Raw genomic sequence first — 71,187 nt, 5'->3', positions numbered from 1 at the left:
CTACACTGTCACCAAATGAAAGAGGATGGCTTAACGCATCCTGCAAAGCCATCCACACATTGGTTAAATGTCGGTGACATGTGCAATGACACCCCAATCATGACAACTTTTTTAGACACATTTCAACCATGTGTCACCATTGTTTTTCTTCTTTCCAATAGAATTTTACCACTATTATAGCCCCTTTCGGTCCTCCTTAGCCACCCCTAAAAGGTTTATTTTGAACTCTAAACCTCTCTTGAATAATTATTTTGCTTTATTGTTGATATTGATGTGTTTTGTGAGGAGATTTCGGGATTGCATAACGTTTATTGGATAGATTTTGTATTGGAATGATGTTGGCTAAATATTTTAATCATGTATACCCATTCTCATGTATAAGGATTATGTGGAATAACATGCTTAGACTTGATTTCAGCGTTGTGCATATGTTTGTATTCATTATTTATTGTGATTTTATGCATATGAAATTAGAACTTGTATGTGTTTATAATATTTTTGGTGAACAATTAACTTTGTTTGATTTCCATTCATTTTATTGGTAATCACATGATCTTCACCATTCAAAACATAAAAAAATAATTATCATAGTCATATTTTGCACATGGCCAACACTCTAACAAATAAAAAAAAAATATTCTTGCATCCTTTTTAAATTTACACATGCTTTGGTAATTATTAATGTTATTTTAGCATTTTTATGTTTGCATTTTAAAAAAGAAAAGACCAAAAGTATTTTTCTTATTGCATGCATCTATTTTAGATTTTATAATTTGTATATAAAACCCATTAAAGTTTGACCCAAACTAAAATGCTTTTAAAAGCCAACATTCCAAAAATTCTTCTTTTTCAAACTCATTATGAATAAACATTTTATTATTCATTCATATTATTTGAGATAATAGACTTATGGTGAGCTATAATTTTGAATATTAATAGGGAGTAACGTTCTGCTTCTTCGTTTCAAAATATACCCTTACTTCAAAGTTTCATTTTTAATCTAATTAATATCCATTGATAATAAAATTGAGAGTATTAAATTTTTAATATAATATTCTTCAATAACAAAATCATAAGTATTAAGAAGATTCAGTTTAATATTTATCAAGAGTATTAAGTCCTCATTCAACAAATATTGTGAGTGAAACCTTTAGGTAGAATACTAGTAAACCTTTAAGTCCTCATTTTATATATATATATATATATATATATATATATATATGAGAATCATTGTTTTTTAAATAAAAGATCAATTAATCTAAAAAATTTTATATAAAAAATAACAAAATAGATATTTTATTCTTATTTAATATTTATAAGAATATATTTTATAAATTTTGCATATCAGTTACATGAATAATAATTCATAAAGTAATTATTATTATTATTATTATATGAAAACTATGACAAAATTGAATGGTATTTTAAATATTATTTAATTATTTTTATTCATAGTAAAATAGATTAAAAAAAATAAAAGTTTATTAAAGAGAGGTGATATTGACCCAAAAAACTTGACCTATATGCCTAGAAAAAAAAATAGCATTGGTCTTGGGCCTAAAATACCTAGCTGATGTTCCTAATCCTTTCCTTTATCTTTTTTATTTTTTTAAATAAGCACATTATATATTATATGTCTAATTTTTCTAATAAAATAGATAATGCATTATTTGCTTGAAAAATATGTGTTATTATTTGGTTCAAATTCTAACAATCGCAATTTATAGGTTGGTCGGATTCTGAATTCTTAACAATAATATTAATTTAATCCAATATTAATGGATATTAACATAATCTAATCTAACTCAAGCGAATATATATTTTTTATATAGTTATTTTATCCAATGAAATAATGGATATAGCATATGTATTATTAAACATGATCCAAATCTACCCCCCCTCAAATATAAATGTTACTATTTTTTTTGTTAAATAATAAATAATAATTAGATAATAAATATCTATATAAATACTCAAAACTTAATGAAAATAATATAATTATTTAAATTTTTTTATTTGAAAAATAATGAATAAAATATAAATATGATAAATTTAACTTGTCAAATTCATTATTATTTTTAATTCTTAAACTTAAAAAAAAATTATTTTTATTCTAACACTTGCAAAATATCATGTCAATTAAATCCATTATTCAATTAAAAATACCATTAAAATTGTTCCAAAAACTAAAATTTACGTTGATTTAAAAAACCTTATTGCACAATATATATAACAAGTTGAAAGTTACAAACTCTATTAAACTACACCTTTTTAAAAAAATCATTGACGCAAAATTGACGATTTTTGGCAAGATCAAATTCCCCCTCCCCCTCCCCCTCCCCCCCCTCCCAAATGATTTTTTCTCTTTTTTTTCCTAGCATAAAATCATCAACGACCAAATAAAACAGAAAAAAAAAAAGACCCCACCACCACCTCCACTCGGACCTCCCTCTCATAAACCCTAACAAACCCCCTCCCGCCACTCCTTTTCTCTGCCTGCCAGTTCTCACCAAATTCTTCCCCGACCCCTGACCCGTGCGCCGCCGCACCAAATCAAGCTCCTGCCCTAATAGACCGGTTTAATTCTTGCACCTTTTTTATTGCTAGAAGAAAAAAAACTGGATATTTTCATAATATTGTTTGTGGTCATGGATTTCTTGTATGCCCCATATTGCAATACATTCCATTGCATGAGCTTCATATGTCTATTATGCGTGTAAGTAGATTTTTGACCATTTGATTTTGACATATAAAGTAGAAAACCCATTTGTTATTTTGTTAATTTGCATAAAAAGATAAAAGCTTTAAGCTCGAACCCGGTAAATTTGGACTAAATAAAAGAAAGTATAGCTGGTTCAACTGCTTGTTATTTGTTTTATTTTTTGCAGTACAAAGTGGAAGGCGATTTCTGAGTATCATGAATGATCTTTTTGTTTTGTTAAATATGTGTAGGTTACACTGTGGAGGGATTGTGCTGAATAACTGTGCTTGTTGTTGAAGTGTTCGGAGGGTTTTATCTATTGGCATTGAGTATATATAAAAGAATATAGGAACAAAGAGAGGGGAAATGGAGATAGACTTAGGAAAAGTTCCGTTTACCATGGATTTCCATCCTTCAGATAATCTAGTGACTGCAGGTCTGATCACTGGCGACCTTCACCTGTTAGTAAACTCTTCTTTTGCTCTGGTTTTGTCCACTTTTTATCATTCTAGAAATTGCTTTCAGTTTATGTTTGGTTTAGTGTTTGATCGTTTGAACTTTCTTGTTATAGATACCGTTTCAATGCTGATTCCTCGCCACAAAGGTACTATAATGCAAAGGAAAAAATCATCTTCCCTTTTTTAATTGTTTTGTGACCTTGCATTTTAATCAACATATGTAATTCAAACTCTTATCAGATTGTTGGAAATTCATGCTCATAGTGAGTCTTGTAGAGCTGCTAGATTCATCAATGATGGACAAGGTGCTGTATTTTGATTTTCACTTTATGATTTTCCAGTATTCATTTGTTAGCCTTTCAAACTGTACCAGTTGCTGCCATTCCTTTTTTCACTTTTAACAGTACTAATTTATGTGCATTTGAGTTCAGCAATTATCACGGGTTCTAGTGATCGCTCCATTCTGGCAACTGATTTAGAAACTGGGTCACCAATCGCTCGTCTTGAAAATGCTCACGAGTAGGTTACTAATTTTCTTTTTTCACCTCTTTTAAAGGTTGATGAAATGGATCTTGCCCCATCTCTCACGAAAGTTTCTTTTTTAGCTCGTAATTCTCATAGGGCAACCTTTTTCTTTCACAGGGATGCCATCTTTAGTTTGATAAACCTCACAGAGTCAACCATTGCAACTGGGGATGATCAAGGATGTATTAAGGTGACTATGTTTCATGTCTTTCTGTGTCTATTTTTAAAGGTTATGATGATTTAGAATGGACAAAGCTTTTATTTCCTCTTGCATCTTAGTCTTTTCTATTGTAGCCTCTGTAGTTATCTGGATTATGCCCTCACAATACACGCCTCTTGCAATTTGCTGTTTCCTTTTTCCTATTTATCCTATTTTCTTAACTAATTATTTTCTCAAAATGTAATCATTTTGCTACAATGAACCTTCTAGTATTTGTTGGATGAGAATGTCCTGAGCTTGGATAGGACCAGATTTTTTTCATAATCTTTTGCGCACCATCACATTCTGTGATTCCCCTAATCTTACTCTTCATTGAACTCTTTGAAGTCCTTACATCTTACATTGCAAATCCTTCATTTTGATTCTTTCAGTCATTTGTTCTTCATTGCAGGTATGGGATACCAGGCAACGCTCTTGCTGCAATTCTTTTAATGCCCATGAAGACTATGTTTCAGATATGACCTTTGCATCTGATTCCATGAAACTGTTGTCAACAAGGTATTTAAGACTGTTATAACTTGTTTTATCCCTTCTGTAATTACATCTCCACTATTGTTATTTTGCTTTAAGAGGTTGAGGGGATTACAAAGTTTTTATGAAAACATATGGAACTTGTAGGAGCTTTATGATTCATTTCATTTATACTATGTTGAGTAGGGGGTTGTTAGCTAAAGAAATCGTGATTTGTTGTTATCAGGTTCCTCTTTACTTCTTTCTAGTTCTTTCTCTGAAAGATTGGTTGATTCATCTACATATAATTTCTTATGACACAAGTGAGCATCTCACGGGATTTTGTAATTTTCATTTTCACATTGTTTGCTGATACTTCAGGCAAAACTTGTATGCATTTTGTTTGCTGATACTTCAAGCAAAACTCTTATGATTTTCTGTCTGATGTATTGTTTAGTGGAGATGGGACCCTTTCTGTTTGCAGCCTTCGCAGTAATAAAGTAAGTTGTTCTTTCAGGAAAAAATAGTACCTTTGCAAAATACTGCAGAGCTGTGCATTTTGATTAATTTGTTCTACCTTTATATCAGATCCAATCTCAATCTGAATTTTCTGAAGAAGAGCTATTGTCTGTTGTTATTATGAAGGTAAACATTTACATGATATTCAAATAGCTTCTGTGGCTGTAAGAAGCATATATTTATCTTTTTGTAAGCTTATTAGCAAATTGTTTTGGCTAATGTATATTTATGACATGGGATTTGTGGGGATAGACTGCTTAAAACTCCCATATTCCAATAGAGCACTCGACTCTTGGAGCCGGGGATTCTGAGAAATAAATCTTAAGTAGATGGCGTTGTTGTTTTGCCACCACAGATCTTACCTTTTAGCTGCATAATGGACTTTCAGGACTGTAGAAAATAAATGAGTTTCAAATGTCTGTCTGCGCATTTGTTCATGTTACTTTGCTGTAAAATTGTTGCAAAAGGAAATACTTGAAAGCTGTTTCTCATAATTTATTTGTGCCAAATTCCTGTTCTAATTTGTACCATTTTGTTTCAGAATGGTCGGAAAGTTATATGTGGTTCACAAAATGGAACACTGCTATTGTATTCATGGGGCTTTTTCAAGGATTGCAGGTATCCTTTTTGAAAAGTACAAATACTAGAAAGTCTTGGGACAGTGTGCAAGTCTCTGTTCATGAATGGAGATTTTCAATTGAATTCTCTCTACACAATATTGATTTCTTGCTTGGTGGAGTGTCCTGAATATTTGTTTTGATTTTCAGTGATCGCTTTACTGGTCTTTCCCCAAACTCCATTGATTCTTTGTTGAAGGTGTGATTGATTTATTTATTTGGTTGGATTTTTTACTAACTAGGATTTTGCTTACTTTGAACATTTAAATCTTTTGTTTTAGCTTGATGAAGACAGGGTCATTACTGGATCTGAGAATGGACTTATAAGGTGAGTTGTACAAGATAGGAAGGGATTGTTTTCATCCAAATTTTGAATCACGATCATCACTCTTTTTTTCAGTCTGCTAGGCATATTACCTAATAGAATCATCCAGCCGCTTGCTGAACATTCAGAGTATCCTATTGAGCATCTTGGTACTGTATATATCTCTTCCTCAATAGAAGCTTTATATTAACTATATTTATTGTAATTATGGAAGTTGTGATTGGATTGACATGCCATGGAGACTTTTCAGCATGGTGCTATTTCTGCACCTCCATCATTGTACAATTGTGAACTGGTCTCTATGTTAATGTAGAGTTTTTATTAGGTGAGGCTGACTTGTGGCCAACTTGGTTATTTCAAGTGTTTTAATGGGATAAATCACTACACATGGGATCCACTATTTTTAAATTAAAGGAAAATATGCATTGATGCCATACAACAGCAAACTGCCAGTTAATCTTATGGAGTTCTACTTTTTATCAATTCCTCTCTTTGCCTCTCATACCAATGAAAGTTTTTCGTTTTCTGTTTTTGATATTAGATGCTGTTGGATATTATACTCATGAAAACAAATTGCTTCAAGTGTGAAATCAACAATCCTAATACTTATCTTTCATGAGTCATATAAACCAACAAGAATTTTGTTTCCAAAATCCTCCACCTACCTCCCAGATTTTGTATAGTGGCAAAATAATTGAAAGATTTTGCTCTCTTAAACCCATGAGTGCTGCTGAGAGAGTTTGCCTAAGAATGAAGAGAGAAAAGAAGTGATTGTTGATCACGCAGGCAACTGTTTGTTTCATAGGTAGAATTGCTGTGATTTGTTTCATGACTTAAGAGACGAATAAATAAAAAAAGTACCCCACAAGATGAAGTGAAAAGGTACTGCATAAGAGTACAGAGTAAAATTGCAGGGCTTATTGATATGTGGTCCCAATAAATGATTTTCTAATTTAAAAAGAGCCCAATAAATGGATTTGCCGATTTACAACCCTTGGGTTGATTAGGTTGCCATGGGTCTGACTCACATAATACAACCTTGCTCATGTGTATATTGTCGCATCAAGGTTTAAGGTTTATTTAAGAGCCACTAGTACCATCTCATCCCATTTTCCACTATTGATTGTCTAAAAAGCTGGACTTGTTTTTAGATTGCCAAAACAAGCTTGCTGAGGGTATAATTTTGTTTGGAATCTGCAGCCTTTTCTCATGACAGAAAGTTTCTTGGCAGTATATCACATGATCAAGTGTTGAAGGTGGATCTCTCTCTCTCTCTCTCTCTCTCTCTCTCTCTATATATATATATATATATATATATATATATCTACCTACAAATATAGACAAACATGTCTCTAAACATATGCATGCAGGCATGAATTTTTGTGCTCCTATTCACAAAATTTCTGCATTTAACACCTTCTGTGGAACCTTTATTGTGATGTCCTGACTCCAGTCCTTGTGTCATTCAGATGTGGGATTTGGATGATCTGTTGCAAAATTCTGTAAATGCTCAAAATGATCAAGCTGCTGTATCAGACAGCGATAGCGATGAGATGGATGTGGATACTAAACCTCCAAAGTCTAGAAAAGGTACCCTGGATTTAATTGCAGAAATATGAATAACCATCTTCTTTTGTCTGAAGTTTGCACATGAATAGCTGATATTCAAGACATTATTTTTGCTAGGTTGAGCAAACTTTGATAGTTAGGATAGTGTCCTGACTGCTGTTGATCTGTCCTTCACAAATTTAAAAATGTACTGAACCTAATATAATTGCTTATGTGAGAGCACAAGGAACAATATATCTGTTTTACTTAATTATCCTATAGTTAGGGTTTGCCTGTGAAATAGACGCCACCCCTTGTAAATACTGAATTCAAATGCGAAAGTTGCATAAATCATGGACAGTTGAAAATTAAAGAGATGACATTTGACCTCTCAAATCTATTTTGATATTGCATAGTTATCCATATTACTTTCAACTGCCTCAAACCCCAACTCTGCTTCTGCCTTTATTTTTCTGTCAACTTTTAACCTGCCATCGGTGAATCTGTTGATTAAAGTATGCTATGCAGCAACCTTAAAAGTACGGTGCCTGCAGAATCTGATGCATTTGCTTTTAATTTTCCTAAATTTTTCAGGAGCCAAGAGAAAAAATGAGAATGCTAATGGCGCTGCAAGTAGTTTTTTTGCAGATCTATAATTGGATGGTGGTATTTCTTGTTGCATATTTACTGTCTCTCTGTCAGTCTTTTTCAGTATGGATATACTTATTTCTTCTTCCATGGAGTTCTGGACTGGTTAAAGAGATGAAGCAGGGATGATTACTTTGCAGACACAATGTAGGTTTGATTTTGATACATGCTTATTTTTTTCCTCATCTAAAGCATATAGGAGACTTGCAGGTTTTGTTTGAGATGATTTTTTCTATATCCATTGACGCAACATGTAAATTATAGTTGAAGGTTAGCTATCCATTAATGATGGGATGATTGTAAAAGCAGAGATCATTCCCTACCGGATTCCATTGCACACTGCTGTTTAACTTGTAAGTGATTGGCAAAAGCTGATAATGAAACAAGTATGTCTTCCTCGGTTAAAAGGGATGCTTTATTAATAAGCACAACAGAGCTAGTGCTCCATGGATTCGGAAGCAAGCTTTAACTTTGCTGCATCTGTTTTTTCTGCTAGCCAGTGAACCTTTTTAGCTCATTGGCAACATTCATACATGTCTCAGGTGAATAATTATGGAGCTACAGAAATTGGATTCATTGTTGGATGAACCAGAGACCCATTGGTAAGAAACATCATTAGAGTAGTGGCAATAATAACTGCATCAAATAAAAGCAGTGATAAATAGTAAACGCCAATGCAGCATTGAAGATGAACAAGGGAAAGAAACGAATAAAGAATGGTGAGAGGAGGAGATCATGGAAAGGAAAGGAAAGGAAAGGAAAGAGGTGAAATATAAACAAATGAAATGAAGCTTAAACTCTTGTCAGCTCCATGGAACATCAAGCCAGAAAAAAAATAATGAAGAGAGGGTGGAGATAGAAGGGAAAGGGATGAACAGTTGAATATCTTTGGCATGAGAGATACTGGGAAGAAAACATGATGAAAATCTTATAATGAAATCAAGACAGATCCATTTTCTTCCCAGAAACCTCATGCACGCAACTTCCACTAGCTCACAATCTCCCCTTCCAGCCCTTCTCAATTGTCTTCCCCTGGTTCTATCACCCTTTTTTTGTGCCCTACCCTTACCCAACCTTTATTTCTGCCCCAAGTATTCGATTTCCAGGCTTCTCATTTCCTTTATCAGTGAGTATAACAATAAGTAAGTTAGCCTGCTAACGCCTCATTAATAGCCGTGTTGCTCAAAATATAGGCTGTGGCAAGAATTCAGTTGTCCCTGACCTCCTCGTAACCTCAAATACGTAAAACAAGAGAAGCCTAACCAACAAGATCAATCCTCTAAACAACTAAAATGTTTATTCAGGAATGTGTGTTAGGTTTTTGCCAAAAACAATTGAAGTGAAAAATATTTTTCATTTCCATATAAATTCTATATATATAAAAAATATCTTTCAATACCGTCGGAAAGGATTATCAAATATAATTAGAGAATGTTTGAGAATATTATAGTGATTATTTTTAAAACTAATTTATATTTAAAAATATATTAAAATAATTTTTTTTATTTTAAAAAAATTATTTATAATATCAATACATTAAAATAATAAAAAAAACATAATTTTTTTTAAAAAAGTTTCTACCACGCCTTGGAGCAGAAACTCAAAAATATAAAAAGACTTGTTATGGCAAGGCCTTGGTGTCATTGTGGTGGGCATGTTGTGATTTTCCACATTCCAGAGTGGATTTGTTCAGATGAGGCAAATTATAGGAAACTGTAAAACACCATGAAAGAGATCCACTACCGTCTAGAAGATCATTAATTAAATATATAGTTAAGAGAAAAGTTATATTTTAAGGCAAATAGTCTCGACTTGGAATCTCTTTTTTACAATAATAAAAAAAATACCGACAGCCCTCACAGACGATATCGTTCCATTTATGCTGCTAGCTAGCTTTATTTCAGCATGATTTCCATCAATTTGCCCACTGCAAAAAACAAACAACGTATATATGTGTAAGAACTCAAGAAATATGTTCATGCATATGTAGTAAATTTAAGGTTCTCCTTTGCACAAAAGGGTTGGAATTGAAATGGGAATGGCGCTAAGCTAGATTAATATGCCGAATGAGATCAATATTAAAAATAAATTGAAATCATGCAACAGATGTTCAACGTTGATCACCTTTGAAGTAGATCCGAATAAGGTGAAATCAGAAGAGGGGATCGGTGGTTTAGTCACAAGTTGTTGAGGAACTTCATGATTCTGATCCATCATGAATCCCTAGGAAATATACAAAAATAAAATAAAATAATTTTGTTTTTGAACCATATCACTCACTCCATCGAGTTTCAAGAAAGGAAATGGTATTTGCATGTTGGGAAGTGACTTCGTGTACTCTTCAATGCTCCAGCTGCATGGCTACGTACTTCATGTTGGGAATTTCAGGACAACTAACCGGATCAATTCAGCGGAATACAATTTACAATTCACAAGTCCCAATCCTTTTTTTTTTTTCTCTTTGTGCAGTAAAAAACAGATTCAAACAATGATCAAATATAATGCAAATAATCACACAAATTAACACCAAGATTTTTACGTGGAAAACCCGATGCGGGAAAAACCACGGGACCGGAGTCCACCTAAAAACTTCCACTATCACAAATAATGGGTTCACAACTGTTCTTCCTCAGATTCAACTAAGGGATACAACATATATATCATCAAGAACTACTTATTCTCGGATTACAACAAGATTAAAGGAGAATTATTTGAGAAAAACTCACAAAACTGACAGCCCCGTTTTCTGTCAAAACGGCCAGCTTCCACACCACCAATCTTCGATCCAACCGTCCAGAATGAAGAGGAATGTGTCTAGAAGCTGCTGTCAAAATCTCAGCCCGATCCAACGGTGAACGAGCCGGAAATCGAAGAAAGAACACAGGCTGCTCTACTGCCTCTTCTTCTCTTTTCTCTTGTTTTTCTCCCGTTTTTGCTACTGCCATCTACAGTGGCAGCTCCTATATTAATTCAAGGAGACAGCCTTGCCTTGCTGTCTCTTACTAATTAATGTGGTGGTCCCACCATCACATGGTGCGGGACCACACACAACAAATCTCCCCCTCACGCACCATGTGAGGAATTCGCCATACTGGCGATCAACATGTAAGCTTCAATTTATGAGGCTCTGATAAGCCTGCTTCCCTTCTGCAAAACTCAAACTTCTCTCTCGGTAGAGGTTTGGTCATCATGTCTGACACGTTGTCATCGGTATGGATCTTCTCGACAACAAATGACTTCATCTCCATAGCATCTCGAATCCATTGATATCTAACCTCAATGTGCTTTGACCGAGAGTGAAAAGTAGGATGCTTACTGAGATGGATTGCACTTTGACTATCACAGTGCAACACAAAGTTCTCTTGAACTAGGCCAAGTTCATGTAAGAACTTCTTCATCCATAACAACTCTTTGCCTCCTTCAGTAAGAGCAATATATTCAGCCTCTGTAGTGGATAATGCCACACATTTTTGCAACCTTGATTGCCATGAGACTGCTCCCCCTGCAAACTTCATCAAGTATCCTGATGTGGACTTTCTAGAATCAACATCACCAGCCATATCTGCATCTGTGTATCCATCCAACACAGGTTTATCATTACCAAAACATAAGCTGAAACTAGAAGTACCTTTGAGATACCTGAGTATCCATTTCACTGCTGACCAGTGTTCTTTACCAGGATTGGAGAGGAACCGACTAACCATACCAACTGCATGAGCTATATCCGGCTTTGTGCAAACCATGGCATACATCAAGCTACCAACTGCGGATGCATAAGGAACCTTTTTCATCTCATCTCTTTCTTCATCACTTGAAGGACACTGCTTAGAACTTAGTTTAAAGTGGCTTGCAAGTGGAGAACAAACTGGTTTGGAGTTGCTCATGTTGAATCTCTCAAGTACCTTTTGGACATATCTCTCTTGAGATAGCCAAAGTTTCTCCTTCTTCCTGTCACGTGTGATCTTCATGCCAAGAATCTGTTTTGCCGGTCCTAAGTCTTTCATTGCAAAAGACTTGCTTAACTCTTCCTTCAAAATCTGAATCTTCTTAGCATCATGGCCAACAATCAACATATCATCCACATACAACAGGAGAATAATAAAGTTTCCATCTGGAAACCTTTTCATAAATACACAATGATCAGAAGTGGTCCTGTCATAACCATGATCCACCATGAAAGAATCAAACTTCTTGTACCATTGTCTTGGAGCTTGCTTTAACCCATATAAGCTCTTTTTCAACTTGCAAACTAGCTGCTCTTTACTTTTTGCTTCAAACCCTTCAGGTTGTTCCATGTAGATCTCCTCATCTAAATCACCATGGAGAAACGCAGTTTTCACATCAAGTTGCTCAACTTCAAGATTCAAACTAGCAGCTAAGCCAAGCACAACTCGGATTGAAGACATCTTGACCACTGGTGAAAAGATTTCTTCAAAATCAATACCCTTCTTCTGACCGAAACCTTTCACAACCAATCTTGCCTTGTACCTTGGTTGTGAGCAATGTTCATCAATTTTCAACCTGAACACCCATTTGTTCTTGAGTGCTCTCTTACCTTTAGGAAGCTTCACTAACTCAAAGGTATGGTTTTCATGCAAGGATTTCATCTCTTCTTGCATTGCTTTCAACCACTCACTTTTCTTCTTATGTGACATGGCTTCATCAAAGCATTCTGGCTCTCCCCCGTCAGCAACCAGCACATACTCATGAGGAGAGTATTTGGTGGAAGGTTGGCGAGGTCTAGTTGACCTCCTCAATTGTGGCTCATCTGGAGCTTCCTGCATAACCTGTTCAGGAATAACATCAATATCATCATTAGCTGATTCAGGATCACCAACTAATGGCTCATTAAGAAAACCATCATTTTCATCATTTTGCAAGTCTCCCCCATGATTAGCAGGCATCAAAGATAACTGTGGAGTAGGTGCTGGATTTGAATTAGATGGAATAAAAGTAGTAGACTCTGTTTTCTCCTTCAGTTCAAAGTCTTCAATGGTTTGATCTTCAAAGAAGATAACATCTCTGCTTCTCACAATTTTCTTCTCCTTTGGATCCCATAACCTATAACCAAACTCATCATCTTCAGAGTCCAAGAAAATACACTGCTTTGTCTTGCTATCAAGCTTAGACCTTTCATCCCTTGGAACATGTACAAATGCTCTGCATCCAAACACTCTCAAGTGTGCATAGGAAACATCCTTTCCTTTCCAAACTCTATCTGGAACATCAAACTCAAGAGGAACTGATGGAGAAATGTTGATCATGGCAACTGCAGTCTTCATTGCCTCACCCCAAAAGGACTTAGGCAGCTTTGCATGAGAGAGCATACATCTAATTCTTTCAACAATTGTTCTGTTCATTCTCTCAGCCACTCCATTCTGCTGTGGAGTCTTAGGAACTGTCTTCTCCAACTTGATACCATGTTCCCTGCAGTACTTCTCAAAAGGACCCCTGTATTCACCACCATTGTCTACTCGAACACATTTCAGCTTTCTACCAGTTTCTCTTTCAACTCTGGCATGGAAATCCTTAAAGACATCAAGCACCTGATCTTTGGATTTCAAACAAATGGCCCAAATCTTCCTGGAGTGATCATCAATAAAACTAACAAAGTACAATGCACCTCCAAGAGACTTATCAATCATTGAGCAAACATCAGTATGAACTAAATCAAGAACATGTGATCTTCTATGTGGAGGTGATCTTTGAAATGCAACTCTATGTTGTTTACCAACTAAACAATGAGTACATGTGTTCAAGTTCATACCTTTTAAAGGAAGGTAGTTCTTCTTGGCAAGGATGCCAAGGCCTTTCTCACTCAAATGTCCAAGCCGCTTATGCCATAGATCAGTAGAGCAATCTTCAATTGCATTCACCTCCCCTTTGATCACCTTGGCTTGTGACATGTAGAGACCCATCTTCTTCCCTTTAGCAATAATTAGGGAATTTCTGGAGAGCTTCCATTTACCATCTCCAAAGTAACTGTGATAGCCTTCTTCATCAAGAGTACCAGTAGAGATCAAATGTAGGCGCATATCAGGCACATGCCTAACATCTTTGAGTAGCAACTTGCACCCAGTATTAGTTTCCAACCAAATATCTCCAATGCCCACAACACTAGCCATCCCTTGATTTCCCATCCTAACTTGACCAAAGTCACCAGCAGTGTAGGATGTGTAAAAATCACGTCGGGGTGTAACATGGTAAGAAGCTGCTGAATCTGCAACCCAGGTGGTATCTTGACATGCAAGATTAACACAGCCATCATTACACACAATGGCAACATCACCATCAGACACAACTGCAGCTGTCCCGTTCTCTTCATTCTTGTCTTCATCTCTACCCTTTTTATCTCTCTTATACTTTCTGCAATCTTTTTGCATATGCCCAGGCTTGTCACAATAATAACATTTAAAACCCTTCCTTGACTGAGATCTTCCTCTTGGCTTCCATTTGCCTTTTCTATTGCTGGATTCTCCATCTTGCTTGCCGTGAGAGAACCTGCTTTGACTTCTCCCTCGACTTTCTGTAACAAGTGCATGAGACTCGGAAGTGCTTGTTCCTTTCCTCCTCTTCTCTTCATTGAGGATACAATCCTTCACTGTTTTCAAAGTGAGCTTTCCATTCGGAGTAGAATTGTTAAGTGACACTACCAAAGTCTCCCAACTATCCGGCAATGAACTCAATAGGATTAATGCTTGCATTTCATCGGCTAACTCAAGGTTCATCAATGACAGCTGATTCAAGAACCCTTGGAATACATTTATATGCACTGAAGCATCTTCACCATCTCTATACTTTAAATTCACAAGGTCTCTAATTACAAAAACCTTGTTTTGTGCACTCTCCTTGGCAAATGTTTCTTCCAACATCTTCCAAACTTTATAACAATCATGTTCTTGAGAAATATGATTAATGGACTTAGAAGATACCCATTTTCTAACATTAGCTGTAGCCTTTCTATTTAGTCCATTCCATTTTGCATCATCCATGTCATCAGGCTTTATTCCTTTACATTCAATCGGTAAAGCCAAATCATTGCAATATAAGTGATCCTCCATCATTGTTTTCCATAGGAAATAATTTGAGGAAGTGAGCTTTATCATACCCGAATCTTCCTTTTCCATTTTAACTGCACAAGAATTCAATCTACACAACCAAATGCTCTGATACCACTTTGTTGGGAATTTCAGGACAACTAACCGGATCAATTCAGCGGAATACAATTCACAATTCACAAGTCCCAATCCTTTTTTTTTCTCTTTGTGCAGTAAAAAACAGATTCAAACAATGATCAAATATAATGCAAATAATCACACAAATTAACACCAAGATTTTTACATGGAAAACCCGATGCGGGAAAAACCACGGGACCGGAGTCCACCTAAAAACTTCCACTATCACAAATAATGGGTTCACAACTGTTCTTCCTCAGATTCAACTAAGGGATACAACATATATATCATCAAGAACTACTTATTCTCGGATTACAACAAGATTAAAGGAGAATTATTTGAGAAAAACTCACAAAACTGACAGCCCCGTTTTCTGTCAAAACGGCCAGCTTCCACACCACCAATCTTCGATCCAACCGTCCAGAATGAAGAGGAATGTGTCTAGAAGCTGCTGTCAAAATCTCAGCCCGATCCAACGGTGAACGAGCCGGAAATCGAAGAAAGAACACAGGCTGCTCTGCTGCCTCTTCTTCTCTTTTCTCTTGTTTTTCTCCCGTTTTTGCTACTGCCATCTACAATGGCAGCTCCTATATTAATTCAAAGAGACAGCCTTGCCTTGCTGTCTCTTACTAATTAATGTGGTGGTCCCACCATCACATGGTACGGGACCACACACAACACTTCATCCTCCTGAATTTATATCCAACATTTCAAAAGTTAATTAGGGCTTTCCTCTGCATCATTTTGTCAAAGTTTCAGGTTAAATATACGTACGTTTGACATGACTTATATAAGACTTTTAGTTGTTGAGTCATCATCAAGAGATTAATTACTTTGAGAAAAAAAAATATGAAAAAGATAAATATTGATGTATTTGATGATTAATAACATCACCAAAAAGAAATTAAAAAAAATCCTCTATGTGTTCGTTTTATATAATATAACCTTGAATCAAAATCAATAATCAAAATAAAAAATTATATAATATAATAAAATATATTAATTATTGATATTAATGATTTAACTATTATATAAAACAGCTTCAAGTATATATCGTTCCAAAGAAAAGAAAAACCTGCCCATACAACAGAAATTATATACGGTAAATAAATATAAATTATGAAATAACTTCTGGCTTCATGAAAAATTGTAAGATATTTATTAGGATTATTAATCTAATGTAATTACTCCTCGTGATGAGCACAATCCATTTATTTTAATAACTTTTAGTATTCTCTTGCCATGAAATTTGGGGAAAACTAATTAATTATCATGCTTAATTCCCAATTTAGTTTACTAATTAATTACAATCTCTTAATTACATTTTCTCTTTTCTTAAAAACACCCTTTTAGCTGATCACAATATTTATCACCAAGCCTGGGGTTGAAATAAGAATTTAGCCATAAGAAATTAAAATATGCCAAACATTGATTTTCTTACAAAAAAACATATATAGTAAGCCATCAAAAATGACATAAAAGACATGCAAACCTTAACATCTCCGTCAGATTTCATACTCTTTTGATCCTTGCCAGAGGCAATATATAGATGACTGCTCTTGAATGCTGAATATGACGAGGATATGAGGTACCAAGTACATATATATATATATATAATTAAATCAGTAAAAAAAAATTAAATTAATTAACATGAATGCAAATAAGTACTACGACTCACCCACAGAAATTACCCGTAGCATTGGAGATCTCTGATAATTGTTGATTCCAGAAAAGCTCCAAATCCTGCCTATGGTGCTGCAATAATTAAATAGGAAAACCTAGCCTGATCAGCATCTATCCATCTATATATGCAAGCCAAACACAAGAAAAATGGTGATAAAACCTCACCTCCTCGGTTGCCTGGTGATAAGGCAGCATGGAAGAATTCACAGGAAGAACATTTTCAACCTGTGCTGAGGGATCATCTGCTGCTAGATCGAATTCCATTGATTGATTCAAATCCATGAGTACCCTCTTTGCCTCACTTCCTGCTTCACTTTGATGTGATGAAGACATAATCCTTATGTAATGAGAAAGAGAGCTAGGTGGGTTCAGAACTAGTGATTTGTATATTTATCAGGACTAGTTTTCTCTAATCTAATAGGTTGTATTGAATAATATATAGATAAATATTTACTAAATTAAAACATTTTATTTTCCAAAATATTAATAAATTCATATAAAATTTGATAATCTATAATACAACTATTTTTTAGCTTTCAAAAGACATAAAACAAATCTTCACTACACCAAAGTAAAATTTTGCATTAATTATTTATAGGGTTAGTTAGAAATTGAAATAATAAATTGATAATGTTATTAAAATAAATATAATTATACATTAAAATATAGATATGATAATAAGTAATGTAATAGGTTTTAATTAAAAATGGTGATCTTGGTTAATTACACATTTACAAAGTATCTATATATATTTATAAATTCTTTTATTTAAAGAAGTCCTCTTTTCAATAAAATTCATCTACATTCCATGAATAAATGAGTTATTTAATATAAATAAAAGCTGTATTCAAATTTCAATTCAAACTTGGTATGAAACTTTTGCAGTGCTAGTAGAATACTATAAGCGGTGAATGGGGAAGAAATCTCTCTACTTTCATGAATATTTTTATTTTAAAATCTTTTATTTAAATTATTAGGAACTTCAATAGGAAGTAATTCAAATCTAATTCACATGAACAGATAAAATTTTTAAATTTTAATGAAATCTCTCATTTAAAGGTTTTTCTTAATGGTAATAGAGTTTACAAGAATGAATGATAGAAGGAGAACATGAACAAAGATCTTGAATAACAAAATAATCAAAAATTAAATCTAATAATTTATTTAATTTTAAGTTATCTATCTTTTCCGGATTTAATTTTTCTATTTACTTGTTTTATTTTTTTTTTTAGATTTTTTAGTCAGAATAAAGTATTGATAAAGTACTACATTGGTTTGGAGTGATTTAAGAGACTTATTTTATTTTATTTAAAATTTTATATATTTTTAAGTATGCATATATTTAAAAAAGGGGATTAGCTAATTTTTTTAAAAAATAATTATATGTCAAGATATCATACATCAAAATCTTCGATGTCCACAACTACTCCAACTCATCAATTAAAACTCGAAGACAAACATCTATATTCTTACCCGAACTATTAGGACCAGGTATGATCTTAGATAAAAACATGAACTTTGGCCTCATACACATCCTTGGTAACAAGTTATAAACTATGAATATCACCGGCCAACAAGAATAAGGTGAAGAAAATGACTTGAATAAATTGAATTTGTCTATATATAAAACAAGACATACATTTCGTGATTACATTTAAAATTGAGGATTTACTCTACTATAATATTTCCAGGATTCACCATTGGAAGGGTGTACTATGACTCTATCCACTGCATCATGTGAATAATGTCATATCATGTGCTTAATAGTCTTTGGAGACATGAATAACCTTTACAATTTAGGAGTGATTGGAAAGTATCTAAATTTTCTATATGTGATAAGAGTCATTCCCCTACCAATTCTAGGCTTATAAATCATATGGCAGATGAAAATAATGATTAGTCATTTAAAATGTAAGAAACAAAAAAGATAAGAGATGATTTTTATTGATTATAATAATAGACCTTGTCATCTTTAAGTTCATTTTAAAAGGTTGAATCATGAACAAAATAAACTTCATCATTCTTGGTTTTAGAGCTATTGACTTTGTTCAATGCCATGTCTAGTACTTTGCCATCCATTATTGTTTTCAATGGTAAAATAGTGATGAATTTCACATTTAAAATTTTTAGCAATGCATCAAATGTGTGACCTTTTTAAATAGGGATTTTATTATGTGTTACCATTTAAGCTGCCTCGTTTTTATATTTGTTTGTTCGCTTATTTCCTTTGTTCTATAAGCATATTCCCTATAATCATAACGAGACATTAAGTCCATTGTCTTCATTTTTTTGTCTTTTTATATCTCTATAAAGTTTTTAGATTTTGTTTGTTTAAAGTCAAGACTTGAGTTTATAGGATGTATTGTTATTTTTATTTGGCAAGTGAACTCAATAGATATGTGACCTTGGATTACGCTGCATTTTGTTTGCTTGTGATCTTATTTTGATCATCTTGTTGAAAATTGATTCTTTTGTGAATGATGTTGTTCATGTTTAACTTTGTAACACCCTGATGTGCTCGGTTAAATTTGTATTTTTTAGATAGTACAACATGTAAAAATTTAGATACATGTTAATTTTCCAGTATGTTAAGCCAAGGAGTTTCATCATGGATTAGTAGCATATAAGTTCTTTATTATCCTATTCCTTTAAGGTAGAATGCTTCTTGTCTATTCGATGATTTTATCGTTACCGGCCTCGCTTAACCCATTATATGACTTGATGGTGAACACTTATGTAACAACTGATAATTTACTGTAATTTGTACATCCATACCATAAGGGTTCATTGAAATCTTTTAAAATATCAAAAAACCTAGTTGCGTTTGCATTTGGTTCTTCATCTATGATTGAACATTCACATTTCATTGCATCCATTCCTATAATATCATCTACAACTCCATGCACGTGGCTAGAACTAGAAGTTGACCCAACCATCCTTTATACCATGGTTTCGTAAAGAACATATGGTTTTACGTGTGCAAACCAACACAATTGTTTCTCTATAAACCCTTTTTGTAGAAGATGCATCATAATAATATCTGGATCAAGAAACTTTTTATTTTTACGCCTCTTATATGGACATATACCGCCTCTATTAATATATTTTTTTAAATTAAATAGTGCATAATTAATAAAACCCGCAACCTCATTACAATAATTCATCCTATGCAACCCTTCAGGTGAAACTCGATACATCTAAAAATGATAAATCTCTATAGGAAAAGGTTATAAAACAAGTAAACACACAAACAAACTATATATATTACATCAAAATGCTAAAAAAAATAACATTTTAAAAATGGGTTATAACAAAAAAAAAGAAGTTATTTTGCTTACTTGAAGTGGCAAATCTTAAAAAACAATTTGAACCAGAACAAGGATGTTGACATATTAAGTGTCGAGGTGGCTGGATTCGGGATGATGAGAGTTTGATTTGTGATAAAATATAAGGGGGTGTTGTGTGCTGTTTTTTGTAGAAAAAGAAGAAGAAGAATAAATGGGGAAGGGGGAGAGGAGGAATCGTCTATCAGGTTATAACTTAAATATTACCAATGGATTCACCGAGGGACATATTTCGTCAGCGATTTCGTTTATAATAATAAAACATCATTACTTTTTCCATTCCTTCATTTTCAACTATAGTCCTCTTGGTATTTACTGACGAAAATTTTTCATTGGTGTATACCGAGAGACATTGCAAGGAAATATTATGTTGGTAAATGTCACTGTAATTTACCAGTGAACCTCGTTTTGTCAGTAGTTCTGTTTATAACAATTTTCTACTGGTGCTCTTGCATTCCTAAAACTTCGTAAGATGTCTAAACTAGCTAGCCCGTATTAGATATGTGATTCATCATGGGTCGGGTCCAATTTTTAAAAATAAAAAAAAATATTTAGACGTTGTTAGCGTGTTTAAAAGAAAAGAAAAAAATCTATAACTTGAGTTATAGACCTTATTGGATCTAATAAGATGGTTTCATTTAAGTATATAATAAAAAAAAAAAGCAAAGACAATAAATTGATCGAATCTTAAATTAAAAAAAAGGTGATAATGATAATTAGAAGAAAAGGAACGTTTTTTAAAAGGGAAATATATAAAATTAAATTTCAAGATAGTCAAATGTTAAAAGTTGAATTTGAAAAATAAAATAAAATAAAGAGTTTCGAATCAACTCGAGTTAGCATAGCAAACAAGCAATCTGGATAATGAGATTGGACCAATCTCATAAAAAATAAATTAAAAATATTAATGATGACCAATTCCTAAAAATTTATATGTAGAAAAATAAAATTGAAAAACAACTCAAAAAAAAAATAAACCTATAAATTTGGATAAAGTTATCAAACTAGGATCATACAAACTAAATGATAGGTGCAATGGTTGGTATCCTCATACAATGCAGAATTTGACTTATAAAAATAATGTGAAGCAAAAAAAAAAAAATCCATGGAATTTTACTTATTTCTCGAAGAATAAAATGCAGAAGAGTATCATCATATAATTTGGCTTTTTCTTACAGCCCACAAGCTAGTTTAGTTTTTACGTTGCTTTTTTCCTCTACCTTCCCACCCAGCTGGTATTTACTTTAAACGTATTTTTGTATCTCTGTGGGAAGGTGAACTCTAATTCTTTAAGCTGTGTTTGGTTAAGATTGAAAGGGATATATATATATATATATATATATATATATCAGGGATATATTTGATTTTAAAAAAATAGAGCTAAATATATATATAAAAAACTTACTTATAAATTTTTTTTGAAATGAATTTATATTTGTTTGAACTAAAAAGAAAGAAGAAGAACATGTTCCTTCTATAATCATTATTTATGTCGCCTAACTAAGAGATGGTTGTTGGGACTCAAACATCCCGGCCAGTGCATTTTGCTGAAAACCGAACAAAAGAAAAGGGTGATATTTGCTCTTGATGTTTATGTTTCTTCACCTGCAAGACATTAATTAATATATATGGATTACGATCCTCTCCTCTTTATATTATAATATTATCGAGTTAAAACTTATATGTCTTCCTATGTAGAGTCAATTAATGTCACAGCGGTTAGCCCTCAGACGTTGCTCTTTTAAGCACTCAATTACCCGTCGACGTCTTCTGTATCAATGGTAGACTCATACAAGGATTAAGGAGATCTGCTTCTTCCAACTAGACAGACTAGCTCTCTCTCTCTATATATATATATATATCTTAAACTTGAAGCCTCTACAGAAGCATCCCGAATCTAACTAACTATATATCTATTATATATCCAATAAGCACTGTACTCATGGAAATTTGAACGTCAACATATCACCGACAACGGTAGTTGGTGTTGTAGGTGCCTGCCCGAATTATTAGACAACATATGTCCAACTAGCCTATATATATATATCGCAAATTAACTACATATTGGAGTTGACAAACATGCATGGAACAATGACATTTTATCCTAGAGCGCGTGTGTGTGTCAGCATCCGAGTGTACACACACACACACACACATATATATATATATAACGTAACCAATTTGACAGTGAAAGCAAAGAAAACCTTACAACCAACTTGAAATTATGAAAGTTGCGTAGCGAAAGAATATCGAAAGAATCGTCATCATTACAGATCGAGCTTCGGAGTTTGGTCTAGTTTAGGTTGGTGGCTGGTTGTTCATAAACAATACCTCCAAGCCCCACTTGAAATATTTCCTACAACAAAAAAGGTACCCAGTTTTCTCATCGATCTCAATCTCTATCAGATATACAATATTTATATACCTATGTTTTCCAACATTTTATTATCATATATTGTTTTACTTCTTATTATTACTACTATTATATGATGCATGAATATGATCAGTACTGATGATTAGGTTTATATACATAACCCCAATTTGCTTAATCTTTACACCACGCTCCCTCTTAATTTTTCAACCAATCAAATATTCAAAAGCCCAAACTAATCCATGCATTTATTTTTAGATGATCAACGAGGACCCAGCAGTAACCTGTCTTGGTCAGTGAGGGAGTGGCGAAAGTGGCATCTGTGGCCATAAGGACAAACCCCGCCAGCAAGAACCATGCGGCAAGCTTGAGTCTTGTACCTTGGGTGCCTGATAACTGGACGTAGCTCGCCAATGCCATGAGCAAACTGACAATGGTTACCATAAGGACAGGTGCCTGTCTCTTGCCACTTGTTGCATAGCTCTGTCTTCCACATCCCTTGATTAAACACCTCCAACTCCATTCCAGCGGCTATTTCCTCCTCCGATCTCTTTTTCCCTCCTCCTGGCACGTACACCCTCTGCTGCATCTGCACAATCTAACGGAGTGAATGGTATTCGAATATCTTTTTCGATCAGATTAATAATATTGGCATAAAATATTGCACAGCCAATCCTTGACCAGTATTCGAAGGATCAAGGAGCATAAAATTTTTCACTGTGATTAACCAATAAATCAGTACTCTTTAAAGAAAACTTATCCAATTTTAATTGTGCATATATTCTTCTTCTGGATATTGGTAACAGACTCTATTGTACAAATTAAGCTTTAAATACATGTACATTACAATTTAATATTTAATTCGTCTACCCTTCTTTCAATTAATTCTGTAGTTTGTTGTAAAAATAAATAAAATAATATTATTAAAAGGTATTATTATACATCCAATCTGGACTAACAGAGAACCGATGATGGGATAAAATCTACGGCTATTATTTGCTAATATAAATAAAATATAACCCATCAATTAAGAAAATAGAAGAGACTAATAAATTATGAATTTCAAGATAACAGTGCGAACAAGAGAGGATGATGTTTTAAATATCAAACTGATAACTGCAGTTCTATATAGCATAACCGGACGAACTGGACACAGTAACTGAAACGAACACATAGTTCACGTGCTACGTTGCATAGCAATGGAAACTTGAAAGCTAAGCAAAACTCAAAGAAATCTCAACTAACCGATCCAGAAACGAGTTGATCGTGTTGACTCGCCACACGAGACCGAGTTGAGTTACTGCTAGCACTACCTCGACCGCCTCCATTGTTACTCACATTACCAGAAACCACTTGATTTACCTTCACAAAACCACTAGATCTGACGGAAATACTCTTCGGCAACGTCACTCTTTCTCTCTCCACATTATTAGCATTATTCCTTCTCTCAAATGCAACATCACGATTGTTTCCAAAAGTACGGTTCTGATGCTGCATCACGGCTGCTTCAGAGGAGAGACTGATAAGCTTGACAAGCTCACTATTTGTGACTCTGAGATCTGCATTTTCTCGACGAATCAACTCGAGTTCATTAGTTAGGGTTTGGAGGCGCGCGAGAGAGAGATTGTAGTGATCACAGAGGTCCTGGTAGTCGAGAATCAGTCGAGCTTGGCGGAGGCGGTTCTCCGTGGAGATTTCATCTGCGGCGGAGGAGGAGGAAGGGGAGGCGGTGGTGGAGGGTGTGAAAGAGAGCGAGTTCGGGAGCTGTGAAGGTTTTGGCGGGAAAATCGAGTGGTAGAGAGAGGTGAAATTGGAAGCAAATTGATCGTGATCGTTTGCTTGATGGCAATCAAACGGTGGTGATTGTGCAGCTGTTTTTGAATCAGACGGTGGTGATTCTGTTTTCTCCATTTCTTGATAGAAGAGAGAGAGAGAGAGAGAGAGAGAGAGAGAGAGATGAAGCTTCTTTACAGCATATATATATATATATATATATAAACGCCGGCTCTTACATCTGGTACTTACCAAATCATGATGGGTAATTTGTGAGAACCAATCGTGTTCGTCCTGGTGAACTCATCTGTCTTTTTTCAACACGTGGATGCAAGTTATTGGTTGGGAGTAGCGAGAGAAAACGGTGCAGTAACACGACAGCAAAATCTTTCAAAAAGATGTATGTTTCCCGCCAGGGGAAGTGAAAAACCGTTAGAGAAACAGTAACAGAAACAGAAAGCAGTTTTAGAGAGAGAAATTAAAAAACAAAAGTGGAGAGAGAGAGAGATAGGCAATGGATGCAAATGGGAGAGAGCAGTATATATATTATAATTAGTTAGATAGAAAAGGAAAGGTGGTTAGGAGGAGGAGGAGGAGATGTGGGTTGTGGTGGTGGTGGAGTGGCAAAGAAGGAAGGGAGGGAGGTGAAGGATGAATTTTGAAGGTTTTGAATATAAATCATGGCCATTGATTAAGGTATGGTTTGTATGTCTATTTTAAGTGAGGTTTTTTAATAATTTGGTTTTTGTTAGTATTGTTGCTTCTTTATCACTACTTTAACTAACCATGGTCCCTCTTCATTCTTCCTTTGAATGAAAACCATTGTCCTGTTGGTTCTATGACTACGAATGTTTTTGTTTTCCTTTTTTTTTTTAATGTTAAATATTCCCCTTTCTTTCCAAATTAAAACATATAATTTTTTACTACGTGCATGATGATCTATTTTATGTAAATCAATTTTAATTCCAATGAATTTTGCACGTAGCATTGATCAATTTTACTTCACCTTCAATCACTTTTTTTTTCTCGTATGATACACATGGAAACATGAAGCTCAAATATTTCAAAACCCCCTAGATATGTATCTCTATTTCGTAGTTAAGACACTACTTTTTTTTTTCCCCATACAAAAACCACCCATAACTTGAGTAAATGAGTCTTCCAATCAATCGTGGTATATTTTTTAAACCCGGACCAGCCTGACAAGTTGATCCGAAACCCGGACGATCTGGGACTGGAACCGAACTGAGTTTCAGAAAAAATAGGGAAAGAAAAAATCCGATGTGACATGGCGGGTTAACCTGATTGACCGGCAAGATCCGGTAAAAAACTCGGTTGCAACCCGTTGACTTTTATTTTTTACTTTTACTAAAATGACGTCGTTTTGATTTAAAAAATAATAATTGACCCGGTCAAAACCCAGAACCTAAGCCTTGAACCAGGCAGGCCACCAGGCCGGGTTTAAAAACTATGAACCGTGGGATCGGGTTTCAAAATAGTGATATCTATCGAATCTTACTCCTATATATACATAATTCGTTTGATATTGTGATCATGATTTATTTTCAAAGTATTTTTCATTTGGAAATGTATTGAAATAATATTTTTATTATTTTTTAAAATTTATTTTTGACATTAGCACATCAAGACAATATAAAAATACCAAATAATTAATTTAAAAATAATTAATTTTTTTTAAAATATTTTTAAAATATATAATAAATGGGTCGTGGTACTTGACTTATTACTTTTCATTACGTTAACTTATAATAATACTTTTCAAACATGGGGAAAGTTAATATAATAAAAATTCTCTGAATATATTATATTAAAATTTTCTTATAAATTAATATATCCAATGTTCAGAAGAAAATAATATATATATACTATAATAAATAATACTTATTATTTAAACTTTCTTAAAATAATAATAAATAAATAAATAAATATTTTTTAATGAGAATTCACAACAAATCATATTCTATTTTGTGTTCACGTGTTTTATGACCTTGCGCAAGAGGATCCAAATACCACTCCAATTAATTTGGAAAGGATACCAAAACACGTGCATCTCGTGCCTAGAAAAATGGGCTGTACTGATCTAATCTGGGCACAAAATAGTTTACGAAATGCCTTAAAGCCTAATCTAAGCCCAATTCACACCGTTTAGTGAGAGCATGGCTTTTATAATCTTTTATCAGCAGAGGCCACTCCATAGATTTTCGCTGTCCTCCAAATTCATGGATTTGTTTTTAATTCCTTTTCATATTTTAAAATTGAAATGAGGAAATAAAATATATGATTTGAAATACAGCAAGACATATTCACGTATCACAAGCTTCTAGCTATATGTTTTATGAAATACATGACATTTTATTTATGTTTTATAGTTAAAGATTTGATAGGTGTACCCTATGCTTCATCGCAAGCTAGATTTTTTTTCCTGTATAAAAGAATATGCTGACAATATGTTTTTCAAAACGTATAAAAAATTTAATCTTGAAGCAAAAGGTTAATGCATGCGTTTGATAAATGTTACATAAAAAAATTATATTTGCCCATATATATATATATATATATATATATATATATATATATATATATATAGCTTTGTCGCTAATGAAAGAATGAGTTAGAAAATTGAGAGAGACATATTATTAATCTTGTGACACAAGGAGCTCTTTAATTTTTGTTAATTATATAATAATAAAATTGTTTTTTTTAAGAAAACTGATAATTTAAACTTAATTAAAATAAAATTGAGGTATAATTCTCCTTTACTAAAAAAAAAATTAAAAAAATAACATTTCATCTCCTGACACAATCATCGATCATCCTAGATGGTTGGAATATCAAGCTCTGACTTTTATGACATGAGAAACCCTCTTTTCAAACTTTACCCACCCAAAAACACCTAAACACCACCATTAAAACCTTAATAAACTTATTTATAACTTTAAATGAGACTTTAATCTCTCCAAACATGAAAAGACCTACCAAACTTTTTCCTCCACCACAAAGGGCTAAAACACTATAACATGACCCCTCCTATTAAAATGAATTTATTGATATCAAGAATAATATTTTCTGTCACTAGATTGTAGCTAAAACCTCAAGGAACTGGGATAAGAAATGTAAAAACAAAACATGGGGACTAAAACATTTTAAAACGCGACTCATGTACAACTAGGAAAAAAAGGTTGAATATTTATTTTGATTTTAAATTTGGTCCCTAAAGCTTCAATTATTTCGAATCAATAAAATTAAATTCAATTATGCCAAACTATGCATTGACCCAACATCATAACCTATTTTTAACATTGTGAGAACTCCACATCTAGACAAAAAAAAATTCATCAAGCCCAACCCCTGATAAACTCAATGTGAGATGATAAAATTAAAAAAAAAAAGTTAAGTGAAAAAAAAATAAAGGACTAAAAAAATGAAAAGGAAAAAAAATACGAGTTACTATTGCAATTCATAGTGAACCATGCCCCCCTTATATGTTGCATTTCTATCCTTTTTTTATATATTTCTTCAATATTGCATTGCTTCGTGTGTCTATGATTCAAAAACCATTCTGTGATTCATTGAACAAAAATTTTGTGAAATGAAACTATAATTGTTGCAAAAAATTAATAATTAGAAAAATGAGGATCAAATTTGATAAAATCTTTTTTTTTTATAGGCTACCTAGCTATTTGGGAGAGAGTTAGCATGGAAACTAATAAGAGGAGAGAGAACAAAATAAAAAAAAAATAGAAATAAAGAATGGATCATCAAAACTACACCAAGGCTCATCCATCAACCCGCGTCGCCATTCATGGAAGCCCTTGCCAAAACAATTAAATTGGTATCAAGAAAGATCACTTTTCGTTCTTGGAGGAAGCCACATACATCACCATAGTGTAATAACCTCCCTCATAAGTTAGGACATGTGTTACACGTGCCAACCACTTTTCCTCTTTATTTTCACTTTAGTCTCTGATTTGGCAAAAAAAAGATTGAACATTTTTTTAATTTCAACTTCAGTTTCCAAAGATTTAATTATTTCAAATCAATAGAGTTGTATTTTATCTTGCCAAACCGAGCATTAATCAGACCCTGAATCTTTTCTCGACATTATGAGTACCCAACATGAAGTTAAACAAAATAAATCATCAAGTTCAATTGATACAATCTAGGAAAGGTCAAATTCGGATTTTGATATATAATGTGCAACTATCTAGTTTTACGGCACAGTCATAATTCTCAATCCGACCTTTGGATTGAGCTGAAATTTTACGTAGAGCCTCCTGACATGTTTTCCTACCTTGGTTTAAAATTTCAGGTCAATCAGAGTTCAGAAAGGTATCAAAACATGGGTCAACAGAGGCTGTATGAATTTTTTTATTTACTTCCTTTTGACTTGTGGACTTCTTATTTGGCTAGGATTCTTTTCCTAAAAGGATGTGGCAGCTTATTTGGGAATCTCCTAATTCTCCAAAGATCTTTAATGGACTGCAACATAGTTTCCATATGTGTTAAGGATTCATAAATGTTTCAGAATCCTTTTCTTACAAGGATTCCTTATTCATCCTAGCTACAAAAAGAAAAGAAGACTTCAAAATAAATTCTACCTTCAAATCAGATTTCCTAGTCTGTTTAGAACATCTTAATGGTGACAAATCTGATTCTAGCGTATTTATGATATTAATTTCAGATTTTTTATTGTTACTATTATTTTCTTCTTAGTTTAGGGTTTATTTATATTATTTGGGTTTAATTATAAGTGGGCATCATATAAGTCCACATAAGAGGTCCATTAGGGTTTATTTTAGTTTGGAGTCATTATAAATAAGGACATAAGCAGACATGTAAGGCTAGACAATTCAGATTAATAAAACTTCTTATTTTGCCGCACTTTGTCTGTGTGTGTTGGTGAGATAATCTCCCTTCCATGGTTCTCTAAAGAATTGAAAAATGACTTATCGAAGAACTATCTTCGTGGCGTCATCCCTATACTTCTCGTTTTGCGAATCAATATTCGTTGGGTGGGGGTTTTCCGTTTTCAATAGTGCTGGTGCTTAGGTACAAGTTATCTTTGTGTCACACTCCTATTAAACCTGATTTACTTGGCTTTCTAGGAATTGGTGTCTTTGCATGTGGATTGCGTGACCACGTGATCACGAGGTTCGCATCATCAATCCCACATCAATAATATGTGAAATGATCAAATTGAAAAAACAACAAAAAGAAGAAATTAAGCAACAAAAAGGGGCTGAAAAAGGGACTGGACCTGATTTGGCAGAAAAGGGCCTTAGTATTTTCTTAAGTCTCAAATTTGCTCCTTAAATTTCAATTATTTTAAATCAATAAAGTTTTATTTTATTTTTTCAAGCATTAAACTAAGCTCCAGAATTTGTTCTTGACGTCATAATAATTAAAAAACAAGCAAACCATAACAACTCATCAAGCCTAGTAACATAAAAACTCAATGTAAGATAATTAAATTTAAAAAAAAAAGAGTCAAGTAATGAAACCAAGGGGGAAAAAAGGTGTAATACCATTACAATTCATAATAAATCGTGTTTTTTGCACAATAAAACGTCAAAACGTTTTCCAGAATCAATTTCATCAAGTTTAAACATCGGGTTGGTTTTTTAAATTATGAAACATATGGCATTCACGAAACCTACCTCTCTCAACACATCAAGAATGTCATAACCCATTTTTGGGTTCTTCCAAATTGCATTTCTTTTCTTAAAAAAAAAAAACAGAACACTAAAACAGTGTCGTTTAACGGCATTTTAAATCATTCTTCCCGCTCTCTCTCTCTCCACCCCACTTGCTAAAAAATCCCGCATGACCCATACCCACACCTACACAACCATACCCTGCAACCATTATGGAAGAAACATGAGACAGATAGAGACCCATACCCTGCACTTGAACAGGTATGGCGAACCTCTCCCCCGGCTGCCTATAAATACTAGCGGGGAAGAACAGAGAAAGGGGGAGGTGGAAACCAACGACAGCTTTTAGGGTGGGTATTTTTGGAGAAGGGAAGAGCGACCAGACAAAAAAAAAAGGCTTACGCCTCTGCATAGAGAAGAAAACTACCTTCCTCACCAGCCATCATTTCTGCTCCCTCAGCTTTGAAACAGCGTCCACCGCAGGAGCAACACCAGCGCCGCCACCGTCCCCAGCATTGCCAACGCCACCGTCATTCTTCCTCAGCCTCCTGCCATCTTCTTCCCCTGCTAGTTTCGCTGTAACTCTCGTGAAGAAAAAAGGGAGAAGCATGTGCATTTGCATAAAAAGGAGAAACTGCAGCAACCTGTGCATCTCTCTCTCTGCCATTGGAAGCAACAGCAGCAACACCACCCCTATCATCATCACCGCCAGCTGCCACCGTCCTCCCCGTCATCGATAACAACCCCTGCACCTTGAGAAACAGAGAAGGCCAGAAACAAAGGACAACATTGAGAAGGGAAGGAGAACCACCGACTAAGCAGCTCCACCAATTCCCCGATTGCCATCAGCACTGTGAGCTGTCAGCAGCGCAGCCACGACAGAAAGAGGAGGACGTTATTGACAGAGGCAACACATACGGGGAAGAAGAAAAAACCGCAGCAGCTGCCGCCGTGCCTCTCCCCCACCACTGTGATCCACATCGAACAGGAGGGAGGCCACACATCCACTGCAGATAGGGAAGAAACCTTGTTGACAAAGAGAATGGAAAACAGAGGAAGAAAACAGCACAACGAAGCAGAGGGAAGAAGAAGAAAGACCACCGCCTCAGCCACTGCTGCCGCCACCACAAGCCACCGGAGACAGCAACCACACTCTCTCATTCCAGGTAACCTTCCTCCCCCTCTGCTGTTCATTTTTTGGTTCGCTTTCATTTGCATGCAGAACGTGAGCAATTCACATTCTGCAGCAAAATGAAATATAATTAGGTGGTTACTGTATAGAGCACAGTAACCACCTAATTATAATTCACTGGTTCCTGTGCTCAGCACAGCAACCAGCTTTTTGTTCTTTCGAGTTGGAACATCAGCCCAGCCCACGCGGCAGGGCTGAGTCCAGCCTTGTAGCTGATTCGGTCCAGATTTTATTTTATTTTATTTTTTATTTATTTTGGGTCGGGTCTAGCCTAGTTCTAAAAATTTTCAAAAAAATATTTTTTGAAAAAATTTGTGATTTTCCCGTGTATTTTGTTACGGAATTTTACTTAATATTGGTTTGTATTTTTATACCGTAACAAATTCAGTATTAAAAATACCTGGTTTTCGTCCAAACTTTGAAAAAAAAATATTTTTGTTTTCATGCATACGACCAAGTCTCTCAAAGAAAAAGTCACATCATATTTTCATACTACAAAGAAAACTTTTTAAAAAAATTATTTTAGCATGCATTTTGGCTTTAATAATCAGTTTATTAAAGTCATGAGAACTTGACCAATATTGCAAAAAAATCCAAAAAAATATTTTGTTTTCTTTTTATATCAGGGATTATGAATTTACACGTAAAACGTATTCCCCATATTAAAGATAGTTCTTTTATAGATATTAGAACGGTTAGGCTTTACCTGATAAGATAAAGACCTCCTTACCGAGAAGGACTTTTCTTAAACCGTAGACAGACCAATAAATAGAAATACAAGGAAGCCTTAGCATTTATCAGACAATAAAACAATGCAGCTTACCTTAAGTAGGGCGTATTTGGGGTGTTAATACCTTCTCTTTACGCAACCAGTCTCCATACCCGATCTCTGCGACCAGTTAGGGTTCCTAGTTACCAGAATATTAGGTGACAGACTCCCATACCATTTTTTTCCACTAATAAAAGACAAGAATTCCTTGTTTCTCTATATTTTTCAAATACACACACATGAGTATGGAGGGTAATCGCTGCGATGCCGCACACGTGCGACAAAGAATATCGGTAAAAAAAAGAAAAGAAAATTACAGAAAAGAAGATAATATATACCACATTTAAAATTTCCATTTGGTATATATAAGATACGAAACACTCTTTGGAGAATAAGCAAGTACAAAACATATAAATCATGAACCATAGGCAAATACTAATAAAAATAAATTCTACTTGGTACAAGATAACTCACGATCTGCTAAAAAGTTCTTGTAAATCTCATAAACCTGCAGCCTCCGTCAAATTCTTCACTCGGATAAACAAATTTCACTTGCCTTCCTGTTGGCACCCTTTTGTTTCCAAAACTACCTGCAGTATTCATGTTACCAGCTCTAAGCATCAGGTCAACGTAAGCATTCTTGGCCTTGCTCAATAACATCTCAGGAGAAGCAATATTCTTCAATATTCTCAACTTGGGCATTGGTTTGATCTTCCAAACCCTACGTGGGATACCTCCAATTCTTATGATCTTCGTCTTCTTCCAGGCTGTGATTGCGCGCGCCATCAAGTCACGAGCTGTGCTGTGGATTGTTGTCAGAAGAGCTTGAATTTATACAGGGGGAGGGTAACATTTTGTGTTTGTCATGAGGAATTGGAGGAATGACGAATAAGAGGAGAGAAATTGGAAACTATGGACTGAGTAAATCTATTAATTGGTTTAACAAGGATAAGAATCCGATAAATAACTGGAAAGATCTTTGCCATCATTCCTTCTTTATAATTTTTTTTACTTCCCTTTTAAGTGGGTTAACTTCTATTTTTCAGTAACCAAACACCGCGCATTCCACTACGGCGCTAGAATCCTCATTGAGTCCCTTTTATGATGCGGTGACACGTGTAACTAACAGGTTTTTGGTTTGATGCCGATGACATTTTTTCTCTCTCCTTCTTTTCTCTCTTTTCCTCAATCTTTGCGTTCACACTTCAAAATTTTCAAGCAACCCTTCACTTTTTTTGTTTCTTAATATTTGGTTCTTTATTTTTTTAATTACTATTTTTTTTACATAAAATAATTTATTACATTGAATTTTTTTATGATTTTATTCTCCTTTATTTTTTTCATACGTAAGATTCGAATCATATTCTTTTAATTGCTATTTTATTTAAAATTATTTTTAAAATTAAATTTGTTTTGCAATTTCATCCTCCCTTGATTTTGTTTTCATATCAGATTTGATATTTATTCTTTTTATTGCTATTTTTTTTACTTTGATAAATTTTTTAAATTGATATTTTTTTCTTCTAATTCCATCATTGAATATTAAATTACTAGGGAATTAAGCTTTTTGATTGAGCTCAAGTTTAGAATTTCACGGGTTGTGAATTTGAAAGATTAATCTAAATTTAAGAGATTCACTCGGATTTCCTTTAGAATTTATTTAATTGGAGATTGGACTCCATTATTATTATTATTATTATTATTATTATTATTATTATTATTGATTTTTTCACTTATTTTGAAAGTAATCCAAGTTATTTCGTCTTTCAACCATGGATTATTTGATAATTAAGTTTCAAAGTTTTATTCAATTTGCTTTTGAAGGACTTACCACGGTATCACAACTAGAGCACAAATTTTGCATATTGACCTCGGTGGACTTGGGTCAGGTTTTCCCAACCGTTTTTGGATTATATTTGTTTCTTCAATTTCTTACTTCAATATTTTACTTGTTGGAAATTGAGTTTTGAATTTTTTTTCATTGTACTTTCTATAAGGTTATCAAGTTCTCATTTAATGTTTTCTTTATTATCATGTAAAATCTTTCAACATTTGATTTTTATTTAAGATTGATTTTTATTTTAATTTCATCTTTCAGCATTTAATTGTTTGGGAATTGATGTTCGTGCTTTTTTTTTGCCGCTTTTCTTTCTATGAGGTTATTTCAATCTTATGCTCATGATAACATAGTTAGCAGGTTAATGTAGTTTGACTTAGGTTTTTTTTATTTGTTTTATAAAAAAAATATTTTTTTTAATTTCATTCTTTAATATTAAATTGTTTGTAATTGAGTTTCATGATTTTATTCAATTTATTTTTGGCAAGGTTACCCCGTTGTTATGAGCAAGTCATATATTTAACACACTAACTTGAATGGGCTCGGATTAATTTTTTTAACCATCTTTGTTGTCATTTTTTTCATTTTATTTACTATCATTGTATTTTGTTTTATTTATGTTATGAAATTAGCCAAATATATTACCTTCAATTGAGTCAATAATTGAAGACTTAATTTTTTTTCATCTTTAAAAATATCTATATTCTGTTAACAATTTTTTTTATTACGTGTCACCTATCTAGTTTTTCTTAAAGAAGGATGAATACAGTACGTATATTTAATTTGGTTTGGAACATACGGTGAATATTGTCCAAATGTGAAAAGAATCGAGAAGAAAAAAAAAGGCACAGTATCTAGTTTTTTAATCACTTGTACGTTGCATACTGTTTAGTCAACAAAATCAGGTTAGACAACCGTCCATAATTAATGGTCCGAGGCACGCATTGAAATTAGCATTTTTTCAAAAAATTATCACATCACACATAAAAATCTAAAAGATTAACACCGTTTCAAAAAATTTAATGAAATAGTTTGACTATATTATGTTTTAGAAACGTGAGATGATTATTTTTGGTTTAAGTGCTTGATTGATTGAGATGATTAAGTTATATTAACTAACAGATTATTTAATATAAAAATTATAATTTTATAAAAAAAAAGTTTCAAATAAGTTTTATGAGTTAAAATTAATTTAATTTTTTTTTCAACTTGTAAGATAAAAATTAGACTCCAATTAAAATCTTAAAAATTTATTATTTATATAGTAATAGATAATTTTAAGCAGTCAGATATGAGTTTATCATAATTAAATGAGAATTTGCTTTAAATAGATAACGTAAATGGCTTAGTAAATATATTTATGGATCAGTGAGACATGTTTAAATCTAAGAGGAGGTCTAATTATATAAGAACAAAATAACAACTTAAAATAATCATAAGTTTTTATCTGATTATTGGATCACACTCAATTAAAAGAGTTTCTAGAAGTTGTTTTTTTTTATAGTAGTTATTGCGTCGCTACACAAACCATTAGGTCTTTAAATATTAAAAATCTTGCTAAGACTTTTTTAGTTTTAATAATTTTAAATTTTTTCTTATTATTTTTAAAATCGATCAACCAATTTTACTGATCATCACAAACTGATGACCAGTTAGATAAAAAATAATATAGTTTAACATGCTTTTAAAATATAATATGATGGAACTGTGTTATTTATCCAAAAGTTTTTGCTTCTGTGTCAATTCAGTAATTGCACAATTTATTCTTAAAATTAACTACCGACTCCGTAATTTAATGGTACTTGGATTCTTTCTAGAATCTGAGTTGAATAAACAAAAAATTTTCTTAGAAACTTGCGTGAGTTATTCATATCATAATTATGTATAATATTCAAAAACTTGTTTGAAAAATCAGAAAATGATCAAACTACATGATCCTTACATTTTTCTTGGTGTGTCGAAGTGGGGTTCCGTCCTCCCTTGCCTACAGGCCTCATGTAGAGAAGAGGCAGTAATTGATGAAGAACAGTGGCAGAAGATTAGGGTTCTATGGCCATAGAAGCAGCACATGAAATTGTCTAAGGTTTTTTAAGAGCAAGTCAGACATACCATGGGTTGTTTTTGGAGGTGATTTCAACAAGAGAATATCGAATACAGATAAAGAGGGAAGAAGGTTTTTTCCTAATTTTTGCTGTTGTCCTTAAAAAAGAAAAGAAAAGAAAAAATGAGCAAGGAAAATGAGTGAGGAAAAAAAAAGTAAAATGATGAGCAAAGGAAATTAAAAAAATGAAAAAATTATAAAAATTATAAAAACTTAAATTGTACGATGAATTCCAAGAACCATTTAAACTCAACAAGTTAAGCAACTAGACGAGTTCTAAAATATAATTTATATTATTTTTAATATAAAAACTTAAACTATTAAATAAAATTTTAAATTATAATTTATATTATTATTTCATAACACTACTAGAAAATTAAAAAACAAATAACACAATTACTGACAAAAATTATTCTATCACTATTTAATTACCAATAAAAATTATAATGAAAAATTTATGTTAGCATTTTTTACTTGTCAAATTGTCAACAAAATTGCCAACGAAACTTCCATTGATGATTTTAAAATGAATTAAAACCCAACAATTTTCTCTTCTCCCCATTGCTTCTTCTTCCTTCTTCTTTTTTAATTCAATTCAAACCTTCACTCCAATTTCTTTATATTTCTAACAACCCCCTTCTAAAATCCAATTACCCAACCTGCCAACCTAAAATAACCTCCCCTCTTGATTCTATTTCTTCTCAATTTTCACTCCATCAGGTGCGTAAGAAAACCTAACCATTTGCATTGTAACACCAACTTATATTTAAAGTTAATTTATTCAAAACTTGTTTGTTTGATTTGTAGTTGAAAGTATATTTAAGTGTTTTACTTTGTTTTATAATGATAATCTTATTGTATTAATATATGATTTGTATTTTAGAACTTGTTTGGGATTTGAGAAATTAAGTATAATTTTTTTACTTTGTTATAATTAATTGAAGAAAAGATGAGTAATTTAATTGGCATCAATAATTTTTTTTTGAATTTTATGGTTAAATTGAAAATTTGAATTGTTTGGATTTCATGAGTTATGTGAGGATTTGTGTATAGTAGTTCAAAATAATTCCGAGGATATGTTATTTTTTTTATTTGATTATTAGACAAATGGGTGCAAAGTTGCTTGTAAATTATTTCTAGTAAGTTTTATGTTTGGTAAACACAGTAAACGATTCACTTGTTTCAAAGGTATCATGCCTCCCAAACAAACTCACAGCGATTTAAAATTCACCACTCTCATCATGACCAATCTACAAGTACCACCGATCAATTTGATAAAGAAGCTGCATCTCTCCCATGATCAAGTTATCAATCACTTTGTGTCTTCTTTTCTGTTATTTTTTTGTAACTAATTATTTGATATATTGCTCATATAGAAATTGGTCAATGAAAACACAAAGTGGTTTGTATTGGTTCCAAAAAAAAAAAAAAAAGGTAACAGAATGAATGAAATATATATGGGAGAGATTATTTTTTAAGACACAAATCAATTCTTCTTTTTCAGTTACCTTGACTATATATAAGTAGTTCAATTATATGCATAAGTAGTCAATGTTTAATTAAATGTCGAAATTTACATTCAATTATTGTTTTTTTTTTATCAACCTTGAGGAAATATGGAGATACAAAATATATATTGAACGAATTAGAGGTAGGTTTCCACTTGAAGATTACTCTACATTGTAGATAATTCTCTAGTCGCAAGCAGATTCTTATAAATCTCATAGACCAATCGTTTCTCAAAAGCTTCACTCGGGTAAGTAGCTTTAACCTGCCTCCCTCTCGGAACCCTTTTGTCTCCAAAAACATGCGTTCCATCGGCATTACCAGCAACGCTAAGGATCATGCTAATATAAGCATTCTTGAGCTTCCTCAACAGCTTAGTTGGAGAAGCAATATTCTTTAAGATTCGTAACTTGGGCACTGCTTTTATCTTCCATGTCCTTCGTGGGCTGCCTCCAAATCTTGCTACGTTCGTGTTCTTTCGGGCTGTGATCGCACCGTCGAGTCGCTGGTATCGCTTTCTTCTCAAGTATCTCTTCCAGGAACCATTAAAGAAGCTAGGAGCTAGTTCCATGTTTGGTGCTTGAGAGAAAGAGAAGGGAGTTGCGGATTTTCTTCTTCTTTCTTGATAGGAGGAGGAGGGAGTCGTGAGTTTGTGCTGTGGATTGGTGAGAAAAGAGTATAATTTATACAAGGAGGGGAAGGGCTCATGAAATATCCGGATGGCGTGTGAAACTGAACGTCGAAAATTCGTCATAGCACATGAAACATATTGAGGGAGGTCAAAAAAAGGCTGTTGAGATCATCATCAAGTTGAACTTATGACAATTATGTGGTCCAATATTAAAGGTTGTTTGCTTTGACTTTTTGTTGAAGGGCAATAATTTATGACAATTATGTGGTCCAAAGGATTCCGTAAAAAGATTTTGGGATCCGATTCGTGCGGTTGATTTAATTACAAGGTTATTATCGACAAAAAATTATAATCTAATCATACAGATAAGAGATTTATTAATAAGAGATTGAGATATTTAGGTGATTTATATCTACATAGAAATAAATTTAACGGCAGATTAACTGGCTAATTATGATTTAAGCAAGAGTTGTTTTGATAAATTTTTTTATTTTTTTAATGACCCTCTTGTAAGTCTTTACTGTAATTTGTATTATAATATAAGTGGATCAATTCTGCCATGTTTAATTTAATTGAGCATTTTAGCCTCTATTTCAAAAAAAAAAACAATTCATATTATATATATGGTGGAGAAACGTATGCATAATTTGGTAAAATATTCTACCAAGCAAAAAAAATAAATCTCTTCTTTTGACTTTTCTTTTTTACTCAAATTAAGTCACGATTCGTTACTGTTTCTTAATTGCGTGTCAAAGAACATGAGCTCATTTTATAATATATAAATTGTCTCTGGAAAAATCAGTAATTGAATTAGTTATAAAATCTAAATAAACTTGACCGAGATTTATTTAGCCCGAGTAAAATTCAATTGAAAATTAATTTATTTTTTATAAAAAAATTATAAAATTAAATTAACTTGAGCTAATTTTCTTGATATATAATTCGGATCTTGCCGCAGAACAATATGTATTGGATTGTAAAACTGTGGCCAAAGTATGTGGGAGCCGTAATGTTGCAAGGAAATTCGATGAAAGGGTCAAGGAGTCCATGATATATGGCATAGAAAATAATAGGAAATGGGTATACCAATAGCTATTTTGAGACAATGCCAAAAAATTTATTCTTAAATATTGGCAATCAAGTTATGATAGTCAGCTTCGAGAAGAGAAGCTGTGGATGATGTTTGTTTTTTTTTTTTCTTTATTTAAGTCAATCTTTACATGCAGTTTTCTTTTTAAAAATCCATTCTTATGTACCAAAAAATATATAAAATAAAAAACCGAGAGTATTTGTCAACGGTCAAAATATTATTTGTTTAAAATTTAATTATTTTTTTTATAAAATTAAATTTTAGTGTTTTTGAATGTTTTGATGTGTTAAAGTAAAAAATAAATATGAATAATAAAAAATATTATTTTAATGTATTTCTAAGCAAATAATATTTTGAAATTTAATCTCTATCAAACTCCCGAATAAACACTTCATATTTTTAAAACAAAATTATTTATTCCCTCACTTTCCTTTAATTATTTTTGAATTAATTTCAAGTGTATTAATTCTTCTATACATGACGTAGGGTAGTCTTTTACTATTTTTGATGCAAGGAAAATAAAAGGCAGAAACTAAGAACTTCTACAAAAATAAATATCTATAGAGTCAGTAAACAGAAGAGAGGATAACCTCACAGGGAGATCATCCCAAATACGAAACTTCGTCTGATTTTTAGCATCTAATTTGACAAGAAAATCCCACAATAATTATCTTATCTTATCTTAGAGTATATATCTTCTTGTGTATTTTTTTTAATTTTTTGGTTTCATCTTTCAGTGTTTGATTTGATAGAGATTAAATTTCTTGTTTTTTTTTTATTTGTGATGATTCTAATCTAATAACTCAGATCATGGATTTAAAAAGTTAATACGGTTCGATATATATTTTTTTGGTTCATTTTTTTCATCATTCTATATTAATTTATTTTAAAAAAATTGGTTTTGTGATTATCTTTAATTTTTTTTAATGGTTTTTTCAGTCTCATGACTTAGACAACAAGTTTTGCAGGTTTTTTTTGAAAAAATATTTTTTGTGTATTTGATTTTTGAAAATGTTATCCTGATTCATCTATAATCATTTATTTTATATAAATGAATTTTTTAAAAAAAATATTTACTTTTAAATAATATTTCTAATATGTTAGGACTTGTATAATTTTCTTTTCTTTTTTACTTTACTCCATTAGTAAATTTCTATTTCTGTTATCTTTCATTAATTTTAATAATCAAATTCAATAAATAAAACTAGGTAAATGTATCATTTTATGGGATCAAATATCTTGATCTACATTTATTTTTTATATATAGTTTTACTTTTAGTTATTGTAATAATTTTTATTTATTTATTTATATAAATAATTATTGATTTATTTAATTAGATATTTGTATCAGTTTTTAATTTAAATTTTGAATTTTTTATGTAAAAAAACATATTAAAATAATATCTAATTTTTTTTTAAAAAAAAAACAACCGGCATCAAAAGTTAAATAGTATAATACAAGAGAAAAAGAGAAGTTATCATCCCATCATTTCAGAGCCACCTATAATTTATTGTCGTTGGCTACATGCCCAAACTGAAAAAGACATGCAACCAAACTTCTATTGATATAACTATGTGGCTCCGTTATTACAATCCACAATGGATTGTCTACTTGAACATTACAGGACTTTTAGTGTTCTTTGTAATGTGTATAAGCACTACCCCACAACCTAGTCCAATAATTGTTTTTAGTTTGGATTCTTTGGAGCCTTACTTCTCGGAGTCGGATTCTAGCTAGAAAAGAGATGTGATTTTTGGGGTTTGTGTTTATTTTTCTTGTTGTTTCACTGTTGATTACCTGTTTACATTTTGTATTATTATTTTGGGTTTGAACAAAATAAAAAAATTCAATTTTTGTTTAGATCTGCACACTCATTTTTCTTTCAAATTCATTGACTTGAGCTACAAATTGAAAATGATTTGCAACAAAAGAGTTGCTAATTCAAAGGGCCTCTCATCATCCTCTGGAATTCGCCAGAATGACAACTAAACATGATTGTATGGTATCTCAAATATGTAAAATAGGAAACTGTCAAGAGAAGACAAGTAAACTTCTGAGGTCATGGAACTGAAATAAATACAATTGACAAATGCTTTAGCGAACTCAAGTAGCCTGCCTTTTTGACGATCCTGCAAGACTTTCTTTCAATCTGCGGGCAAAATTACCTTGGATCTAGAAATCCATAGCCCGTTTCTTGCAAACTACACCTTTGAATAACATGCTTCAAGTTTGAGAATCGATTCCCAGGTGCAGAAACATTATACCATCAAGTTTCGAGAACCAAAAGGGTATCGAAATGTCTGCATTACTAGAAACTTAAACAATTTACGGAGGCAAGTGCAAAGCATGAAACTGCTCAAAAGAAGCACAAGGTTCCCGAGCTACATACCGGACATCTGATAATAAACACTATCATAATCACATAAGCAAACTGAGTGTCAATCCATAATAATGGCCAGCATTGATTACTAGAAATTGTAAGGAATTATGATCACTTATGAGCAGAATACAACATGAAATGTTGCATGCTCACTTGAGAAGACATTGGATTAGTTCCCATGTCATGGGAACTGGTTATGCAGTAGATATGCAATATGCTCTCAAACACCAACCAAATTGTCATAGCAGTCTACAAGCCTTTTCCACTCCAGCATTAGAAGTTTCAAAGCAGGCTTTGAAGTTCTTAGCATCACATCTTAACATTTCCATGATCACAGTTTGAGGTTATCTTTAAATCCAAAACCAGGGTCAATGCAGCCACCAGCAGCTAAATAAAGCCAGCTAAAGAACAGCAAAAAGCCCAACACAAGAAATCTAACAGAAACCAAAATTTCTTCTTCAAAAAGTGAAGCTTGAACCAAGAAACAAATAAACAGAGACAAGATAAAAGTTTTTTCTTCCAAATATTAAAAGTATAAAGGGCAAATCAAATTCCTCTCTAAGAAGATGATTGGTCACTCTTGTCCTTCTTAGAATGGATTGCCCCAACAAGGGCCTCGATCTCTTCCTTGATTCGTCCAAACACACCTGGTCCTTTAATTTCATCAATCGGAGTATCCTCATCAATATCATCACTTCTTCCGTGCGTTTCTTGATGATGGTGTGGAGATTTTCCACTATGACTCATTGCTTCTAACTCCTTTTCCATCACATTTGGTTCTGCTTTTACATCCTTTTCTGCTGCATCAAAACCACCAAAAAATGAAAAATTTTACATCAAAAATCTGTTTCAAGCAAAGCCCATCAAGAAAATCTACAAAATTAATCTTTATTGTGAAATAAAATACCTGATGATGATGGACTTTTTGGGTCTGCTTTTGGTTCTGCCATTGAAATTTCTCTGGATTAAAATTTGTGCCTCGGTATCTAAGACTAATCTGGGTTTTGGTCATTGGAGAATTTCATCAGTGCCGTTAATAGATTAAGACGTGGACGGTTCAGATGCTACTCTTCACAATCGGCTTGTGCAAGTCACGTGATCGTAATAAGTAGAACCTTAGGCCCATAGGTTTTTAAACCCGGCCCGGTAGCCGGCCGGTTCACGGTGAATTTTTATTTTTAAAAAATTTAAAATCACATCATTTTAGTAAAAAAAAATAAAATCAATAAGTTACAACTGAATTTTTAATCATGTTTTTAATCTGCCGAATCAACTAGATTTTTAACCCGAAGTGTCTCATTCCAGGTGTGATAACAATGGATGTTACAGAAGCAAAGATGAAAAAGGTATATATTACTCGTAATTTTGACCAATTTACATTTAGCACGTTCTATGTTTTTGTTTAATTTAAGGAATGGATGACTTCGTTAATGAAAGACAAAGCAGGACGGCAGTCCCGCTACAACTACAAGCCCCAGAAAGCAAACTACAGAACACTACAGGAAACGAGAAATATGGACACATTGTTTTCAGCAACTTTGGCTGGTAATTATGCATCTATCAATAATTACCTCCTCCCTGATTCCACATCTTCAACAGTCGTAGTCAAGTCACGTGCAAGATTTAGCCCTAAGAATCCATTTTTATCATCTCCCTGGTTCTCAACATGCGAATCCATTGGCCATGCATTGAGTGGATTTACAGTAGCATCTGCTTGTGCACTGGCACGTGACTCAAGTTCCTGAAAGTAAGCATAAGGTCCCCAACCTGCATGCAGAAGATTGGATGAGCATGACACCGCAGAGAAGAAAACAGAATGCCAATTCATTAAGGAAGTCAGCTTTGATGACCGACACTTGTAAAGAATTAAGATCATCACTGAGCAGGATGCAACTAGAAATGTTGCGTGCTCACTTAGAATACGCTAAGTTCCATGTCGATAACAAGATAACTTGGGAATTAGCTATGTGGTGGATATGACAGCATGCTTTCGAACAGCAACCAGATTGGCATAGCTGGTTATGGTTTTTTGGTTCCACCATTAGATGCTCTTGCTCATAAATGCAGGCTGTACAGCTGCTGCTATTTTCTGGTTTTAGATCCGTATACTCAAATAGGTACATTAAATGAATTTCTTTAGTTGTAACCTAGGTGCCTAATCAAAATCATATTCCTGCACAAGGAGAATATACTTCAAAGAAAGTATTCTCTAGCTAAGTAAATCAACAATGCTCCAAGCAACATCCTTCCTGGACTCTAATGTTAAACAAAAAGTGGAGTCATATAAAATTTGCCAACAAATATACCTTGAGGATGATATGGTGGGGGGAAGAATTGCAAATAGCAAAATGTAGCGACCACAAGTCCTGCAAAAGGTGCCTCTGCAATAGTTAGCCAAGGTAATCATCCAATAGACAATGAGGAAGTTTCATCTAAATGAGTAAATAAACAATGAAAAGGCACACACCTAAGAGACCTCCTGCAAAGACATCCTGCCAATGATGCCAGTAGTCGTCCACTCGGGAAATGGCAACAAGACATGCAGCTAGTATTGGTAAGAAGACAATGCATAGTTTTGCAACATGGCCCTTACAGTCAAATGCTTTTAGTTTTCCAGATAAGTAGAGTGATAGGAAACCCAGACCAGCGAAGGAACCTAGAAATGGAAATCATTATTCCTCTAAGCTAAAACGACTACCAAAAGTATCGAGCCTAATAGCTTTGGTATTAAGTGTTCAATTTCTGCAGCTTACCTTAGCAAAATGCCCATATTTCAATGCAGATATTAAAATATTTCTTCATGACTAAGTGTAAAGTAACTTTGTGGTTACTAATTTCTTAATTGTTTTGTGAAGCAATTATCTGTAATGGTTAACTTACAGGAAGTGTGCCCACTGGGAAAACTCTTATGCCCTTCCTTTATGATACTTTTCTCACCATGACATATCACATTTCCCAAGTGATCATAAACCTGTAGATCAATAAGGTTTCAGGAATTAAATTCTGTTACCATGAAGGTGATGACATGTGGAAAGGAGGTGAACCTAAATCAACCCTCACAGTAGAAAGCATCAAATAACTGCAGGTCCATAGAAGCATACATCCTTTCCATCAGGAAAACAACGCCAAAAGAAATCAGGTCGAGGCCGACCAACTGCATTTTTTATTGAATCTGTAATGACAGCTGTCACTAGAATGGAGAATAAGAGACCTGCTCAAGTGAACACACATAATGCATTATGAGACTTCTTCCAGCAGATTGGATGAAAGAAATCTTTAACAAATAAACAGTAAGGAGAGGACAGGGTATGATCACCAAGTATGGCGTGATGAAGATCATAGACGTCTCTCCTACGATAGTAGACGACAAGGAATATCACCACAGGCAAAAGAACAGCATACATCTAATCATCAGAAAAGAGCAAGGGTTCCATCAATGTTGTTGTTACTCACTTGGTTCACTTGCAGTGTATGTTTTTATTTAGCAAAAGAAGCCAGGATACTTACCGGGACAGCCCAAGCAGGCACTGTATTATCTAACAAAGGATATCTAAGATCTGTCATCATATCCTTCCCCACATATCGGTAAAATGGAGGCGTAAGATAGAGGATGACCTCTATCACGACAAGAAGCACAAACATGAGCCAATCATGCATGTGTGTCTTTGCAACTGTAGCTCCATGGGACCTCACAGTATGTGTACCAGAACCAAGTCGGACCTCCCTCATCTGGACCTCCTTCATCTTGCACTGCATGAAACCATTTAGCGTTATCTAATATCAGACTCTGAGCTCCAAATAAAGGGACATTAGGAAAGTAACATAAGGTTTGTTTGGTGAAATATGACCACGGGTATTAGAGTAAAAATTATCAGGAAGTTATTAATATTATGCCTTTATTTTACTGTTTATGAATTTCAAGAAAGGTATAAGCACCTTTATCAATGCATCTGCAACTCAAGCAACATAAATCACCATATATACGAACAGTAAAGACTAAAGCAAGAAACCCAAGTTATGCATGCAGCAAGATTACTTCTCAAAGATTCACATCATAAATACACTTGCGGCAGAATTATCTGTTCTAGATCATGGATTTTGAGAGGATTCTCTTCATCACTAAACAAAACATAGCACCACATAGGCATGCTATAATGATGCTTAAATATGCACAGCAAAATTGAATTGATATAACGGTTCTCTATAATCATGAAAGTTCTAATGATTATAAAAAAGAGAAACTCAAGTCCAACAGCCTTTTCAAAACTCAAAAGAAACAGAAAAATAAAACCACTAGCATTCCCAACACAAACCCAAAACTTCACATTATTAGAGAGACCTTCATACCTAAATGAAGATCTAAAAGTAACAACTATACCTCTTCGCTCGTGTTCTCTAATAGTGGAAGGTCAATTGGTGAAAATGACTGACAAGTATTTGCATTAATCTCCAGCCTGTTGACTGTCGCATCCTATAATCCCAACAAACCAATAATCAGGGTAAAGAAATGAAGATCCCAGTGATCATACAATTTAATAAGTTTAATAAATTAGCCTGATTTGGATTCACTTATGAGCAGATTGTGAGTTTATACCAAGTGTTTGGAAGCAAGCAAAGCATTCTACCCTAACTGCATACTCTACCCAGTTTTATACCAGGATAAAACATCATATATAATAATTATAGAACTTTTAATCAGAACCCAAAACTGTAGACACAGTACACAATAATAATAATAATAATAATAAACTATTAATCACAGCATCAAACCAAGAAATGTCAAGGCTGATATCCATCCAATACTTGGATTATCAGTATTCCATAAACTCACCAACCTTGGTTCCCTAAGAAGTGGCACTTTCTTACTTGTTTCCAGAAAATGCTACCCAGAAATGCCATCAACATAATGTTATTCATTAAAGCATTATCCAAAACACTGGTAGATAAAAATATAGTGGATTAACTTATTGACAGTAACCAATAAACTTTAAGATCTTTTTATTAATAACTTGGAGGACAACCAACGGGACTTTTCATGAAGGATTCCATCATCTCAAACTGCAACATAGGAGTAAGATTTGCAACACGAGTTCAGAATCTGAAGATAAGTTTTTGGACCTTCTTTATCAGTAGTCCTCTATGTTCAGATGCCATTCAACTTGGGAGTTTAGTAATAGAATGCATCACCAGCTAGGTCATGGAATACAAGTAAATGGAAGTTCATGGGAAAAACCATATCATTCTTTGTCATTGTTAGAATTAAATTAACTATTAAAGAAGTACCATCAACTAATATATGCATAGTCCTGTGCAGATAGCTTATTGGTATCTTGGTATAGATAATCAAACTTCCCATTAATTACAAGCAGTTGCTAACACAACCTTGCTTCCCGTTTCCCAAAACTAAATAGCTCACAATGTACTGGATACGGTAAAATGTATAGCTGGCATGTAGCTTATCTGCTCTTTTTAATGGCCATTATATGTGGCAGCTCAATTCCTTCATTAACAACTTCTGTGCACTGGGTATACTCTCTTTTGTCAAGAAGTGCAACAGCTGCACCCAGATTTTTCATTCTAGACTTTACACCTATCCTCCCTTATCTGAAATGCACGCTGTTTTATCACCATAAGAGGTGGCACATGGTGCGCACACAACCGCTACACTAATCCTCCCTTATCCTCTCATTGAACTATTAACTTAACACAATTATCTGTCACCGGCATCTTAAAACCAGATTTAGGACTGCCACCTCTCCAAAACTGAAGTGATTAACCATAGACATGGATATTCATTCAGGAGCATCTCTGAGAAACTAAAGATTGGATCTAAATTGCACAAAATCCCCATGATATAGAAAATTCATTGAACTGTTTCCTAAGGGCTTCCAACTTGCTTCTATGCAGATGTCCACTATTGCAAAATAAAGATATAGGGTACGAGTTCTGAAAACCTCTAGCAAAATCTAACATTTCAACGAAGATGTGGAAGCATCTCTGAGTAATTGGAGATAGCAGATTAACCCAATGCACCAATTTAAAGAGCTACTTCTCATATCAATGGGCTCCAGCTCCTCATTTTTCACTTTGACTACTCAACTAAAGCCTAGACAGTAAATCTACAGTACAACCATATGTAGTAAAACTAACTGAATGCTACATGTACATCACACAACACTTTATCCTTTTCATTTTACTTCACCAAACAAGGCAAGGGTCAAAACGAAGATTCAACTTATGATGTATTAAACCTAATTGAGACTTACAAGCATTGTAATCAAGAGAGCATGTTACAAGTTCATGATCTAGTATTCCTCCAAGAATGGCTGTTTCTAATCAAACAAAATAACGACCAAGACCCACACGGCATAAAATAAATGCCCAAGTATGAAGCTGTAAAGGACCATCGGCAATTCATCAGAAAATACATAATATTTTGAGGAAGGATTCAACTAAGGCGCCTTCCCTTAATCCCTATTCAGACAATTAACAGAAAGCATACTGAAACCTCTCCAATTAATAGCAGTGAATAGCAAGTAGCTTGAGTTTTTCAATGTTTTCATCATTTCAGTGGTTTTATTACATTAAATTTTAATTTGCTTTTGATTGCAGATTTCAAGTTTCAACACAGATAGAGCAAGCATAAGTAGAGACTTCCTCATTCCCCTCAAAACTCCAAAACTCCAAAACCCTCAAACTCAAATTGCTGCATCAACAATGATGTGATCTCTCACCACACAAGTCCAGATTAACCCACTCCTAATTTCACAGAACTGCAAGATAAATGTCTCTTACATATATTTTTCTGTTAGTAGAGAAACCCAAAAGAAGTCAAATTTATTGACAAATCAGTCACATTCTGCTACACCAAGTACAAAGCCAGCAACATCAAAAACAACAAAGCAAACCCACATAAGATAATCCAATTTAACAGCTAAAGACTAAGAACAAAACAGAAAGAAACAACCTTTCTAGAAAAGAAACACTAACCTGAAAGATGCTTTTAAAATTCTTAAAGCAAGAAAGAGATCCATAATCCCACAGAGGCATTGTAGTCATCCACCGACAAAACAACACAATACTGCAAAGACAAACTAAAATATAATGTCCCAGAAAGTGTCAACATGGTATAGGAAGCTTCCTATGAGTCAGCAAGGTTCATATGAAACACACAAATTAAAGCTTCTTTTTGATTGGTTTAATACAAAAAAGTGTGAGTCCCAAAATCTACTGCAGCTTCATGGCTGAATCAAACTGGTTTCTAAAGGCACTTCAGTTATAAGTCCGTAATTTTTACATGGTTATATTTTAATCTTAGCTGTACATTTTGTTTAAGGGTGTCGTTGAAACCAGAGTTTTTAAACCCGGTTTTGTGGTTGATCAGACGTGTTTGGGTTACAGGTCTTATCAGGTAACTAGGTTTTGATCGGTTGATTCTAAATTTTTTTTTTATAAATCAAAATAGTATTGTTTTGATTAAAAAAATAATCAATAAATTATAATTAAATTCTTTACTAGATATTGTTAAGTTAATTAAGTTAACTTATCAAGTGATCCAAGTTTTTGATTTTTTTAAATTCAATCTGGTTACAACGTTAAATCTACCCGTAAGACCAAACCTGGTTTTAAAACCATATTCCCTCTGTCACAAAAAAGACTTAAAAACAACGCCTAAACTACAACCCCACAAACACGGTGAGAAAAACCACTCATTTCCAACATCATCATCAGCAACAACACAAGCAAGATGAGAAGAGAAGAAAAAATCAACAAGAATAAAATATTCAAACTAGCAAAAAAGGTTTAGAGGGAGAACAAAGAACTGTATAACGATAGCTAGAGAAGGAGTTGAGAAGGCCTTCTAGAATTGGCGTGTTTAGAAATGTAATTGTTTTTTAAAATATTTTTTATTTAGAAAATTATGTTAATAATATTTTTTTATTTTTTAAAAGTTATTTTTAAAATCAGTACATTAAAATAATTTAAAAATATTAAAAATATATTAATTTAAAAAAAATTAATTTTTTTTAAAACGGTTTTTAAAATTGATTGCTTGTTACAGCCTGGATTCGGTTTGAAGATTTAAATAGAGGGAAATCAACAAAGGAAGAAATTGCTGTTACAAGCAAAGCACACCGTTTGACCAACCCTAGTACACGTACTTTTTTAATAACTGTAATTCTTCTTTCTAAGAAGGCACTAGAATTTACTCCCGCCTTCCACAGTGCCTCTATATAAGGGCCGTTGCAAGAATGAAGTAATGAAAAAAGAGGTATTTTTCTGTCCTTTTAAGCAAGTCCTTTTTCTCTCCTTATTCCTTTCGTCTGGTTCACCGACCTTCTCTCATTCTGTTAGTCGTCTTCTCTAAATTCTTAGTCCTGCTCCATCGCCGCAACAAGAAGAGGGACATGCGTTCTCTCTGGATCCAACGCATCAATGCTGGCACCCGCCAACATGGTGTTAGTCTTTTTTCTTTTTAACGCATCTTGTTGGTGGGTTTTTCTTCTGTCATTGAATGGTATTTCTTTTATGGGGCTGGTGTGTTTTTGTGAATTCATGATTTTTCTTTGTTTAGTTGTGTTTTTCTTGATTTACTTACTGATTGGCAGTCTGCATTGGAAACAATGAGATGGAAATGTTAGAAAATGTAGGACTTGATCTGCCCTTTTTTATATATATATAAAAATTGATGTTTTGAGGCTTTTAACTGCGAACTCAGATGAATTCTAGTCTCTCTTTTATTTTTCTGCTGACAAATTTTGGAATAGAAATAGAAGTTTCTATCTTGATGTTTTCTTTTCGGATATGTGTTGAAAGGACAAGGTTTGGTGTTTCGAAGGCTTAATCTTGGCTGATAAGTGTTGGTTGGGAAGTAATAAATGGGAAATTTGTTGTCATGGTGGATCAGTAATTTGCGTTGGTAGATATCATTTCTAATGATAAAGGAGAAGAGTTTGTAAATTAAGATTTGGCTTATGTAGAACCTTCTAATTTCTGTGGTTTAGAGCAATTTTTTCTTTTGTTGATGAGGGAGTTGAAAGTGCAGTGAAGCATATATAAGAGAAGTGGTTTTGGAGAAAATTTGAGCCTTAAGGACTCTGCTTTTCTAGTGGTTGATGTGGCAGCTACTACATGTAGGTAATAGGGGGCATGATGGCTCCCTTTGGCTTTGGATGAAGTTGTCCAAACATGCATGCTGAACTGCATATTTGTTTTTTTTTTTTTTTTGTGTGCAAGGCTCATCACAATGGGAAATGCTGTTGCTTATCGTGTTTTGCCGGACTTTTTTTATCACTTGTGTTTGACATGTTCCATGTTCTCTTATGAACTTGTTGCTATGTTTTCTCCTGTATATATTGTTTTTCCATGCGTTAGTGGTTATTAGAACAAGCAAACCTCTATGTGAAAGAAATTCCTTTATCAGATTTGAATTTCAACATTGGAACTGGTGGCTTGTTATTGTGTCAATTTTAGCACATGTTGGATGATTCTGTTTTCAGGGCATGGAACTTTGAAATATTTTACCATTCATTGATGTGGGAACTGGGAAGGGAGATGAAGTGACCTAATTGTTTGAGAAAGCTTAGCACTTTCCGGAGTAACAGGATTTGTAGGGATGCTGAGTTTTATAGAATGCAGTACTTTGCTTGGGGCATGTCCTGTTGTGCCTTGATGGTAGAACATTACTTGGAATTGGATTATTTGAAAAGCTTAGGAGTTTGAGAAAATCTGGTGGAAAATCATCATGCAAATGTCAGTAGTTACACTGATCTCTATGGCATGAGTTGGTTTGCAATTATGAAGTACTAAAGAAAACCAACAAATGTGAAGTTTTTTTCTGAAAGAAGGGAGGGGGAGAATCCTGGTTTCTTTTAATCTACTTTTGCTAGATTTTGACTTTCTTTTCTTATAAATAGAACAAAAACTGGGAAAAACTGAGGTATAATTGACTTCTTTATCATTTTGGAGCACATTGTTGTATGTTTGGGTAGTGCAACTTGAATATTTTCCTCATAATGAAACTTCTCCATGGTGGGATACTGACCTTTGGCATCTTCTGCTGCTCTGTTATCACTATCAGTTTAATTATGGTAATTTCATGCATGGACTGCGGAAGGAGAATTTTCATCTGAACAGAAAAGTCTTATCAGAGAAATCCATGCACGAACCATATAGTTTCAAGGCCCTGGTAGACATTTCCCGCAACACCTTTCCTGGAAACAAAAATGTGGTGCATCGTCCCAGGAAAGTGGACATTTCTTCTGTTAATGTGTAGTTCTTTAATTGGGTACCTTGGTAATTCGCTCTTTTTATAGCCCTTCAGAGCTTGTCTGAAACAAAAGCTTTAAATAGGTAGCTTTGTATTTCCTGGGGTAGTTTAGACCTCCCTGTCTCTGGATATATGGATGAATGAAAACAGCTAGCCATTCTGAAGAAATAGAAGTGATATCTGGCCAGTTACATTTCAATATTTAAGGATGCACAATGAAGTGAAGAAACATGAGAAATTCTTCAATTTTCAAAATGAAGAATAATTTTACTTTCATGAGAAAGAAACTAATCATCTTAGAAATTTTCTCCCCTGCTGTAACTCTGTTATGTTTCTATAGCATTTCGAATTTACTTGCATTGTTTGATTTTGTATCATTGATCTCCACTTCATGCACTCTAATGTATTGATGACAGCTTGAACAGGTTTGGGCACTTATAAATTCTGTTTTTTGAGGATCTATTAATTGGCTTGCCCAAACTTTGAAATTACTGACAGTGGAGTGTCATGAAGCTAAATCGATATATAGAGATTAACTTTATAAATTCTTCTCTGAATTTGATCTTATTTGTGAAAAAATGGCATTGAATGATCTCTCTATATCATTCTAAGAGACATCCTCATATGTGGAGGTCCCCGAGGTCTGCAGTCTCTTAAGACAGCTCCTGCTTGAAGAATTTGCAAGGTTTAACCAAGAGCTCAATGTGAAGAGTGAAACACTACAGGGCATTTCAGTTTGATTATTAATGCTGCAGTATATAGGTACTGCGTTTGCATGACAACATGGTGAAGGTGTATTAAGAGGTTAAGCCTAACCATGATGATCACAAGTTCATATTCTGTATGTTAACACTGGACAGGAAGATTACTAGTCCAAAAACAAGGAATCGTTCATTGCTGAGAACATAGGAATCGTGAACGACAGTTGCATTTACCTTTTGTAGCCCACTGTCCAAGAGCTGATACGATATAATATTTGGACATCCGACTCCCGGAGCCCATCCTACTTGAGTTCACTACGGGGAAACAAAAAGGAAATGAAGATTAATATAGTTGTTATTCCATTAGTGTTATTTTGTTCACAAGGGATTCTTGCAGGCTAATTTCCAGAATCCATCCTTTGTTTAAGCAGATTTAGCTTGAGTTGCACTCCGCTATGCGGGCATCGAGTTCGTATAATCTGTGAGTGAATTGCATGCACGCATTGGCAAAGTTGACTAATAAAGCAGACGCAGTAGCACAGAGAGGTAGAAAGAAAGATTTGCTGTATGGATTACCAAAGGTAATCAAATGGCTAGCATTTCTGAGACAATAAACCACTTGCAAATCAAATTAACCGAAACGCCACTTACATGAGTGCAATGAAGGGCTTATTTTACTCATTTTTTAGAAGCTTTATCTTCAGTTTCATCAATTGATCACCAGACAGTAGCGTTTCAGAATTTCCATGCTGCGACTGATAATTCTCCACAGCCAAGGGTAGTAGCTCAACAAGCTGGGAGGGAAAAAGAACATGGATTTTGTAATAGATGTCGGATAAAAAACAAGAGACTCAAATTGGCAGATGATCTTTCTTCGACAGAACCTGCATGATTGCCAAGGCCAACTCATATTTTTTTAACAGGAGGGGAGGTGTGTAATCTAGCAACTGTGATAAAAGAAGGCGTCAGAAAAATGATTGTTTACCTCAATAATTTCGAAGCTCATTTGTATTACTCTAGCATATCTTGCAATTCTCAATATGCGATTGCAGACATCCGCATTAGAGAATGAATCAACGCGAAGAAATTTGATAGTTACATCTTGTAGAGACATTAAATCCCGCGGTAGAACTTTGAAGAATATGCTTTCTCGCCACCACGAAGTAGAATCTAACTTCATTGACAAAGCTTGAAGATGTTCAGCTGAAACAGTAACATGAAAAAGGGTGCTAAACCCTGAACTAAGAGAGGCTCTGTGGACGTGGAGATCCAACGGGTACTCGAAGTTGCATCGACTTATCTCCAGATTTTTCATAGATGGACATTTGATGGTAACATGAAATCTTCGTAGCACAACACATTCAAGGATTGCTATATTTTCAAGTGATGGACAAGCGATCGAAACAAAGTCATTGCATCCAAAGTAGAATGACTGATAATTAGCTGCAGACAAAGGCAATGCCAACAGCTTCTTCTGTTCACTCAAGTGACATTTAATGTCAAGCTCTTGAAGCTTGCACCTGAAATCATTTAATGCCGACTTTCAAAATGATTCAAAAGGAGAATCAGTTTTTTTTTTGGGATTGTGGTAACTATAATGGCTTAAAGTATTTTTTATTTAAAAATATATTAAAATAATATTTTTAAAAAAAATTATTTTTGATATAATATATCAAAATGATCCAAAAACCAAAAAAGATATTTTTAATAAAAAAATTTAAAACTTTTAGGAACATGGTTTGTACCGAATTCTCAAATAGCCTCTACACCATTATAAGTTGAAGTTTCTCTTCACGTGTATAATTGGTACATGCTTACAAGTGTCATAAATAAATTGATTCAGTAAATATAAAAAAGACTACTTTCAAGAAAAAAAATAAAAAAATTTAATTAAAAAAACACTTTGAAAATACAAAAAATAAAATAGGAAGAGAATATTTTAAGTGACAATTTGTGTTAACAAACTTGTTTGAAACAAATAGAATGTAAATAACTTAAAAACTAAAATACATGAGGTGAATATTGTGTAACTAACACTATATAAAACACTATGGATGGCATTATTTATTTTTTAACAATTTATTTTGGTCATCAAATTTTTATTTTAGACGATTTGATTATAACTTAAAGCTAATTGCTTTTGATTTCTTAGTTAAAGATGGAATTGAAAAAATAGAGATTGAAATGAAAAAATAAAAACCAAACATGAGTTAGAAGTTTTGAGAAATATATATTTTGATCCTCTAATTTTAAAAATAACAAAAATTATACGATTTTAATACCTCAATGTTATTCAAATTTAATTTTGATATAAAAATTTATTTTTGTTATTTTTTATTTCTTAATTAAAAGAGGAGAGAGAGAGGTCGCTGAATTTCGGTGGTATAAAAAGAAATATTGTTGATATCAATTTAGACCACTAAAACAATCAATTTTTATATTAAATAATTTTATTTGATGATGAGAATTTATATTAAATATTTTTATTTTTAAAATTTATAAAAAATAGATTTACACTCGGTTTGAATTCTGAGCGAATTAGACTGTGTCATTGTGGGTCATTCTGAGCAAATCTGAGACCTTTCACTGCTGGCCCATTCTCAATGGCGTACTAATAATGATCTGTTAAAGAGGCTTCATTGGGGGTCGATCCTGAGTCAATCTCTCTCTGTCCTTGAGAATGAAAAATCCCATTGTTATTATCTGCAAGTTAATCCCATGTCTGCATGTGCCCAGTTGACTCTCAGAACACAGACACTGGACTGGATACACCTTCCTGCATCAAAAAAAAAAAACCCATAATATTCCATGGGAGGAAGTGGGAATGCTGAGATACAATGTCTGCAAAGTGAATGATGTCAATGCCATTACATTCCTTTACAAAACATCTGTGAATTGTTATTTTTTCAAGCCATTTTTATCTTGCAGAATTCAGATTTTAATAATATTATTTTAATATACTGATGTTAAAAATAATTTTTAAAAATTAAAAAATATTATTTTAACAAAATTGTTGGTTAACTTAGAGTGAGAAACAGAGAACATTGTTGGCCTCCTTAAAATTATTTAGAAAAAGAAATTCAAACTCAGTTGACATGTAAATTGATTCAAAAATAGTTGAAACAACAAAAACAAACTAAATTTAGGAATCTAAATTACATAATAGCTTATGATTTAAGGTTTGAATTATAAGAACTGTCATAAGAAATTAATATTTAACAAATGTTTTAGTTCAAATATATCTGGATAGTCTACTTAAAAGAAAAGGAGATTGAGTTTCAAATGTAAAGATATATTTACTATAAAGCATTTTTTTTTGTTTCAATGAAATATTCAACCCTAATATCCTCTTATTTCATAGAAAAAATAACTCGAGTGCACTCGAATTATGAGATAAGAATAATCTCATAAAAAATTAAAATAAATCACGAAACCAAATTTTCAATTAATAAAATATTGAAAGATGAAATTGAAAAATAATTAATAAAAAAATAAAAAAACTCGAGTCAACTAAATTAACCTCCTGCTGTCTAGATCATAAAACTGAGATTACCTCATAAAAATAAATTATAAGACTCAATGCTCAATAAATTTAATATTAAAAGATGTAAGTGAAATTGAAAAAAATATATAATTTAAAAAAAATAATAAAATTATTCCAATAAATGGTGTTCTAAAAGGAGGGAAATAGTAAAATTCTGTTTTTTTTTTATTTTAATTAATTAAGATATATAGTTGTGAATTATTCTTCTACGTAATCCAAAATCATTTAACTTGAAAAATATATTATCCCTAGTTATCAAATACAAGTCCAACCCATTTCCTGGACAAAAACCTACAAAGTACACACAAACCAAGGTTATCAATTTTGTTCTGTTTTGTCTGGAATGGTCGAAACATTCCATACCAATTCAAAAAACGGAACAAAACAGAACAAATTTCATCTCATTTTAAATCTCGGTTCGTTCCGAATTTTTCGGCTAAATTCCGCCCGGAACGTTCCTGTTTCATTCCACATGTTCCATTCCGCTCTTGAAAAGCCATTAAATCAAATTGAACATTGTTCAATTTAATTAATTAAACCACTCAATTATAAAAAGCTCTTTTTCATTACTATTTTCAATAACAATGATATTAATAATAATATTGAAAATTATTATTACTATTTTCATTAACAATGATATTAATTTTTTAAAATTAGATTTATCACTAATATATATATTTTATATTCATGTTGTTTTTTTCATGTTTATACTTTGTAGGAATTTGAGTAAAATAAGGGATGCTTTAGATTCCATTAGCTTTGATAACATTGACCTAACTTTATATTTAAAATATTTGTGTTAAAACATTTTACTTTCATAATATTTTGATATTTTGTTTAAGTTGAATTACTTTAAGTTAAAGATATATTTAATCTTGACCATTTAGAAATATTTTAAATTTTAAAATTATATTTGTTTGGCATTGTGTTTGTATTGCATAATTTATAATTAATTTATATTGAATTTGAATTATGTTTGTTGAATATATATATATATGAACAGTACAATCTCCGAAACTGAAACATTTCATTCCAATTGAAAAAATGAAATACCTACCGAAACAGAATTGACAACCTTGACACAAACACACAACCTATCCCTTATTATTATTATTAATATTATTATTATGAATAAAAACTCTTAATAAATTAAATATTTTTCTTAAATCTCCATGTTCTAAATTAGCGGTGATTATTTTCGGTTCAGTTCAATTTTTATAAAAAAAATAACCAAACTGAAATTAATTTTAAAAAAACAAATCGAAACCGGTTCAAACCGGCCAGTTTTGGTTCGGTTTTTTAGAACAAAAACAGGTTCAAACCGGTTTGACTCGGTTTTTTTAGTTTGGCTTAGTTTTGGCTCCATTTATTTCTGATTTGGCTTGGTTTTTTTGATTTGGCTTGGTTTTTTCAGTTTGGATTCGGTTCGGTTTTTTCAAAATTTTAATCGGTGTTTTTTTACGATTTGATTTTTTAAATTAATTTGTTTTATCTAATTTTCTTAATTTTTCCGTTTTTTTCTCGCCTCTATCCCAAATCAACTAATCATTATTATAAAAAAGGTTATTTTTCTACATCCTTATCTTTTATATTTCTGTACCAAAATTACTTACAAATTACAATATCTTACAAATCTAAAAAGAAACGAGAGAGAGCCACTAATCCACATTGAATCTTTTCTATAGTAATAAAAGATTACACTGGAAAAGTTTAAGTGATAGGATCAAAGTATAATATTTAATATCTAATTTAACGCTGCATATCTGTTCTTGCCGCGTTAGGCATTCAACACGTATAACAGTGTATAACAAATGCTAACACGTGACCCAATCCCAGCTTCTACTCCCTAGATCACCACCGCCATCTCCGGTGCACCGCCACACCATGGACCCCCAGCCACTGCCACAACCACAACCTCAACCTCAACCACCAGCTACCACACCAAAACTTCGCCTAATGTGCAGTTACGGTGGCCAAATAATCCCACAACCCCACACCAAATCCCTCTTCTATTCAGGTGGTGACACCCGCCTCATCTCCATCCCCACCGGTACGAGCACCGGCACCGCCACCACAAACACCACCGCCAACGGTCTCACACTCTCATCCTTAATCACTCACTTATCTACAACTCTGAAAATAACTACGCCAATCACTCTGAAATACCAACTTCCACATCACAATCTTGATTCTCTCATTTCGCTTTCTACCGATGAAGATGTCCTTATCATGCTTGATGAGCACCAAAACAACCGTACACCTTCACGTATTAGATTATTTGTGTTTCCAACCAAACCCTTTTTGAGTCAGCCCGAGTTGAAGGCTACAACTCAGTTAAATCACCCGAAGACTGAGACTTGGTTTGTTGATGCATTGAAGAATGCAAAGATTGTGCATCTTGAGGGTAATGGTAATAATGGTGGTGGGTTCTGTGGTGCTGAGTCCATGGTTTTGGAAACTTCTTCTTCTTTTGGGTCTTCTTCGTCTTCGGTTTCGTTGTCTAATTTGGGTGTTAAAGGTGGTTTTGTTGAGGATAATGGAACTAGTTTGGTGGATAATAAGGTTAAATTGCCTACCCCAGAAGGAGTTTCTAGGTATTTGTTTTTTATAAAAGTTTCGATTTTTATGTTCTCTTTTGAGTTTTAAGGTTAGTTTTGCATTTGTTGTTGGATGATTTTGAAAAGTATGGAAATCGAGATTCTTAGGATGTTAAAAGTTCTGTTCTTCTTAATGGAAATGTAGTTAAGTTAGATGATTGCATCGTTGATTGCTATATAGTCGATTACTTGGTATTATGTAGTAAGTGTTTTATTTTTATGTTTCGGGAATGAGTTTCTTCAATCTGTCAATTATCTGTTTTTTGGAAAATTTTGAAAAGAATGCAAATGTTGTCTTTTTGTGGTAAAGTTATTTTCTTTTGATGGTGATTAATATAATCTGTTGTTAATTGTTAGTAGTTTTTAGTTTTGAATGTTTTATCTTGTGTACGAGTTTCCAAGGTTTGCTGTTCTTTTTTTTAATTAACATCTTTAAAGGGAGTAAAATTGGATATTTTAGAGGTTAAAGTTATGTTCATTTGGGTGTAAATGAATGTAATGGTTGTTGTAACTTTGGTTATTGCAGTGATCATGGTCTGGGAACTGCGGTTTGTCAGGATTCACAGTTTGTGACGTATCAAGATCCAGTTGGGGCTGTGACTTCAGTGGAGAGTAAAGCTTCTCTTATAAATCCATTTGAATCAGAGAGTAAAATCCCTGATCCTCCTCCTCCCATGGGGGTTGAGATGCATAAAACAGTTCCTGTTTCTGGATATCCAGTGTCTTTACAATATGATCAGCCACAACAACTGCAATTCATTCAAACAGGTGGCCCCCATTATATACCCCAGGACTCAAGTGGTATAGCGCCATTGTCTTCTTACTATGTGATGAGTTCTCCAGTGCCTCGGCAGCAGCTTTATTATCAGACCAACCAACCTCAGCCGATATACCTAGTGCCTGTTGCGCAGCCACACAATTTACCCGAGCAAAGAGGTTTGATGAACACTGTAACTGTTGCTTCTAGGTGTCCTCCAGTGCATCATCATGATTCTACCATGCTCCCTGCTCAAGTGGCTTACCCTGTAGCTGATTTAACCTCACAAGTTTATAGAACAATCCCAAGAACAAGTTCGCCTGTTACTGTACCTTGTAATGAAAATAAGCAACAATGTGGAGGACCTCCTCAAATGAATCACCAATCCCAGCCTTTATGTGCTGCTTCCAAGGAGAGTGGTAACTATAGTAAACAAATTGATAATGATCATGTTCATGCCCAAATATACAAGTCTCAGCCTCCGCCTCCGCCTCCGACTTCTCAGTATCAAACCATGACCCCTGCCACAACAATCTTGTTATCAGAGGCTATTGCACGGTTAAATACAGATAGCATTAAGCAGCAACAGCCAAGAATACCAAGCCATGATGAGCATAATCTATAGTAAAACAACATGGGGACAACTGTTTTTGGTGACTTGGATTTTCCTTCATGGATTCTAAGTTTTGGTAGTATAATATTTTATTAACCTGTAATAGAAGTGATGATCCAATCTTCTTACCCTTTTTGTAATATTTCCTTGTTTGTATGATGGTAATATTGTTGTTTGAAATTAGGTGCTTAAGGTTATAGAACTAAATCCATACAATAATATTCTACGCTTGAACAATCAGTGTATCTGTTTATTTAAAATTTAATCATACTTTTATCTTTTCTGTCGGTTTTATCATACAAAAATTTAATCATGTTGGTTAATTTGTCGTTGTTCTTTAATTCTTTGAAACAAGGGAACTAGATTTTTATTTTCTTGTGATGAAATTCAGTTTCCGGTGTGTGTTTGCGCTCTTGTATAGAGGTTATTCCTTGGTTCTCAATAAATCAGCTCAAATTCTTTAGCTACAAGCATGGCTATGCTTTTTATTCGTATTATTCATTCGTTGTTTGGTGGGATTCGTGAATGCAAAGTCTTGGAACATGTCATGCATTTTGACCATCACTGCAATAATGCCAGCGTTTGAGCAGTGTAGATCAAAATTTTCACCTTACTAAGGATGTTGTTGAAGGTTATATGGATAGAACTAAACCCCATCGTTGTGCTTTAGAGGAATTTCGTTTCAGTTTCCATTGTTTCAATGTGGTATACTGCCCGTTAATAGTTGTTTCATTTCTTCACTGCCTTAAAGATAAGCATGTTTGCCGTATTTTCTAGGAATGTTTTTTTTTAAGAAATGCAGCACTTCTACTTCATTGAATGCAATTCTTGGTGATTAGTGCTAAGCATGCAAGTGTTTCAAAAAATTTTTCTCTAGCGGTCCCATTTTGAGGATGGTTATCATTCATTTATGCTTATTACAAACACATTTCAGATTACCCTCCGATGATCCTTGTCATATTTTGCAGGTTTTCTTATCTTAAACATGATTGTATGCTAAAGTTCCATTACTTGTTTGCAGAAATTATGTGCTTCTCTAGATTGGAATCAAGGCTGTTTAACTTCAATCGAAACCCAGTTCAATTACTGACTCCAGATAGTTTAATGACACTTTTCACCTTTTAAAGCGTAGAAATAGATGGCATGTTTTTGTTGAGACGCGGATAGGGTAATAGGAGGAAGAAATTCCAGTAATTAGGATTTAGGAGTACAAACCACAATGTAACAAAATCATGGAGAGTAATAATAAAAATTCTGTACGAATTATTTAATTTAACACAACAAATACTGCAAGATTCAGATGTACATGGTGGTGAATAGGAGCTCAATGTAAGACAACATCCAAACAGGAGGAGAAATATTTGTGGCAAATTAGTAGTTCAATCCTTAGGAACAACGCACCCATTGATTTGATTTTTCTGAGGAGGGTGTATAGATTAATTTCCCTCGATGAAAACTGATTTTAAGTCGATGTGACCAATCTTTCCAGATTTTCACTCACATTCTTCATGGAGGGTCTCTTGTCAGGGCTCGCATGAACACAGGCTAGAGCAATCTTAAGTACTGCAATCATCTCATGTTCCTTGTCCGAATCACGAGCTAAGAAGGGATCTAGTACTTCGGATGGTGGCTTCACTTCAATGCTAAGCTGAATCCATCGGACTAGATCCATTCCTGACAGACTCATCTGCATAATTGGTGACTTCCCAGAAATGATCTCCAATAGAATTACCCCAAATGAGTAAACATCCCATTTCTGTGATGGTTTCATGACTTTTGAGGACTCGGGAGCTTCATAACAAGACCCCGACATGCTTGAATGTGTAGGTGTCAAAGCATATGGAGAACCCTGTTGTGGTGTTCCGCTTGGCATTTGTTCCCCTTGAACTGGTATGGATTCTTCACTTGTATAAGCAAAGCAGTTGAGTCCGAAATCGGAGATGTGGGGCTCCATGTTCTCCCCGAGCAGTATATTGCTAGTCTTTAAATTTCCATGGACATACCTTTTGGGACTGCATTCATGTAGAAAAGCTAGACCCTTTCCTAATCCTTTCATGATTCTAAGTCGAATGGACCATGAAAGAGGTTTAAAGTATGTCATTCCTGTTCTTCCTGGACATATTTTGAAGAAAGATTAAGAGAAGTTAAAAAGAGATTCAAAGCAGTTAATGTGACAATTGATTGTGATTTTTCATGGAAAACAACATTATCAAGTTAAAAAGAGATTCAAAGCAGTTAACGTGACAATTGATTGTGATTTTTCATGGAAAACAACATTATCAACATGGTAGCTAACTAGTTTTTTTTTAGTTTCTTACATGAGGAGTCGGGCTGGTACTTACCATGAATTGCAGTGGCAAGGTCACCATTGGGCACGTAATCATAGATAAGCAACTTCTCGTTGATGCACCAGCAATAAGCTAGAAGGCTGACAATGTTTGGATGTCTAATTTTTCCTATTGCTTCAACTGCAGTTTGAAACTCTCTGAACCTCTGAGAACCTCCATCTTCCAGTCTCCTCACTGCCACAGTTAGCCCCTTTTCAAGAACAACTTTATAGACAATCCCTATACCGCTCTTTCCAACCAGAAAAGCAGATGCTTTCAGAAGTTGTTCAAGATCAAAACTGACCTTTGAGTCTAATGGGACAAAGGTGTATTGTTCCATAGTTTCTGATAGAGATTCCAAGTCTGCTGTTCTGAAGCAGAACATATCCTTTCTAACCATTGACTTTTCTTCAAAACTACGGCCCTGAGTACGTGTGCTTTCTTTACAACCATAAACCTTCTTGTACCAGTAACAGAAAGATAACGCTACTAGGCAAATTCCTACCATTGTGCTGGCAACAGATGCGATCACGACCCAGCACCATTTTCCTCTCCCTGGCTTGCCTGAGCTGTCTCCTACTGCTAAGGGCTTAGGATCAATATTTGGATGGGAAGTGCTTGAAGGACATTGATTTTTCAGAGGAGGCCCACAGAGAAGAGGGTTGCCAATAAAAGCAGTTGGACCTACATTCACCAGAGCATCAGTTTGTGGTATTGCACCGCTAAGATTGTTGTAGGTGAGATTGATATAAACTAACTCAGGAAGATTTCCTAAGCTTGCTGGAATAGGGCCATCGAAAAGATTGTGAGATAGATCAAGCACTCCTCGCAAGCTTGACAAGTTGCCTAGGCTGCCAGGGATCAAACCCCTGAAGCTGTTATGTGATAGATTCAGTGTCTGAAGCATAACCAAATTGTTACCTAACTCATCTGGTAGAAAGCCGGTGAAAATGTTTCGACTGAGTACAAGATTTTTCAGTCTCTTGCATTGAATAAGATATGAAGGTAATGACCCATTGAAAGAATTTTGAGAAAGATCTAGGGTCTGTAGGTACTTGAGGTTCCTTATCTCTTCAGGAACTGTCCCTGAAAATGAGTTTCCTGAGAGTATCAAGGATTTTAACCCTGCTGCATTAAAGAGCTCGACTGGCAAGCTTCCAGAGAGGTAGTTACTCCTGAGATTAACATGACTCAAGGCAACAAGCTTACCAGTATCAAGTTGCAGCATCCCAGCTAGTCCTTTGTTTGGAAGCCTGAGAAAAAAGACCTTCTCTTCTCTGCATGTAACTCCATACCACGAACACGGGTTCGCATCTGATGAGTTCCAGTTGTCCAGACTGCGAGCTGTGGAGTCTTCTATTGATTGCTTGAAGGATAGAAGAGCAAGACCTTCATCATTAACAGAACCAGCAAAAGTAATATAGTGGACAATAAAGAAAACTAGAGAAACAAATTGCAGAACCATCTCTACATAAAGGCAAATGTGGAATGGAGTTCAAAGGAGAAATGTCTGTGGTTGTGGGATCATCGTGTGAGCTCAAGGAGATCATATACGGAAAGAAAAGAGAGGCTCTTTACTGCTTTAGTGCTTTGTGTTTGCTGCTGGACCTTATATGACCCTGTAAGGAAGTAGCCACTGTAGTTGAAGTGCAGACTGGGAGAAACCGGTCAATGCAGCCCTGCTGTGTCCTAGTATTGAAGTTAAAAACCAAAACATGTGCCCACCACATTTGCTTTCTCTAAACGCAAAACTTTAAGTTTGAATTATTGCTAGACAACATTAATCGAATAGGCCTTATTTGTAGCATGCTTTCAATACCAGAATTATACTTGCAGACAATTCATCATGGTTACTCATTACCTGTCAAAAAACCATGACCAGTCAAGTTGTTGGTGTTTTCTAATCTTTAACATCTTCGAAGCTGATGGGGCAAGCTGTGGTTTGAATTCCTTAAACATCAGTGAGGTTGACACTTACAAACTATTTGTCTACGAATCCAGTTCTTAGCGTGATTGATGGCGTTATTAGGTGCATAAAAAAGCCACTTGATGGGCAAACCAGTATAATTTGGTAAGACGGTTTGACTTTCAAGCTATACAGGGTTGGTTGGTTTTGTCTTGCTGTGACCGGTGGAGGAAAGAAGTTTTTTATGACTTCCCCAGCGAGGGTTGGCGTCCATTGCCGGCTGGGCTGTCTCCTTGAGAACCGAAAGAAAAGGTCCGCACACGTTTCGGCGATACTGAGAAAGTTTGGGGTCCAGTAGAGGTCAGATCAAACTTTGGACTGGATTTCGCTTCATATCAACTTATCATTAAATTGGTTACAGACTACTATCCTTATACCCGCGATTTCCATGGGACAGAACTATATATATATATATATAAAGAAATGATATTCAATTACTGAAATGGAATAAAAAAAATATAAAAAAATAATTTTGATACACCCGAGTTAACATAACAAACTTATAATCACGATAATCAGAGTCGAGCCAACTCTGGATATCCCACCAAACTCGCGGTCCAAATCATAAGAATGAAATAACCTGATAAAAAAATTATAAAAGCCCCTTTCTTTAGAAAAATAAATAAATAAATAAATACATTTTAAACCCGTTACCTGGGTCATTAGAACAGAAGCACCTAATATGAAAAAAATCATGAAATTCAATTTTTAATCAATCAAATATTAAAGAATTAAATTGAAAAAAAATCAATTATATAAAAGGATTAAAAAAATATCCATTCAAAGAATGGTGATCAAAATTAAAAAACAAAATAAATTTTATATTTGATTGAACGTTGAAATTAAAAAGAATAATCAAAAGAATAAGGATCAAAATTGACATAAAAAATAAAAATAATGTTTTGATTGAAGAGTGAAATTAAAAAAAAATAATAACTTTTACAAAAGATCCAAGAAAAAAATTAGAAATCAAAACAATGAGGACCAAATTGAAAAATATAATACAATCAATTGGAATTGTAGGATGAAATTGAAAACCAATAAAACTCTTACAAAAGGGCCAAGAAACAAAATTAAAAATCCAAAGAATGAGGACCAAATTGGAGTATACAAAGTTTGGTAAATTGGGATTGAATGATAAAATTGAAAACAAATAAAACTTTTACAAAAGAGCCAAGATCAAATATTAAAAATTAAAAGAATAAGAAAAATAGTTGAATACCAACAACAAAGAGGATCAAACTATAATTTTTAGGGGAGGAGAGAGAAAATAAAAGAAAAAAAAGAAAAAAAAACCTACCAGCGACAAACTAGATCATCATCGGCGACGCGTGCCGCATTAAAAGAAAGAGGATATGGTGGTGCTTTCAAAACATGACCAAAATGCATTTTTGGACATTGGAAGGATCCTTGCTCACCTTTTTTGTTTTTATATATTTAGACAAATACAAAAATACCCACTATCTGACATGTTAAAATTAAAATAAAAATCTTTGGGAAAAGATGAAAATACCCTTTAAGATCAATTTTAGTTTTCTTGACATCTAATGAAATTTTGATTGTTTCACTATATTTTTTATTTTTTATATTTTTCCAAACTCATAATTTTCCTTTATCTTATATGATAATAATGAAAAAACTAATTTGAAAGTACAAAATTGCCCTTGATGCCAATATAGAAAATTTTGCCTTGAAATGTATCTAAGTCTTTTCACTATATTTTTGAAATGAGCAAAAGTATAATGATTCCTGATCAATTTGAAAATGACTAATACGTCAGGTGAAAAGATTTTAATGACCTATAATAGCTAGTAGTTATAAGCTTTTTTTTTTTTTTTCCGGAGGAATGAAGGTGTCATTACAAAGTTCCAGTGAACAATGTAATGACATCTATAACTATAATAGTTTCCCACCAATTTTAACTTGTGTTAATAAAAGAAAGTGGCATATGATAAAAGCAAGCATGACCGACTTAAATAATGAGTGCTTTGTTGTTTGTCAGATACTAATGTAGAGGCACGCGTTACACCATGGGTTGTATCAAAATATTTTTAAATGTGATGAAAAAAGCTATATAGGTTATAAAAAACTATCTGGTATTGATATTAAAATCAAGTCGGCAGGTCAACCTTGAACCTCTCAATCCCAAGTTCTTACATAATTAACTTATGTGGAAATTTGCCTGACATAACCTACTCGACTTAGCTTATTCAAAGGCAATCCAATCGACAAGCAAAAAAATATTGAGGATGCAATTGAGAAAAAAATGATATTAACAAGAAAAGCCTTCTGACCCAACTTCTTGCCTAACTCAGGTTTAAAATTAAATCATGTGGGAATTGCCTTAACGTGACCCTAATGATGGTAATGGGCACCAACGAGTTGGTTTTTTTTAATATCCATACCCTACCCATAACATATCAGGTGTTAGATATTCATACCTTATCCATCAAGTTTTCGAGTATCCATATGGATATCCATTGTATGACAATTATTTATTATTCAACATAAAAATTATATATATATATATATATATATATATATATAAGGTTGGGTTTGAATCAATTATTCATTGGGTAAAGTAACTATCAAAACAGAAACTCACTCATTCGGGTTGGTATCCATTGAGTTTAGATTAAATTGTCATCTCTACGTGACCTAGTCTACTTGGTGCGACCCGAACCTCGGGTCCATGATCAACAACACAGGAGCAGTGTCGTAGGGACACCCTACCTGAGCTAAGCCTTAGAACATACATATCATAAAACCAAAACTATATAAAATCATACAACATTTCATAATCTTCCAAAATGTGATATTGTTCCAAGCAATAAAATCAATCATAGATCAAAACTTCTCATCATCATTTAAAACAAAAATGATAATCCATATATTTATTACATGGTTAAAATCCAAACTTTAAATAAAATAGCGTAATAGTGAAGCATCTAAAATATCGAATAAAACTAAAAAGAAAGCATCGAGGAAGTAAGCAAGGCATACTAACAAAAAAAAATGAAGAAAACAGGAACTCTCGGTCAAGATCAATTTGTTAACGGAAACTAAGAACCTGAAAATAATTTAAATGGAGGGGTGAGTTTAACCAACTCAGTGATGAAAAAACATTTAATATATATTTTAGCTATTTATGAATATAAGTCATCAATTGTGATAATATAGAAATAAAAGAATGGAACTAAGCATATTAACATAAGGTAGTTAAATACATGTTAGAAATCAGATAATGCCCAAAGATAGCCATTGTGAGAGGATCAATCGCCACAAACTAGTGTTTTTCTCACTAACTAGGTATATAGATACAATATGCACAAAGACTAACTACTCTCCATTAATATAGAGTTTCTGACAATCTTACCAATATCAAGACATAATAGTTACTTATATGAATATCCAAAACAAATGAAAGTCATATCAAATATAATTTGACTTAACAAAATTTGAGTGCAAAATCAAGAATGAATGAGTAATAAAAAATAAAGGAACATATATATCGATATTCAAGAAATAATCAATTGTACTCATCCTAATATCAACATATATATATATATATATATATATGTGTATATATATATATATATATATACACATATATATATATATATATATATATATATATTAAAAATTATCCCACTAACCTAGAAAACAAAAACAAAGGGCAACAAATATAGAACCAGAGACTACTAAAGATTGTTAAGAGGAACGTCAGTAAAACCTATAACAGATACAAAAAAAACTTAATAACGACTCGAAACAAAGTATCATTAAAAATTAAAACTCTAATCTAAGAGACCAAAATGTAAATATATCACCAAACTATTTCACCTGATCAAATCCAAACATAACCCAAACTGATTGAACCTAACAAACCTGATAAAACTTTACTGTTGGGTCAACCGATTGACCACTACACAAACAAATCAGTCACTTGGTTTAGACCAACTAGTCAACTAGTAGTAACAAGTGAACCGATTAACTAGTTGGTTAGGATTTCCAAAATCCTGACCTACCAGTCCTTGATCTGTAAAATCCAAAAACAGATGACTTACTCTTCTAAACCCCATCATTCTAGTCATCAAAACAATTCATTTAAAGCCACACCCTAATACTTAAATTAATTTTCTTAAATCATTCAATCATCAAAATTATAACAAAACTTTAATCTCTTATCTAATCCTTCCATAATCAAATCATTATCGAAAATAACATTAAAAGGAAATCAATTACTTGTTCCTTCTAGCTTTCTTGAACCAAAATTCAAGCTAAAATCGAAATCCCTCTATGTTTTTAAGGGAGAGGTCATGGAAAAGAGGAAAGAAAAGAGAGATGAAAAGAAATTTCTCTTGCAACCTTTTCTTTAAATACCTAGGTTAGTTTAGGTGGGTGTAGGCTAATTTGGGTTTAGGTTTGGACTACAAGTTTAGGTTTTAAAACACTCCCCCTGTTATACAAAATTCATCCTCAAATTTACACTTTAAGAACCAAAGTCTTACTAGTAAGTTCAAACAAGTATGGATATTTGTTAAGCATTTCCTACTCAAGCTCCCACGTTGCTTCTTTGCGTGGGTATGTACTCCACACTACCTTAACCGATGCAATTTTCTTTGACTGAAGCTTTCTAACTTATCAATCCATTATCTCTACCGGGTGGACTTTGTATGACATACCATCCCTCAGCTTAAGCGATTGAACTTCTAGCAAATAAGATGAATTAAGCAAATACTTCTTTAACATCGAAACATGAAACACTAGATGTATGGAGGATAGATTAGGTGGCAAAGCAAGTCGGTATGCCACTACTCTTTCCAAAATATCAAAGGGCCCTATAAACCTGGGGTTCAACTTTCTCTTCTTTCCAAATCTAAATATTCCTTTACTCAGATAGACTTTCAAGAACACGTTTTCACCCACTAAAAACTCCAAACTACGCCTTCTCTTATTCGCGTAATTCTTTTACCTACTCTGAGCTATTTGAAACTTATCTCAAATCACTTTAATCTTATCTGAAGTAATTTGTATTAACTTGGGACCCATCAATCTCCTCTCTCTAACCTCATACAAACTTACAGGTAATCTACGTTTTTGTCCATACAATGCTTTACACGGAGCCATACCATGTTCGCCTAATAACTATTGTTATAAAGAGACTCAACCAAAGATAAGTACCTGTTCTATCTGACCCCAAAATCAATCACATGAGCTCTCAACATATCCTTCAAAATTTGTATAGTCCTCTCAAACTATTCATTAGTTTGAGGATGAAAAGCAGAACTTAACTAAACATTAGTCCCCAAGGCTTCCTAAAACTTCAACCAAAATTGAGAAGTGAATCATTAACCTCTATCGGGCACAATTGAGTTAGGCACACCATGCAACGTCATGATCTCATTAAACAAAGATTTCTGCCAACTTTTGCAAACCTATATATCACCATTACTGGCATGACATGAGTTGAATTGGTCAAATGGTCAATTGTTACCCAAACCAAATCATAACCCTCATGACTCTAAGGCAAACCTGACACAAAATCCACAGTGATCCTCTCTCATTTCTATTCAGGAATAAACAATGGCTATAAAATCCCTGGTGGCTTCTGATGATCACCCTTAACCTTTTGATAGGTCAAGCATCGAGATACAAACTCAGCAATATTCTTTTTCATGTCATTCAACTAGGAACACTCTAATAAGTCTTTATACATCTTGTTAGAACTAGGATGTACAATATATGCAGTTTGGTGTGCTTTCACCACCACATCTCTTTTCAAATCATCCATCTCATGCACACACAACTTGGAACCAAATCTCAACACATAATCTTTACCGACAACGAAACCCAAAGCCTTTCCTTACTCCAACTCATCATAAATCTTACATACCCACTCATCCTTCATCCGAGTTGCTTTAATTTGGTCTACCAAATCTGACCTAGCTTGAAAGTAAACCAACAATGCTTCTAATTCACCAATTTTAGAACTGATATTCTCATCCAAGAAGAAGAGGAGATTCATTGCTCGTATGAACATTGAAGCTCCATAATCTTTTTCAATTTTTTTAGTGTAGTAGACTTACCCCCTGCTTTGTCGTGAGCCAAAGAAAAGGTTATTTTTCAATTACAATAAATATGCAAGCATTGTCATGTGTATTTTAGCATAAAGAATATTTGTTTTAGGCTGAAAAAGTGATGTGTGTGTTAAGTCAAATAATTCAAGAATTATATGCACAAAAAATACAAGAAAGAGACGGTTGACACAAATCAAAGATTAAATCGAGAAGCTAAGAAATATGTGCAAATTAAGATATCTAATCTCGTGTAGCGGGGGGCAATCCATTTTTTTTATATTATATGCCAATAATTGTTTTATAAGAAAAATAATAATTTAAATTCTCTAAAAACAAAATAGTTTGCTAATGCAATTGTAATTTTTCTTATTAATCAATTTTTATCAACTAAAAAAATATAGTTCTCTTAAGTAATGCATTTAGTTTAATAAAAATCAAATACAATTAGAATAAATATCCAAAAGACTCTGGACAATCTAAAATAAGTATAAAATGCATATATTTAATCAAAATTTCTTCATACTATTAATACATTTTTTATTTTGTGATTTTTTTCATTAGAATATTTAGTTTTTAAAGAAAAAAAATATTAGAATCATAAAAGAAAATTTAAATAAAATATCTTTTTGATTATCATGTTGTGGACATATCAAAAAATATAAGAATAAGACACTGAAACTTTTTCAAATTTTTTATATAATCATAAAATCATAAAACAAATTACCCAGGAAAACCAACAAATAAGACTTTAGAATAAAAACAAATACAAATCACAAAGGCCTATAAAAATTAA

General features: G+C 33.4%; 7 protein-coding genes and 1 long non-coding RNA gene across 12 annotated transcripts; 3 read left to right on the top strand and 5 right to left on the bottom strand.

The window, feature by feature from the left end:
* The first annotated feature begins 2,358 nt into the window (after window positions 1-2,358).
* On the top strand, window positions 2,359-8,418 carry LOC133698246 (WD repeat-containing protein 55-like). 2 transcript variants are annotated; one of them, XM_062121108.1, is made up of 16 exons: window positions 2,359-2,577; window positions 2,953-3,162; window positions 3,273-3,305; window positions 3,400-3,464; window positions 3,591-3,678; window positions 3,802-3,874; window positions 4,296-4,402; window positions 4,812-4,854; window positions 4,943-4,999; window positions 5,415-5,491; window positions 5,641-5,689; window positions 5,772-5,818; window positions 5,891-5,964; window positions 7,016-7,071; window positions 7,285-7,405; window positions 7,958-8,418. In XM_062121108.1, exons 2-16 carry the CDS (start codon window positions 3,068-3,070, stop codon window positions 8,017-8,019), a joined length of 1,047 nt encoding a protein of 348 aa, XP_061977092.1. In that variant the 5' UTR covers window positions 2,359-2,577; window positions 2,953-3,067; the 3' UTR covers window positions 8,020-8,418. The 2 variants fall into 2 exon arrangements, with proteins under 2 accessions (XP_061977092.1, XP_061977093.1); XM_062121109.1 differs by having other exon boundaries at window positions 2,577-2,716.
* A 13,990-nt stretch (window positions 8,419-22,408) lies between these two features.
* LOC133698796 (zinc finger CCCH domain-containing protein 14-like) lies at window positions 22,409-24,886 on the bottom strand. The gene is made up of 3 exons (XM_062121865.1): window positions 23,830-24,886; window positions 22,869-23,173; window positions 22,409-22,569 (listed from the first exon to the last, which is right to left on the bottom strand). Exons 1-3 carry the CDS (start codon window positions 24,493-24,495, stop codon window positions 22,512-22,514), a joined length of 1,029 nt encoding a protein of 342 aa, XP_061977849.1. The 5' UTR covers window positions 24,496-24,886; the 3' UTR covers window positions 22,409-22,511.
* Window positions 24,887-37,606: 12,720 nt separating this feature from the next.
* LOC133700090 (uncharacterized) lies at window positions 37,607-38,008 on the bottom strand. The gene has a single exon (XM_062123653.1). It carries the CDS (start codon window positions 38,006-38,008, stop codon window positions 37,607-37,609), a length of 402 nt encoding a protein of 133 aa, XP_061979637.1.
* Window positions 38,009-41,974: 3,966 nt separating this feature from the next.
* LOC133699530 (uncharacterized) lies at window positions 41,975-42,653 on the bottom strand. 3 transcript variants are annotated; one of them, XM_062122811.1, is made up of 2 exons: window positions 42,447-42,653; window positions 41,975-42,360 (listed from the first exon to the last, which is right to left on the bottom strand). In XM_062122811.1, the coding sequence occupies exons 1-2, from the start codon at window positions 42,487-42,489 to the stop codon at window positions 42,098-42,100; spliced, it is 306 nt and encodes a 101-aa protein (XP_061978795.1). In that variant the 5' UTR covers window positions 42,490-42,653; the 3' UTR covers window positions 41,975-42,097. The 3 variants fall into 3 exon arrangements, with proteins under 3 accessions (XP_061978795.1, XP_061978796.1, XP_061978798.1); XM_062122812.1 differs by having other exon boundaries at window positions 41,975-42,339; window positions 42,447-42,635; XM_062122814.1 differs by having other exon boundaries at window positions 41,975-42,336; window positions 42,447-42,616.
* A 209-nt stretch (window positions 42,654-42,862) lies between these two features.
* On the bottom strand, window positions 42,863-48,946 carry LOC133699529 (lipid phosphate phosphatase 2-like). Of its 2 annotated transcripts, XM_062122809.1 has the most exons (9): window positions 48,530-48,945; window positions 45,918-46,010; window positions 45,047-45,289; window positions 44,856-44,943; window positions 44,641-44,750; window positions 44,420-44,510; window positions 44,007-44,195; window positions 43,846-43,905; window positions 42,863-43,306 (listed from the first exon to the last, which is right to left on the bottom strand). In XM_062122809.1, the coding sequence occupies exons 1-9, from the start codon at window positions 48,596-48,598 to the stop codon at window positions 43,107-43,109; spliced, it is 1,143 nt and encodes a 380-aa protein (XP_061978793.1). In that variant the 5' UTR covers window positions 48,599-48,945; the 3' UTR covers window positions 42,863-43,106. The 2 variants fall into 2 exon arrangements, with proteins under 2 accessions (XP_061978793.1, XP_061978794.1); XM_062122810.1 differs by lacking the exon at window positions 45,918-46,010 and having other exon boundaries at window positions 48,530-48,946.
* A 724-nt stretch (window positions 48,947-49,670) lies between these two features.
* Window positions 49,671-53,201, top strand: LOC133699531 (uncharacterized). Its single transcript, XR_009843291.1, has 2 exons — window positions 49,671-50,031; window positions 51,040-53,201. It is a non-coding gene; the product is annotated as an uncharacterized LOC133699531 (long non-coding RNA).
* A 4,594-nt stretch (window positions 53,202-57,795) lies between these two features.
* On the top strand, window positions 57,796-60,304 carry LOC133698902 (protein PAL OF QUIRKY-like). The gene is made up of 2 exons (XM_062122009.1): window positions 57,796-58,648; window positions 59,178-60,304. The coding sequence occupies exons 1-2, from the start codon at window positions 57,939-57,941 to the stop codon at window positions 60,031-60,033; spliced, it is 1,566 nt and encodes a 521-aa protein (XP_061977993.1). The 5' UTR covers window positions 57,796-57,938; the 3' UTR covers window positions 60,034-60,304.
* A 939-nt stretch (window positions 60,305-61,243) lies between these two features.
* LOC133698976 (receptor protein kinase-like protein ZAR1) lies at window positions 61,244-64,270 on the bottom strand. The gene is made up of 2 exons (XM_062122086.1): window positions 62,364-64,270; window positions 61,244-62,133 (listed from the first exon to the last, which is right to left on the bottom strand). Exons 1-2 carry the CDS (start codon window positions 63,811-63,813, stop codon window positions 61,484-61,486), a joined length of 2,100 nt encoding a protein of 699 aa, XP_061978070.1. The 5' UTR covers window positions 63,814-64,270; the 3' UTR covers window positions 61,244-61,483.
* Between the last annotated feature and the right edge of the window lie 6,917 nt (window positions 64,271-71,187).

Source organism: Populus nigra, chromosome 7 (assembly GCF_951802175.1).
Source record: "Populus nigra chromosome 7, ddPopNigr1.1, whole genome shotgun sequence".
NCBI classification, from domain to species: domain Eukaryota; kingdom Viridiplantae; phylum Streptophyta; class Magnoliopsida; order Malpighiales; family Salicaceae; genus Populus; species Populus nigra.
This window is presented reverse-complemented; position numbering and strand designations above follow the sequence as displayed.

Coding starts and splice junctions, on each gene's coding strand:
- LOC133698246 (XM_062121108.1), top strand. CDS start 3,068: ATGGAGATAGACTTAGGAAAAGTTCCGTTTACCATGGATTTCCATCCT. Junction 4,855..4,942: donor GCAGCCTTCGCAGTAATAAA/GTAAGTTGTTCT, acceptor CCTTTATATCAG/ATCCAATCTCAATCTGAATT. Junction 5,819..5,890: donor TCTGAGAATGGACTTATAAG/GTGAGTTGTACA, acceptor TCTTTTTTTCAG/TCTGCTAGGCATATTACCTA.
- LOC133698796 (XM_062121865.1), bottom strand. CDS start 24,495: ATGGAGAAAACAGAATCACCACCGTCTGATTCAAAAACAGCTGCACAA. Junction 23,174..23,829: donor ATCAACTCGTTTCTGGATCG/GTTAGTTGAGAT, acceptor TAGATTGTGCAG/ATGCAGCAGAGGGTGTACGT. Junction 22,570..22,868: donor TCCCTCACTGACCAAGACAG/GTTACTGCTGGG, acceptor TTTTTGTTGTAG/GAAATATTTCAAGTGGGGCT.
- LOC133700090 (XM_062123653.1), bottom strand. CDS start 38,008: ATGGAACTAGCTCCTAGCTTCTTTAATGGTTCCTGGAAGAGATACTTG.
- LOC133699530 (XM_062122811.1), bottom strand. CDS start 42,489: ATGGCAGAACCAAAAGCAGACCCAAAAAGTCCATCATCATCAG. Junction 42,361..42,446: donor AAAAAGTCCATCATCATCAG/GTATTTTATTTC, acceptor AAAATTTTTCAT/TTTTTGGTGGTTTTGATGCA.
- LOC133699529 (XM_062122809.1), bottom strand. CDS start 48,598: ATGACTACAATGCCTCTGTGGGATTATGGATCTCTTTCTTGCTTTAAG. Junction 44,944..45,046: donor TGCCTGCTTGGGCTGTCCCG/GTAAGTATCCTG, acceptor TCTGATGATTAG/ATGTATGCTGTTCTTTTGCC. Junction 44,196..44,419: donor TCCCAGTGGGCACACTTCCT/GTAAGTTAACCA, acceptor TTCCATTTCTAG/GTTCCTTCGCTGGTCTGGGT.
- LOC133698902 (XM_062122009.1), top strand. CDS start 57,939: ATGGACCCCCAGCCACTGCCACAACCACAACCTCAACCTCAACCACCA. Junction 58,649..59,177: donor ACCCCAGAAGGAGTTTCTAG/GTATTTGTTTTT, acceptor TGGTTATTGCAG/TGATCATGGTCTGGGAACTG.
- LOC133698976 (XM_062122086.1), bottom strand. CDS start 63,813: ATGGTTCTGCAATTTGTTTCTCTAGTTTTCTTTATTGTCCACTATATT. Junction 62,134..62,363: donor CCTTGCCACTGCAATTCATG/GTAAGTACCAGC, acceptor AAATATGTCCAG/GAAGAACAGGAATGACATAC.